General features: G+C 46.5%; 1 long non-coding RNA gene across 1 annotated transcript, besides 4 other annotated features; it reads right to left on the bottom strand.

Annotated features, from left to right (window-relative positions):
- Nucleotides 4855-5382: an enhancer, noted in NCBI's record as "H3K4me1 hESC enhancer chr8:102110205-102110732 (GRCh37/hg19 assembly coordinates)". NCBI's record gives its function as "activates a minimal SCP1, AML or CMV promoter by ChIP-STARR-seq in naive H9 embryonic stem cells {active_cell/tissue: H9 hESC(naive)}" and the evidence as "EXISTENCE:reporter gene assay evidence [ECO:0000049][PMID:30033119]".
- Nucleotides 5383-5912: an enhancer, noted in NCBI's record as "H3K4me1 hESC enhancer chr8:102109675-102110204 (GRCh37/hg19 assembly coordinates)". NCBI's record gives its function as "activates a minimal SCP1, AML or CMV promoter by ChIP-STARR-seq in naive H9 embryonic stem cells {active_cell/tissue: H9 hESC(naive)}" and the evidence as "EXISTENCE:reporter gene assay evidence [ECO:0000049][PMID:30033119]".
- Nucleotides 6519-6568: a silencer, noted in NCBI's record as "silent region_19429". NCBI's record gives its function as "represses an Ori minimal core promoter by ATAC-STARR-seq in GM12878 lymphoblastoid cells {active_cell/tissue: GM12878}" and the evidence as "EXISTENCE:reporter gene assay evidence [ECO:0000049][PMID:35858748]".
- Nucleotides 12164-12458: an enhancer, noted in NCBI's record as "tiled region #4389; K562 Activating DNase matched - State 5:Enh". NCBI's record gives its function as "activates a minimal TATA promoter and a strong SV40 promoter by Sharpr-MPRA in K562 cells {active_cell/tissue: K562}" and the evidence as "EXISTENCE:reporter gene assay evidence [ECO:0000049][PMID:27701403]".
- On the bottom strand, nucleotides 27108-51305 carry SLEAR (STAT1 regulated ILF2 complex interacting lncRNA). Its single transcript, NR_033962.1, has 3 exons — nucleotides 50523-51305; nucleotides 48780-48861; nucleotides 27108-28190 (listed from the first exon to the last, which is right to left on the bottom strand). It is a non-coding gene; the product is annotated as an STAT1 regulated ILF2 complex interacting lncRNA (long non-coding RNA).
- Nucleotides 51306-60948: the final 9643 nt, after the last annotated feature.

The following is a 60948-nucleotide window of genomic DNA, read 5'->3' as shown; positions in this document are numbered from 1 at the left end:
CCAGGGACCTCCTCTGAAAAATAGGCATCCACTACTACCCACATTTGCTGGTACGACAATCAGTGAGACAACACAGCACGGTGTTAGTCTCAGGGATGCACATAGAGTAAGTGTTCATTACTTGGCAACTGTTATGGAGAACCTGATTAAAGTGGGCTGCACAGTTTGGCCCCTTTCCTTTTGGAGTTTGCCTTAAACAAGTTCATTGCTGGTGTTCATTGGTCTCCTAAGGGCCCAGCTGAGTACCCAATGCTGGGAGACTGGCACTGCTGTCAGCCATTCATTCTTTCAGCAATTATTTATTGAATACTTACATGTGCCAGACATAGTCTGGTTGCTGGGCATCTAGCAGTAAAACATCCCTGTCCTTGTGGAGCTTACGTTCACTACAGAAAACAAACAAGAAAATACATGGTCCGTCAGGGAGTGATGCATGCTATAGAAAAAATAACAGGGTAGGGAGGAAAGGGAGCATAGGGTTGGGGTGGGAGGTGGCTGGGGTTTTTTTTATTTTTTATTTTTTGAGACAGGGTCTCACTCTGTCACCCAGGCGGGAGTACAGTGGCTTGATCTCTGCTTACTGTAACCTCTGCCTCCCGGTTCAAGCGATTCTAGTGTCACAGCCTCCTGAGTAGCTGGGATTACAGGCATGCACCACCATGCTTGGTTAATTTTTGTATTTTTAGTAGAGATGGGGTTTCACTATATTGGCCAGGCTGGTCTCAAACTCCTGGCCTCAAGTGATCCACCTGCCTCTGCCTCCCAAAGTGCTGGGATTACAGGAGTGAGCCACTGCACCTGGCCAATGGCTGTTTTATATGGGATAGTCAAGGGTGGTCTTGATGTGAAGGTGACATTAAGTTGACCTGAAGGAAGCAAGGGAGATGTATTTATAATTACAAGAAGAGCCGATTGTGATGGCTCACACCTATAATACTAGCACTTTGGGAGGCTGAGGTGGGAGGATCACTAAAGGCCAGGAGTTTGAGACCAGCCTGGGCAACATAGTGAGACCCTGCCTCTACAAACAATAAAAAATTAGTCAGGCATGCTGGTGGCTACTCAGGAGGCTGAGGCAGGAGGATCACTTGAGTCTAGGAGGTCCAGGCTGTAGTGAGCTGTGATTGTACCACTGCACTCCAACTTGGGCAAACAGAGGGAGACCTTGTCTCAAAAACAATAATCAATCATAATTAGAGAAATAATATTCAAGATAGAGGAGTGTGGCAGACTGAATAATGGCTACCAGAGATGTCCATGTCCTAATCCCCAGAACTTGTGAATATGTTGGTTTACTTTGCAGACATGATTAAATTAAGGTTCTTGAGACACTGGGATTATCCTGGATTATCTGGGTGGTCTCAATGCAAACTCAAGCGTCCCTATAAGAGGGAGGTATGAGGGGCCGGGTGTGGTGGCTCACGCCTGTAGTCCCAGCTACTTGGGAGGCTGAGATATGAGAATCTCTTGAACCCATGAGGCGGAGGTTGCAGTGAGCTGAGATCGTGCCACTGCACTCCCAGCCTGGGCGACAGAGAGACTCCATCTCAAAAAAAAAAAGAGGGAGGTAAGAGGGTCAAAGTCAGAAAAAGTGATGACAAAATGAGAGATTGGAAAAGGCTACACTGCTGGCTTTGATAATGGAGGAAGCAGCCAGGAACCACGGAATGCAGCCTCTAATAAGCTGGAAAAGGCAAGGAAACAGACTGCCCCCCAGAGCCTCCAGAGAAAACGCAGCCCTTCTGACACCTTGACTTTAGGACCTCAGCTCTCCAGAACCATAAGATAATACATTCTGGATGTTTCAAGGCATCGATTTTGTGGTCATTTGTTACAGTAGCCCCAGGAGGCTAAGACAGGGTTACAGCAAGTTAAGCAGGCTGGGAGTGGAAGTGTGCTGAGCGGGGGTGGCCCTGGGATCAGCGAGGGGCCGGGTGGTGGAGTGAAGCCGACTAGCTGGAGTGGCAGGGGATAAACTCAGAGGGGGAGGGGGCCAGGTCAGGTGGGGCCCTGTCAGGCCTAGAAAGGATTCTGGCCTTTACTCAGATGGGAAACCCATGGAAAATCCATGGAAATAACCAGATGTGTGATGTGGTCTGATCTTCATTTTAGTACAGGTAAAAGATAAAGGCGACTGGAAATGTGGTGGAAGTGGAAGAAGACATGAGAATGTCAAACATTGAAAGTGTTTTCAAGGAGGAGTCAAGCATTTTGCTGATGGGGTGAATCTGGTGACAGTGAAGGATTACTGACTCCAAGGGGTTTCCCCTGAGAAATTAAAGGGATGGTGGGACATGAGCTGAGCTGGGAGAGCCTGAGGGAGGAACAGCTGTAGACTAAGTTCTGTTTTAGAGAGGGAAGTGTAAAACACGAATCAGACGTGCGGTTGAGATACAAGGTGCGGGGTTGGATGTCCAAGCCTGGAGTAGGATGTTCTGGCCGGGACATAAAGTTGGGAATCAGGAGCCTAAGGATGGCATTTGTTGATGTAAGACTGGATGGAATCACTGAGGACAGGTAGAGAAGGGGGATCAGAGGATAGAGCCCAGGGCACCCCAACATTTAGAGATCCAAGAAATGGGAGAACCCACAGAGGAGACAGAAAAGAAGCCAGGGAGGAAAGAAGAGAACTAAGTGAGTGTGACGTCTCAGACACAATGGAGCAAGGCTGCAAGAAGTGAAGAACAGCTTACGTCAAATGCTGTGATGGGTCCATTACGAAGACAAGTCAGGCCGGGTGAGGTTGCTCACGCCTGTGATCTCAACACTTCGGAAGGCTGAGGCGGGCAGATCGCCTGAGGTCAGGAGTTTGAGACCAGTCTGGCCAACATGGTGAAACCCTGTCTCTACTAAAAATACAAAAATGAGCCAGGCGTGGTGGCGGGTGCCTGTAATCCCAGCTACTCGGGAGGCTGAGGCAGGAGAATCCCTTGAACCTGGGAGATGGAGGTTGCAGTGAGCTGAGATCACGCCATTGCACTCCAGCCTGGGTGACAAGAGTGAGACTTCGTCTCAAAAAAAAAAAAAAAAAAGAAAAAGAAAAAGATAAGTCAGGCCAGGTACAATGACTTATGCCTGTAATCCTAGCACTTTGGGAGGCCAAGGTAGGAGGATATTTGAGCTCAGGAGTTGAGATCAGCCTAGGGAACATACCAAGACACCATCTCTACAAAAAATACAGAAATTAGCTGGGCATGATGGCATGCAGCCATGGTCCTAGCTACTTGGGAGGTTGAGGTGGGAGGATTGCTTGAGCTGGGGAGGTTGAGGCTATAGTGAGCTGTGATTGCACCACTGCACTCCAGCCTGGCAACAGAGTGAGACCCTGTCTCAAAAAAATAAAAATAAAAATAGACAAGTTTGAATGGATCATTAGATGTAGTAACTGCAGGTCATCCATGACCTTGGCAAGTGCAATTTCAATGGAGCAGGAGTGGAAGGTAAAAAGCCTGACTGGTGAAGGTTTAACAGAGATTGAGAGGACAGACTCTTCAGAAGTTTTCTACAATAAGTGGCAGAGAAATAGACTCATCGCTAGAGCAGAATGTAGAGACAAGAGAGGTTCTGTGCTTATTTTTTTAATTAAAAAATCAGTATATGTATGTGTTAATAAGATTATCCAAAAGAGGGAAAATTTGATGATGTAGGAGAGAGGGCAGAATTGCTGGCTGGAGTACAAGAGAAGCCGGCGACTTTAATGATGTATTATTTCCTATTGCTGCTGTAACAGATTAGCACAAATTTAGTAAGTTAAAACAAACATAAATTTATTATTTTAAACTTCTGGTGGTCAGAAATTAAGGTATCCAGATGGCTGCATTTCCTCTGGAAGCTCTAGGGGAGAATCTATTTCCTTGCTTTTTCCACCCTCTAGAAGACACCTGCATTCCTTGGCTCCTGGCCATTTTCAAATCTCTCCCTTTGCTTCTACCTGCACTTGGCCTTTTCTGACTTTGACCCTACCTCCCTCTAATGATGACTTTTGTGATTACAATGGGCTCTCCCAGAAAATCTAGGATAATCCCGCCATCTCAAGACCCTTACCTTAAATCACATCTGCAAAATACCTTTCGTCGTGTCAGCTAACATATTCGCAGGTTCTGGGCATTAGGACATAGGCATTCTACCACAAGCAGGGAGCATGGTGGTCATTCATGGACACAGAAGGGAAGGAAGAATGTGTGGGTTTGGTTGCCATTGGATGAGTAGATATGATACATGGACCGATTGCAATTCCCTTTAATATTCCTATTTCCTAAGTGAAATTAGAAGCAATGTCACCAATGGAAAGTGAGGATGGAGATGGAGATGCTAGAGGTTGGAGGACAGACAGTGAAAAAGTAGTCGTGTAGGAAAATAAGAAAATGAATGGATGAGGGAGCATGGTTGCATTTTCAGTAAGCACCAAGGATTCATTTTAATTCAAAATAAAACCAACCAGCGTGCTTGTAACGTCTTTCTCTGTCCATGTTCAACTGTGGGGTTGGATTGCTGAGATGGGGGAGTCAGACAGCTATGAAATAAACAGAGGGTTGGATTCAACCAGGACTGCAATTTTGTGAGCACCACAAGGCGAGAGAGGGTTGGGGAGTTAATGTGCCTGTGAGGTTACAGATTTGATATGCAGTTACATTGCACTCACCATTCCAATGACTCATGTGTAATATGAGTCATTGTAAGGGTGGTTGACCATGGAATTTATGTTGGGTAAGCGGGAAATGGGGAACATGAGAGTGATGAGAGACACTTAAAATGTGGTAGGATTGGTGACTTTAGGTCACAATCCAGTTGAGGAATAGCGGGAACTGGGGTTCTGGAAGGAGTGGGCAGAGCTGAGAAGTTGGGAGGTGAGTGAAGAAGTTATGAAGGTTTTGCAGTTCTCAGTAACAGGAAGGTCTAGGATCTAGGTGGGAGAGGGGACCAAGGAACGAGAGGACAGGGTGTTAACAGACCATCTCCCATGGATGTTGAAATCACCATGGATGCTGAAGAATTGCAATTGGCACAGTTGAGAGGGTGACGGAGCAGCAGGTACTCAGTGCGGAAACAAAGCAGGGTGATGCTGGGGTTAGTGGATGGCTGCACCTTGATGTGGCCTGAGGACGTGAGCTTCAACTCTGAGAGCTTCAGGTCAGTAAGTCTCATTGGTGACCCTGATGGATAGAGCCCAGGGGTCAGAAAGCCTACTGGTGACAGGCAAGAGCCACACAGTTGCCCCCATAGCCTTCTGGGGCCCCAGATATGCACACGCTCATCACTTGTCCTGCCCTTCCTGAGTTACTCCTTCACCAGCACCTCCAGAGTGCCCAGGGTGAGCCCCAGACGACACGGGACACTGCAGGTCAGACATGAAGACAGAGCCTTTGTCCTGGAGGAGCATGGAGCCTCCCACGCCCACGCCACTCAGCTCCTTCCTGCCCGAACCACTGTCCCCTGCGAGGTCAGCCGCCACCCATCTCAGAGGGTGGGTGGAGGAGGAGCAAAAGCAGCTTCTCTCTCTCTCTCTCTCTCTCTCTCTCTCGTAAAATGCATTCAAGCAATCTAATAGTAGCAGAAATCTATTTAGATTTTGTGCCTCAAATTATTCTGGCTTTCGGGAATATACAATTGCTCATACAATAAAGACTGACTGCCCCCCCCACCGCCCCCTACACACGGCAGGGCTTTGATTATGTGAGTGTACCATGCTTTTCACTCAGACATCCAACAAAAGCGGCATTTGACTGAAAAACAAAAAAACCTGTCAATGTGCTGACAAGTTACAACCATGAGTCAAACAGAGGAGGAGGCAGACCCACTCCCTTCTTTCCCTCACCTTCCAGCCGCTTTACTGGGATCCTGAGAAACAATAGAGGCCACCAGCCCAGCCTCAGGTTGCAGCCAGTCCTGAGGAGAAGCAGCACACTGAGTGTGAGAAGCATGGGCTAGCTCCCCTTGCCAGAGCCATGGCCGATGGACATCGTGTTTTCTGCACATTTTCTGCCTACCCAGAGACCATGGGTGGGAGCCTGTCATTCTGCCACATTCCACTGCCACACACACACACACACACACACACACACACACACACACACACACTCTACTTTATAATCAGGGCGTCAGTGGACCCAGACAGGGTGAGCGGGAAGGGAAAAGACTCCCCCTCAACCTCCCAGTTCTCCAAAGTGCAACCTCCATTCCAGAGACAGTAGAAATATTCAGCTTAACATGGCCAAAGACATGTTAAAAAAATCTTTAGTGGGCAATGTGTAGTGGCCTAAATACAGCCTTGGATATTGAGCTATAGAATTTTTGTGCTTTTTTTTTTCTTTTTTAACTAGAAGGTATCTGAAGCATTATTTGGCCAAACGCCTACCATTTGACAGCTCATGAATGGGACACTTACCAAAGTGAAATGACTTTCCCATTGTTGTATGCATCATAAGGGGGCTGGCTAGGACTTGAACCCACATTTCACTGACTCCTAACTCCCAAACCCATGTGCTCTTCCTCCCCAGCCCTGAGCGATCACCACCCACCCCCACCCGACCACTTGAACATAGACGCTCTCGCAATCTTTCTCTCTCTCTCCACCCCCCACCCCCACACACTCCTCTCACTTCTCTTAGCTGGCCTCAGCATTAAGCATCTTGGCCAGTTTGGATGCAAATCTCACACTCTCCCCAAATGCAAAGCAGGGAGCTAAGCTACAGTTTGGCTCTGTGACCCATAGAGGGTAGCAGGTCCCCCAGAGCAAAGAAGGCTCACTGTGTCAGACCTTCTGGGTTCTGTGGTTAGGCCCTCTCTGGGGTGGGCAGCCATGTAGTCTTTCCTGGTTCCAAAACTTCAGAGGAATTTCCCCTGAATTCTGACCTCGGATTTAGCCAGCATGATCTATGAGAAGAGACAATACTTGGCATCACGCTAGCAGGAGGAAAACTCCTGGTGATGGTTATAGAGTCGACAGGCAGCTTGCAGCAGCAGCACCTCACGCACAGTAGCCTCTACTGTGGGACCAGGCCTCTGCTAAGACATTGGAGAAAGGCACAGTGTGGTCAGCGACAGGTCCCCAGAGATTCTGGCCACCTCCTGTCATTGTAGTTCCCAACCATGAAAATAAAATTATTTTTCTATGATAAGTTTTGAAACGAAACAATGCACTAAGAATCCAAGTGATTTTTGAGACTTTTCCTTTATAAATATATTGATTTCGGGAAAAAATGTGTTCAATAATTTATTTGTTTATTCATCCATTTCACAATATTGAAGGCCTACTATGTGCCCAATATTGGTTTAGTGACTGGGAATATATCAGAGAACAAAACAGACTCTTTGCCTTTCTGGAGTTACATCCTAATAAAAAAAAGAGACAGCAAAGGAAATCTAAAGTGTGCCAGATCGTGCATTCTGTAGAGAAACAATACTGCAGAGAATGGGGATTAGAAGGTGCAAAGGGTGGGGGTAGAGTTCCCATTTTATAAACAGTGGTAAAGGAAGGCTTCGCCCACATGGTGGCATTTGAGCAGAGAAGTGCAGAAAGTGAGACTCCTGGCCACATGAGCATCAGGGGAAGGGTGAGCTGGCAGAGAAAAGGGCATGCAGAGGCCCTGAGGCAGGTCTCAGGAGCAGCAGGAAGTAAGGAGGCTGGAGCTGAGGGAAAGACGGGGAGAGGGCAGAGAAGAGGTCAGAGAAGGAGTGGAGGGTCTGGGTGGGAGGCCAGATTACGTAGGGCCCGGTGGGCCGTTTTATGGGCTTTAGCTTTTAATCTGATTGAGATGGGAAACCGCAGAAGTACTGGAGTGCAGGAGTGGCATGATCTGGGTCCTATTCTAGAAGAGTCACTTTGGATGTCCTGAGAAACGTAGGCTGTAGGAAACAATGACCCAGTAAATATGGGGAAGACCATCCAAGTGTCCCAGTGTGTGGGTCCTACCCTCAGCTTGCCAGCCCTCACCCGAGATCTCCCTCTCTCCTTACTCCTTCCCTCTGAGTTCTCATTCTCTCAGACCCTCCTACTCCCCTCACCCTTCCCCACTCCCCAGCTCTGAGGCCTGTGTCTTCCCCTCAATTTCCATCCTGGGCTGCTTGTTGCTCTTCCCTGGAGGGAGCTGGCAATTTCTTCAGACAGACAGGTTGAAGAGAGCCAGAAGAGGAAGGGGCCCCTCATGGCGCAGCCTCACAGTTAAGCACTGCAAAGCAATCCTACCTTTCATGCTGCCCGGGATGCCCCCTTGCCATAACTCCTGTGAGTAATTATGCTCCGAGTCACGGTCTCTTTCCTCCACCTCAATATGTGCTCCCTGGCTTGCATCTTTGCCTTCACCTTGTAAGCGCCCAGCCTCCAAATGCACCATGCATGCTCTGGAAAGGGTAAGGAGGTCCCCGACTGCTGCACTCGTATGCCCGAGACAAAACTAGGACATTGGAACAAAGCTCTGCTTCAAATCAGAGGAGGCGAAGATGGAGACATTGGGAGAAAATGGAAGGGAGGATGGAGGGACTAGAGTGAGGGTCAGAGCTGGTGCTCGGTAGACAGCTATGCGTCCAACCAGTGTTTACCAGCAAGCGCTCTGTGCCAGGCACTGGGTGGTAGGCGGAGAGATGAGAAAGATCTGGGGAGAAACGTGGCTGTTGACTACCATGGTCATCCAGCTTCTGGGACAGACTGGAAAGTTGGGTAATTTGTGTTGAACCTTCCCCTCTCCCCCTTTTGAGCTCCTTGTTTAACCTTCTCACCCCCTGGCAGCACCAATGTCTGGGCTTCCTCTCCACTCTCAAAACATTTCACTCTTAAAAATCTCTGTTCCTGGAAAACAGTCTGCAATTCCTCAAAAGGTCAAAGGTAGAGTTACCACATGACCCAGCAATTCCACTCCTAGGTACTGTATAGATCCAAGAGTATAGAAAACAGGTATTCCAACAAAAACTGGTGCATGGAAGTTCACAGCAGTTCTATTCCTAAGAGCCAAAATGTGGAAACTACCCAAATGTCCATCAACTGATGAACGGATAAACAAAATGTGATATATCCAAACAATGGAATATTATTCAGCCATAAAAAAGGAAGTACTATACATGCTACAACATGGATGAACTTTGAAAGCAAGATGCTAAGTCAAAGTGAGATGCAAAAGGTCATGTATTATAGGATCCCATTTATATAAAATGGCCAGAATAAGCAAGTCCATAGAGTCAGAAATTAGATATGTGGGCTGTGCACAGTGGCTCACGCCTGTAATCGCAGCTACTCGGGAGGCTGAGGCAGGAGAATCGCTTGAACCCGGGAGGTGGAGGTTGTGGTGAGATGAGATCTGCCATTGCACCCCAGCCTGGGCAACAAGAGCGAAACTCTGTCTCAAAAAAAAAAAAAAAAAAGAAGAAAGAAAGAAAGAAAGAAACTAGATTTGTGGATGCCAGGAACTTTGGAGGGGAGAGGTATAGATAGTTACTGCTTAATGGGTATAAGGTTTCTTTTGGGGTGATGAAAATGTCCTGGAGTTAGAAGTGATGGTTGTGCAACACTGTCAATGTCCTGGAAGTCATTAAATTGTACACTTTAAAATGGTTAAAATAAAACTCTCTTTTCTTCTCTGCCTCATCCAGACTTATCAATCAAAGGAAAAATGTTACCAGACTATGGAGTATTTGCATTTATTAGGGAATTTTTGAAGGCCAAAACGTAGTAAGTTCAGCAGTGTGAATCCTGAATGGAGCCGTTTTAGGCACCTTGAGAAGGGGGAGAGAAGATGATCTGAGGACAAGAGGGTCTGTCCAGTGACCCTCATGTCACACTAGCAGGACAACAGCCCCTCATCCTCTGCAGGGAGTCAGCTCAGGGGGTGTGTGTCAGGCCACCTCATTTTGAATCCTGCCCAACTCCGCCCTGCCTGCTTGTGAGGACTAAATGGCTGGTGCACTGTGGGTTCCTCCTCCAGGGGGTGGGGGGCCATATGGAGATCCAAGCGGGGAACTGGAGGATTCTAGACTCCTTGGTAGCGCCAGTAAGCCTTGGCCTAAGGGTCAATGAGCAGGTGATGTCTACACAGCCAGGCTGAGCCATCTCACTGTGTAAACAGATTAACTCTTAGTTATCCCCGAGCCTTCAGTCACTTCTTGTTTAAACACACTTCTTCTGTGGTCAATTTGGAAAGAGAGAACCCAGTGAAAACTGATCCTGGGAACAAGAGTCAGAGATTCAAGTGAAAATGCCCCCCACCATCTTTGTAGAAAATCTTCCTTTGTAGCAAAGACTGGAAGGTCTGAGCTTTAGTTTTACTTAGAAAAGTAATGATTTTCTCAGAACTCTTGAGCCTAAGCTCTTTCAGCTAATATTTAGAGAAAAAAAAGAAGGAAAGAAAGAAAGAAAGAAAGAGAGAGAGAGAAAGAAAGAAAGAAAGAAAAAGAAAGAAAGAAAGAAAGAAAGAAAGAAAGAAAGAAAGAAAGAAAGAAAGAAAGAAAGAAAGGAAGGAGGGAGGGAGGGAGGAAGGGAAGGAAAGAAAGAAAGAAGGAAAGAAAGAAAGAAAGAAGAAAGAAGGAAGGAAGAGAGAGAGGAAGGAAGGAAGAAGGGAGGGAAGGAAGGAAGGAAGGGAAGGAAGGAAGGAAAGAAAGAAAGGAGAGAGAGAGAGAAAGAAGAAGGAAGGAAGGAAGGAGAAAAAAAGAAAGGAAGAAAGGAAGGAAGGAAAAAGAAAGGAAAGGAAAAAAAAGGAAAGAAAAGAAAAGAGAGAAACGGCCTTCTTAGGTATTTCCACAAACCAGTGCTTGCCTTCCTGTGATTCACAGCCAGGTGCTGCAGCTGTGAGGAAGGAGGATGGGAAGGGGGCAGGAAGGAAAGGGAAGGATGATCTCAGCCATATCCCTGTCCATGCAGCTCCGCACCACCAATGGCAACCAACTTCCCTGGTGAGGTCTGGGGGATCCCAGTGTAGGATCCTCCATCGGGCCTGCTCGCACACCGCCAAGGCTGCTCAGAATGAACGGCTGGCCGTGGGGATTCAGGAACAGCAGAGCCAGGCCAAGGGCTATGGTGGGCAGTCTTTCTTGTCTGTCAAGACAAGCATCAAGGGAGGATAGGTTGGGAGCTGAGAACACAGAGCTGTGGCACAGGGACAGTGGAGGCAGATGGTCACTGTCTCCCTCCCACCTGGCTTCTCTGTGAAGGACGCTCTAGACACAAGTCTTGGCGTCCACCTCCAAGAGCCAAGTGGGGAAGGCAATGAAGAGCCCAGGGCCCCATGTCAGGAAGTGTGGATTCTGCGGCAGACTCCAGGACCTGCGGAGCTCAGGGAAAGGAGCTCGGTGTGGCCCGAGAAGGCTTCGTGGAGGGCTGCTTTGAGGGAGGAGGGTTGCGGGAGGAAAGGACTTTGGCTGGGTCTGCAAAGAAGATAAATATATTAACAGGTGAAAAGAAGGGGGAGCTCAGAATGTGAGGACCGTGAAGCTTAACTCTCAGTCAGCAAAAGCCACTGGATTTTGACAAGAGGATGGGGAGAAGGCAGTAATGTGAGAGTTGGGGGAGAAGGCAGTAACTGATGGCAGAATGTAAGGACATAGACTGGCCTCTGTGTCAAGGACAGATGGGGGCACTGAAGGTGGGGACAGGTCGAAAGACAGGGGCAGGATGGTGGCTGAAGCGAGATGTGTGATGGCAGCATGTTTAAGGTGACAGGGCTGATGTGGGGGCCAGGAAGGGAAGAGTCGCTGACCCTGGTTGAATGAGGATCTCCTGACGTTCCCGGCACAGGGCTGCCATGGGGTGTGACGAGAGCCAGCATGAGAAACAGATTCTCACCACAACAGGCCTGTCCCTGAGAACAGAGTCAGGTTTACGCTTCCTAAGGATTGGCTTCCTTCTTCCTCCTCCAACACAGCCTGCCCTTCCTCCTCCATTTGCTTTTGGGACTTGGTGCCATCGCCTGCACAGAAACTTGGGCCAGAAAGCTGGGAGTGGCTCTAGCCCACCGACCCCTCCCCATCTCATATCCCAGCCATATCCAGGCCATACCCTCATCTCCACAGCCACCGGCTCTGCGCTGCTTCTGCTCCCATACTCCCCACTGTGCCTCCTTCTGACCTCCCTCCCATTTGTCTGTCCTGTTGCCACCAGAGAGATCTTTCCATGATGCAAACCATGTCATGTCATTCTCAGGCTTAAGCCCCCTCGGGTGGACACTTGAATCAACTGCGATCTGCCGTCAGGCCTTTTTCCTCCTCTCTCGCCTCCCAGGAGCGTGTCTGTCTCCTCTCCCCACCTGGAAATGGCCAGTTGTCCTCTACAGATACTGGCAGTATTTTGAGGGGAAAGTATCAGCAGGAAATCTAAACTGCACACTCACAGATCACACTCCCCGTGCAGCCTCACAACTTAGGTGACTCACAGGCGCCTCAGACCTAACATGCCCAAAGCCAAGCCCTTCATTCCTTACTCCTACACTCTGTCCGGAGCCTGCCCCTCCTCTAGGTAAATGGCACCCCCACCCAGAAGTTCAAATAAGAACCCTGATTCCTCCCTTTCTCTCTTCACACCCCTACATCCAAACCATATTCCCATCTCACATTTCCCAATTCTCTCCATCCCCACTGTCCCCACCATGCCTAAGCCACCACTGTCTCCAGCCTGGACACTGAGATAGCTTAGTGACTAGTCCCCTGGCTTCCATACGCACTTATTGTCCACAGCCAAGACTTTTTTATTCTTTTGCATCTTACATTTTATTTCCTTTTTGAGCCAGTGACAAATTTACATGGAATAAAATTCAAATAGTGATAAGGGCCTAGTATCCAGATTATATAGAGAACTCTGACAACAAAAAGACAAGCAAGCCAACTAAAAAAAATGGGCAAAAGACCCGAATAGACATTTCTCCAAAGAAGACATACGAATGTACAATAAGCATAGGAAAAGATGCTCAAGGCCACTAATCATAAGGGAAATGCAACTCAGAACCATGAGATACCATCTCCTACCCATTAGGACGTCCACTATCCAAAAACCAAACAACAAATAGCAAGTGTTGGTGAGGATGTGGAGAAATCGGAACCTTGATAGGAGTGTAGAACAATGCAGCCGCTTTGGAAAATAGTTCAGCATTTCCTCTAAAAGTTAAGCATGAAATTACCATATGATCCAGCAATTCCACTTCTAGGTATATAGCCAAAGGAATTGAAAGTGAGTATTCAAACAAATACACAGACATGCATATTCCTAGCAGCGCTAATCCACATAGCCATAAGGTGGAAATAGCTTAGATGTCCATCAATGAATTAATGGATGCACAAATTGGGATGTATTCATACAGTGGAATATTATTCAGCCATAAAAAGAAATGAAGTACCAATATATGCTACAATATGAATGAACCCTGAAAGCATTATGCTAAGTGAAAGAGGCCGGATGAAACAGGTGAGGTATTGTATGATTCCATTTATATGAAATACCCAGAATAGGCAAATCCACAGAAATGGAAAGCAGATTGGTGGTTGCCAGCATTTGAGGGAGGGAGGGAGAAGAGGGAATGGGGAGTCATTGCTTGGTGGGTATAGGGTTTCATTTTGAGGTGATGAAAAGGTTTTGGAACTGACAGAGGTGGTGGTTGCATGACATTGTGAACACACTAAATGCCACTCAATTAAATGTTGAAAAAAAATTCAAATAGTGGGGAGGAGGACATGGTGAAAAGTCCGCCTCCCACTTCTGTGGTCCGGCCACCCAGTTCCTCTCTTCCGGAGTAGTTGGTATGTAGTGTTGTACCTTACATCCTTCCTGAGGGGCTCCGTGCATATAAATCTGTGGCAGCCATGGAGGGGTAGCACAGACTTGTCTTCAACAGAGAACCTACAGTGAGGAGTGTCAGCTGACAGCCTCTGGCTGCTGCACTTAGGAACCCACCACAGTGGTCATACTGAGGCCACATTCTCCCCAGGTTTCTCCCAGCCAATGACAACCCAGCGGAAGGCCTTGAGCAGGGCCAGTTCTGCCTGACACAAGGCTCTTTTAATGGTACTCTTGGCTCTATGGCTGAGATCTTCTCTAGAGCTGCACTGCAGTCTGAGGCTCTTCCTACCCCATCCTCCTTCCTTCTCCCAATCCTTTTCCAGGCTTCAGACCAGCCTTGGGATTTAACAGCTCTTCCTGCCCTACTGCTTGCCCCCTCTCCCCTGTTTCCTGCATGGTCATTTCCCCCAATAAATCTTTTGCATTTCTAATTCCAACCCAGTGTCTGCTTCTTCGAGGACCCAGTAGACACACAAGCAAACTCACACATCCTATACTTATACAAATGATATATACGCTATACAAGTGGTTTTAAAAATTGACTATATGTATATCTCAGAGACTGACTAGTATCAGTACATAAAGAACTCACTCAATCCCTACAGCTGCACAGCAGCACGTTGTGTGGATAAACAATGTATGTTTATCCAAATCCTCATTGGTTGATATTGTTAGATTTAGTCCTTCATTGATATTTAGGTCTTTTCCAATCTTTTGTAGTTATACACAATGTTGCAATGAGTAACCTTCCATATATTGATTTTAAAACATACACATGCAGGATAAATTCATGAAAGAAAAGTTGCTGGGTCTAAGGGTATGTGCATTTTTTATTCTGATAAATACTGCCACATTTCTCCCCTTAGGGTCAGTATCAGTTTATACTTCCACAGCAATAGATGAGTCAGTCTGTTTCCCACATCTTTGTGTGTTTCAAACTTTAATCTTTGCCATTCTGATGGGTGGGGAGACATTGTTTTCAAAACAGAAGTCAAATCATGTCACTCTCTTGCTTGAAATTCCTCAGGGGCTTTTCATCTATCCCATAACATCCTATTTCCCCGTCCATGCCCACACCTTGCTCTCCAACTCACCTTTTGCCTCCTCCATTGAATATTTGCTTTTTCCTTAAACACACCAAGTTCATCCCCAACTCAGGGCCGGCACACAAGCTGCCCTGCCACCTGGAATGCATCTCTAAACTCTTCAATGGTGCCTCATTACAGAGGGCTCCTGGAACACCTTTAAAACTCAATATCCATATTGTGCCTTATTACCACAGACTGTCAATTGCCTTGCATCATTTACCACAATTAGAAATCGCTCATATGGTTTTCTTTCCCACTAGATTTTCACAGTGTCTAGCTCATCTTGAGTGCTCAATAAGAACTTGCTAAAAAAAAAGTATGAATAAATAAATGACTGAATACATCTCCCTGGACTTGCAATGACATCAAGCTTTTCCCATATTCTCTCGAATTCCATTGTCTGTCCACAAATACCTTGTGCTTCTAAAGCTGTAAGATGCATTATCCTCCCAGGTGGTTACATTTTTTAGTAGTTTTCAGCCAGCTAATACACTTTGGGATCCTTCTGAAGGCAAAATATGACTCACAGGTAGGTCACAGCTGACACAGGTGTGTCTACTGAAGCAGATTAGAGGCCCGTCAAAGATTTTCTATAGTTGCCATAGCAGAGCTCAGGCTGCAACATGCCGTCTCAGGAAAAAGGAGACAGGTTCCTGGTCTCACCTGGGCTAATAAAATTTTTCAGGTAGATCCACTGCTTCACACAGAGTTTTAAGCCAAGAATCAAAGCAAGATGCAAATGGAAGATCTTCAAGGTTACACTTCCCATGGGAAACATACAGCACCTGAGTTTATCACATCAGTGTTATGAGTTGAATTGTGTATCCCCCCCTCCAAATTTATATGCTGAAGTTCTAACCCCCAGTGCTTCAGAATAAGACTTTATTTAAAGAAAATAGTCAGCCGGGTGCGGTGGCTCATGCCTGTAATCTTAATACTTTAGGAGACTGAGGCGGGAGGATCGCTTGAGCCCAGAAGTTCGAGCCCAGCCTAGGCAACATAGGGACACCTCAACTGTACAAACATAGAAAATAAAAAAATTAGCTGGATGTCGTGGTGTGTGCTTGTAGTCCCAGCTACTCGGGAAGATGAGGTAGGAGGATTGCTTGAGCCCAGGAGGTTGAGGCTGCAGTGAGTCATGATCACGCCACTGCTCTTCAGCCTGGGTGACTGAGTGAGACCCTGAAGAAAAGGAAGGAAAGAAGAAAGAAAGAGAGAAAAGGAAGGAAGGAAGGAAGGGAGGGAGGGAGGGAGGGAGGGAGGAGGGAGGGAGGGAGGGAGGGAAAATAGTCCTTGCAGATGCAATTAGTTTAGTTAAGACAAAAATGAAGTCGTACTGAGGCAGGGTGAGCCCTAATCCAATAGGAGTGCTATCTCTATAAAAAGAGGACATTTGGACATAGACAAACACAGGGAGGACATCATGTGAAGATGAAGGCAGAGATCCACTAGCCAAGAAATGGCAAAGATTGCCAGTGAGCCACCAGAAGCTAGGGGAAAGCATGGGACAGGTTCTTTCTCACAGTCCTCAGAAAGAACCAACCCTGCTGACACCTTGATCATGAACTCCTAGCCTCCAGAACTGAGAGACAATACATCTCTGTTGTTTAAGCCACTCAGTGTGTGGTACATTGTTATGGCAGCCCTAGCAAACTCACACAACCAGCAATCATGCTAGGCCAACGTGGACAACTGTATCCTGCATGCCAAAGGTAAATGTGTCCATTTGCCACCTAAATAACCTCAATCACAGTTGTTTCCTTGTTGAAGTGGTGGAAAGAATGTGGGACTTGCACTGGGGGGTCCTGGCACATCCCCTCTCTGGCTCAGTGAAGTTAGGGGGTTAGACTAGATGATCTCCCAGCTTCCTCCCACATCAACACCCTTTCCCCCCATGGGCATAGTTACAACAGTTTCCACCAGGCTTAGAGAGAGGAGAGCCAAAGAGGTTTCAACCAGCAATTTAGATCTCAGGGGGAGGGCAGGGAGATGCCCTGCAGTCGAACTTTGGTAACTATACCCTACATGCTTTTCCTTTCTATCCTTCCCTGCTAACAGAACCTCTCTGTTGGCCAGGCTCCACGGTTAATGCCTGTAATCCCAGCACATTGGGAGGCCAAGGTGGGAGGATCACTTGAGCCCAGAGGTTTGCAATTAGCCTGGGCAATACAGTGAAACTCCATCTCTACAAAAAATACAAAAAAAATAGGTGAGGTGGTGCATGCCTGTGGTCTCAGCTACTAGGGAGCCTGAGGTGGGAGGATCACTTGAGCCTGGGAGGCAGAGGCTGCAGTGAGCTGTAATTGTGCCACTGCACTCCAGCCTGGGTGACAGAGTGAGACCCTGTCTTCAAAAAACAAACAAACAACAACAACAACAAAACCCTCTGTCTTTTCCACCTGGAGGTTTTCAATTCAGTTTTAAACCAGCTCAAGGTGGTTTTGTCTACTTAAGAGACTTCACCTGGGGATGTTACCGTTAGAAGTCGTTGGAAAAATATGAGGGCATTTTTAGCTATCACAATGGTATGGGGGAAGAGACGTTGTATTTGTGGACAAGGAATGCTGGAAGTCCTACAGGGTGCAGAGAAGTTCTGCAAAATAAAAATTGTCCCATATGTGTCTGCTGAGAACCACTTATAGGATGGTGTTCAGGAAAGAATATGGACCTTGGTGTCAGATGATGTTCTAGTTATCTGTTGCTGCATAACAAATCCCCCGAAACACAGTGGCTTCAAACAATCTTCCTATCATCTCACTGTGCTGTGGGTGGGCAGCTGAACTGGGTGACTCCACTTGGGGTCTCACATGTAGTTTAGTCAGTGACTGAGGCTGGAGTGAGCCAAAGGCTCAGCTGGGGTGAGTGTCCAAGATGGCCACTTTCTTATGTGGTTGGCAGTGGACCCTGGCCCAGCAGGAATGTAGATTGGAGTGCCCATATGGCCTCTACACATGGCTTTGGCTTCTCCCAGGATAGCAGCTCATTTCCAAAAGACAATGTTCTGGGGGAACATTCCACAAGAACAAAGCAAGAACTGCAAGGCTTCTGATAACTTGCCTTAGAAGTCCCCGGCATCACTGCTACTCTGTTGTATTGGTCAATGCTGTCATGAGAACTTCCCGGATTCCAGGGGGTGGAGAAACAGACTCCACTTTTTGATGAAGGGGTAGGAGAAGAGCATGAGGGATGGGTCCATCTTTGAAAAGATAATCTGCCATGGAGGACCTGGTATTAGGTCCTGCCTCTACCACCTACTACATCAGAGACGTCTATGAAATCCTGAATCTGTCTATGTCTTGGTGTTTGCTTTTGAAAATAGGGAATAGCATGGTGTCTAACTTGCCAGGGTGCCTTGAAAACCTGTGGTAGCCATTGCTAGTTGTTATTGTTGGCATTTTCCCAGGAGGAATGGCAGTCCCAGTTCCAGAAATTCTCCTATTGGCATGCACATGTCTGTCACTTTGTATTTGCTGACTTGATGATTGAGGAATTTGAAAATCACCCCAGAGGTGTACTGGGGAGGTAAAGCCATCATTTGACCAATGCAGGTCCAGCCTTCTTGCCTTAACTGGATGTTTAATTTTTATTTATATTCTATGAAAATACTGGCAGGGACTAGGCACGGTGGCTCACACCTGTAATTCCAACACTTTGGGAGGCCGAGGCAGGCGGATCACGAGGTCAGGAGATCAAGACCATCCTGGCTAACATGGTGAAACCCCATCTCTACTAAAAAATACAAAAAAATTAGCCGGGCTTGGTGGCGGGCGCCTTAGTCACAGCTACTCGGGAGGTTGAGGCAGGAGAATGGCATGAACCCGGGAGGCGGAGCTTGCAGTGAGCCGAGATCACATCATGGCACTCCAGCCTGGGCAACAGAGCGAGACTTCATCTCAAAAAAAAAAAAAAAAAATTGGCAGGGCGTGGTGCCTCACACCTGTAATCTCAGCAATTTGGGAGGCCATGGTAGGCAGATCACTTGAGATCAGGAATTTGAGACCAGCTTTGCCAACATGGCAAAACCCCCTCTCTACTAAAAATACAAAGATTAGCTGGGAGTGGTAGTGCATGCCTGTAGTCCCAGCTACTAGGGAGGCTGAGTGAGGCAGGAGAATTTCTTGAACCCAGGGGGCAGAGGTTGCAGTGAGCCGAGATTGCGCCACTGCACTCCAGCCTGGGCGACAGAGCGAGACTCCGTCTCAAAAAATAAAAAAATTAAGAACAAAATACATGTAGAAGTCCCTTGACTACCTTCCTACCCCATCTTCCTTTTGTTCCCCAGAAGCAACATTCATAGATTTTTATATATATATTTACATTTATATTTTTAGATAGCAGGCAAATACTCCTCTCTCTTGATTCACTTATTTCCCACTATAGTAAGTGAATGTTTTAGATGACTTACTCCTCCCCTTCCTTCACTTTCTTTCTTTCCAATTGTGTATCAATTTTTTGTTAAATCTACATGTAGCATTTTCATTATTATGATAATGTAAAGTAAACATTGTTCACTGCTGAGCCAAGTAGTGAAATGATAGTACATTTCTTTTTCTCCACATTTTCTTCTTCCTGGAGTTGATAATTCCTTCACATTTTTCTTTTGCTTTGTTTTCTCTAAACATCTGAGTCTTTCCATATTTCTGAGAAGTCTGCAAATCAACACTTTATACAATTTTTGACATCTCAAACCTGGCTACAATCATTCCATTGTTTCCCTGGAGAAATTCTTCCCAGAGCCCTGCAACACTCTGCTGACCTGGACCGGCTGGTCCCAGGGCCTGTCCATAGCTTCATCTTGGAACCTCCCTGTGCCTCTCCCCTTTGTTAGATTAGAAGCCTTCTGGCCAGGTGAGGTGGCTCAGGCCGGTAATCCCAGCATCTTGGGAGGCCAAGATGGGCGGATCACATGAGGTCAGGAGTTTAAGACCAGACTGGCCAACATGGTGAAACCCCATCTTTACTAAAAATACAAATAATTAGCCCAGCGTGGTGGCGGGCACCTGTAGTCCCACCTACTCGGGAGGCTGAGGCAGGAGAATCCCTTGAACCAGGAAGGCGGAGGTTGCAGTGAGCCAAGATCATGCCACTGTACTCCAGCCTGGCGACAGAGCTAGACTCTGTTTCAAAAAACAAAACAAACAAACAAAAAGATTAGAAGCCTTCTTTTTTCGTGGTAGAGCATCTTCCAGTAGCTTCCCAATAAAGGATACGCTGGATATAAATGTTTTTGTATTTTGCATTTAATTTTTTTTGTATTTTGCAAATGTCTTTATGGATTGGCAATGACTGATACTATCAATCATATTTGATTGATAGTGTGGCTGAAATAGAATTTTAGGCCAAAAATAAATATCCCTAGGGATATTGCAGGCATTTTTCTGATGTACTCTAGCTTCCCATGTTGCTATCGGGAAGTCCAGTGTCATTCCAATTCTTGATCCTTTCTATGTAAGCGTTTTAGTTCTCTTTTTGAAAATTCTTATGATCTTCTTTCCATCTCTAGTTCTGCAATATCCCAACAGTGTATCTTGGTACGGGGCTGTTGTCAGCTATTACCTTGGGCATTTGGAGCATTTCAGTTGAAGATTTGTGTTCTTCTACGGCTTTTTTTTTTTTTTTTTTGGTATTTTTTTCTAAATAATTTTCTTACCACCATGTTGTCTGTTCTGTCTTTCTAAAACTACCTATTGGATATTGAACCTCCTGAATTGCTCTTGTGATTTCTTATCTTTTTTTCTCCTATTGCCCTTCTTTGCTTTACTTTCAGGGAAATTTCCTTAACTTTATCTTCCAACACTGCTATAGAATTTTTGAAATTTTAGATCTCATATTTTTAACTTCCTGGAACTCCTTCTTGCCCTGCTTGTTCCTTTTTCACCACATCCTGTGGATATAACATCTTCCCTTATACCTCTAAAGATATTAATTATAATTTATCTTCAGCTTCTCCTGCTTTTTCATTGTTCTGCTGCCTTCATTAGATGCTTTTGTTTTTCTGTTTGATTATTTTATTCTCTGTGATATTGGACAGTTTCTTCAGTGATGACCCCTGACTGCCCCTCAAATTTAAGGAGGCCCTGAAGAGCTGAGAGCTGATTGGAAGTGCTGAGAGCTGATTGGAAGTTCTGTGTACGTGGATAGTATTTTATTCCAGGGTGATCAGATAGATAATGGGCATTTTTGCTAGGAGCCTCCAAATGTCTCTCTCTCTCTCTCTCTCTCTCTCTCTCTCTCTCTCTCTCTATATATATATATATATATATATACACCTGCTATGTACCCACAATAAAACATTTTTTAAAATGTCAATGTATGTAAGTCTTTTTTTTTTTTTTTTTTAAGTGGGTCCGGTTTTTGCAGAAAAGAAATCCTTCAATCTCCTGCCCCTGTTGTTCTAAGGCTAGGTCAGGGAAGCACTCACTCATTGTGCAAACTCACCCCATCGCAGCCTCCCTCTGAACCTGGTATTATTAGCACGAAGTCTCTGGTCCAATTTCTCTAGAAAATAAACTTCCTCTCCTGCAGAAGTGGGTAGGGCTTGAGACCTGCAAGTCTGTCTGCCTGTTGTAAATACTTGTAAACACTTCTAAATAATGCCTCTGTGTTCACCTTACTCCCTTCCACAGCAGCTAATGCCCCAGTCCTTGAGACCTAGCAAGGTTCTATGGGCCATAGCAACTGGCCTCTCTGATGTAGGCCACCCCTGTTCCTAGGCACTCAGCTTGGACCTCCCTTCTTCTCTGCTCATGCCTTCACCTTCCACCATCTTCCTATACTGTGGTTCTGGGTCACACAGTCTCCCAGCAGAGATGAGACTTTCGACGAGAGGGTAGAAATTGCTGTACCCCACCATCTTGAAATTCACACTCCAAGGAGTCTTTCAATTGGTGTTGGGGAAAACTGCCTTTTGTGCCACCCTCAAATCAGCAAACACTTGTGGAGCATCTCAAAGGGCTCTGAACTCCGTAATAACAACAACAATAAGCATTTGGTAGCACCTGCTACGTGCCAAATATTTTGCATGCATTATCTTTAATCCTCATCCCAATCTACCAAGGGGGGATTATCCGTATTTTACAGATGAGGAGACTGAGGCCCAGCAAGGTAAAATTGTTTGTCCCACTTTATCCCTTTGATAAGTGCCAGAATTTGAATCCAGGTCTTTCTGGCCCCAAGTTGCCTATGGCAACCAAAGCCTTCCACGTCTACCTCCAGTCACTCAGTGGGTGGCCTTCCTCAAATCTTGGTTCATCAGTCATGTCCAACACACCGGTATGCATCCGTGCTTAAAAAGGGAAGCCAGGCAAAATAAGCTTCCTTGGTATGCCTGTGGCCCCGTTTCCTGGTCTCATCCTGCCGTCTTTCAAGGTGAGCCTTCCAGGTAAGGGGGCTGGGCCTGGAATCCGCAACATGCAGTCAGGAGCTGATTTTCAAAGAACCCGGTGCAGCAGGAAGACCAAGGAGACAGCCGCCTCCCCTGCTCGACTCCTGCTGACTGTGGAACTGAGCGGGAGCCGCGTAGCCATGGTGACGGTGGCAGTCGGCTGACAGCCCGGGAGGGGGTCGGGGAGAGGGAAGAGGGAGCGAGAAGCCGGGCGGAGGCCTCCTGCCGGGGATGGGCAAACGGGTTTCTGGAAGCCGCTCGTGGGGGAGGGGCGCGTGGGGAGACAGCGCTCCCCTCCCCGCGAAGCCCGGCGCCCTGCCGCGCCGCCCACCTGCCTTCTCGGCCTCCTCCCCTGACTCACCACGCAGGTGGGTGACTCACAGCACCTGCGGTGTAAGCGAGGCCGAGGCGGGCAGGGAAGCCTCCCGCTGGGGCGCTTGGCCTCCGGAGTAGGGAGGGGAGAGAAGGTGACGCTGAGGGTGACTCTTCTGCCTTCTGTCCCTGTCCCTTCCCCCAGCTCCACCATCTCCTCGCCCACGTCCCCCCCCCGCCCCGGGACGCCCTTATCCGTGGACACTGCTTGACAAGGAGGGCGGAGGGGCCCCAGCCCATCACTTGCACTGTACTGGGCGCCCCAAGACCTGAAGGCCACTCCTACTCCAGTCTCTCGCCGGCTTCCCCAGGCTCCCAGCATAAACACGAACTTGACCCGTGGCTGTGGCCCAGGTGCTCTGCACTGGCCTCCCCCCACATCCTGTCTCCTGCCTGGTCCCCTGACCTCTCTGCCCTGGGCCACACTGGTGGCCTTCCCATTTCCTGAGCTCTCCCTCACAGCCATTGCCCAGGCCCTCTCCTCTACCTGGGATGCCGTCACTTCCATCCCGCGTTTGCCCCTTCTGGTATCAGCCCAAACATCACTTTTCCAGGACAGCCTGTCCTGTTCCCACCCCACCCAGGCGGGTAACTTCAGTCACTCCAGTCACTCCACCCCGCAGGACCCAGAAACTCTTTGTAGCATTCCTCACAGCTGCCATGTCTTGGCAAGAGGCCTCTCCTCCCCACTGGACTGGAAGGGCCAGGAGGGCAGAGCCAGGCCTCCTCTCTGTACCTTGGATTCCCCGAATTTTGCACAATGTCTGGCAGAAGATCCTCACTCAAAAAATGTTGGAAGGGAGGAAAGGAAAGAGGGAAGGAAGGAGGGAGGGAGAGAGGGAAAGAGGAAGAGAGGGAGAAAGGAGACATCATTTTGCCCTTCTGGGCAAGGAGCTGATGGAGTGCGCTGCCTTGCACCTGCCCCAGCTGGGAGGTAGAAACCAAAGTGATGCTTCCCCTCCCCTGCTGCTCTTCCAGCTGACCAGGGGCCAGGATGATGGTGAAAATACTATGAGTATTAAGAGGTGTGGGCTTCTCAAATTAAATGATCATTTGTTCTGCTTTCAAAAATGCATTTCACAAAGGTGGGAGCAGCTAGTACTGCTAGCATGAAAGGAAGTGTTCTTGAGCCCCCTGCCTTGTGTGGGGGACCTGCCATCTGGCTCACATTCAGAGCGTTTGCTTTCTTTCCTGCAAGCACTGGCCCTGATTCTCATGTCCCCCCCAGCTGTCTGGTTTCCTCAAAGTCATGTGCCCCTAAAGGCCATAGGAAAAGAGCTTGTGGAAAAGACACTGAGCCCTTACTGGGGCTATATTCCCCAAAGGCAGGAGGCTGGGTTTCTAGCTGGAGGGTATGGGGCAGAGTGGAGTTTAGAAGGCCCTTCCCTGAAGAGGCTAGAGAAGCCGGTTCCTGCTCAGCCCTGCAATCCCAGCCCAGTCCTTGCAAGGGGCTCCAGGGAGTGAGTCAAATCTGATAAACCCAGCCAGGATAAGATAGAAGGAAGGTTGTTTACACACCGGCCCTTCAATACCAGGTGGGGCTGCTGTTTTGGAGGCCAAAGAACATCCATTGGAATAGGAGAAGTCCTGTTAGAAACCAGACGAAGACAGAGGAGCCCAACTGTCATTTTCTTGAATTTATTTTATTATTTTTATTTTTGATTTTTCAAAATGGGTTTTGCTCTGTTGCCCAGGCTGGAGTGCAGTGTTGCAATCAAGGCTCACTGCAGCTTCGACCTCCCAGACTCATGAGATCTTCCTGCCTCAGCCCCCTGAGTAGCTGGGACCACAGGTGCATGCCACAACACCCAGCTAATTTTATTTTATTTTGTTGTTTTGTAGACGGGGGTCTCACTGTGTTGTCCAGGCTAGTCTCAAACTCCTGGACTCGAGCTATCTTCCTGCCTTGGCCTCTCAAAGTGCTAGGATTACAGGCATGAGCTACCACACCCGGCCTTGAATTTATTTTAAATGGGCTCTGAGTCAGTCCTACCAGAGAAAGGTGTCTAAATGTATAATGCAAGTTAAATGCATTCTCTAGCCATGTGACTTAGTAAAGCATTTTACTTCTCTGCTTCATAAACCACCCTGAAGCCAACTCAGATTATCCATTGAGACTCCTTTAATAAACATGTATGGAGTGAATTAATGAAATAATGTCTGCTCTCATGAACTTGAGAATCAAAAAGCTGAGTTTTAAGTCTTGATTCTAGCATTTTCTGACTTCCCATCTCTATAAAATGGAGTCTACACATAGGATCGTCCCCAGCATGGCACCTGATTCCTAGAAGGAGGGAGCTGGCTAAAGGTCAGTCACTGTGCCACACCTTTCCCCACTTCCCAGTGGGCGTTAGGAGGGCTGTTGCAGGTGTTTAGAGACTGGTACATTGTGTGTGCCTCTGAAAGAAAACACCTGGCTTGTTGAGAATGATCCGGGAAAGCAGAAGATGTTGCTCCTTTACCCAAGACTTTGTTGCTGGGCCTTGAGTGCTTCAGCCTCTGACTCACAGAGCACTTCAATGTGAAACCGTGGCTCAGATAAAGCAACATTGGTTCTGGTAGAGGCAGAGGGATCGGGGAGCCCGTGAGCAGAGGAGAGGATCACAGAACAGAAAGGGGAGTACCCTGCTCATCGGCCAGCCCTAGAAACAATTATTAAACAAAGTCCCATAAAACCGCAGAGTCGAGATTAGAAGGACCTTGGCGGTGACTTGCTCCAGCCTCCTGTTTAATATAAAAGGAAGCAGGTTCAGAGAGTGAGGTGAACCTCCTAGGATTATCCAGACAGCAGGTGGTGGAGCCGGGACAAGTGCCCAGTTCTCCTGCCACCAGGGAAAGCTTGCCTTGGGACCTTGATCTGCCCATTGTAAGCTCATTCTGTGCCATAGGGCACTGCTCATTCCTGCCAAGGGTTAACAGAGAACAGAGATGGAAGGGTCAGTTCTAACTCTTCAGGTTCGGTTTAATTAGTATGTTTCTTTGTTTTTAATATTAGCCAGATATAATCATTCATTTATAGACCTCTTGAGACTCAGCCAATGTGCCAAAGGTCTTGATGACATTGCCAATAGATATTGTGATCTGAAGGAATTCCACGGTCTCCCAGGACTGAGCACGTAGCATCCCATACATCTCCACCCCTGCCTCCCTGCAAAGGCCCAAGGAGGGGATCTCTCACATGACTGAGGGGCAGTGGCAAGCTTAAGTCTCCCGGGAATGCCCTGAAACAAACCACTATCCAGTGAAACTGTGGAGGAAGAAGAGTAAGGCTGGGCAGACCAGGGAGGGACCCACAGGGTTAGGGTTCTCTGTCCCCTAGAGTGGGAGCAGGACCCTCTGGGTTCCCCTAGCCCCATGATATAAATCCATGGAAAATTTGTATTTTGGGGGTCCTAAAAGAGATGATATGGCCTCCAAGGAAGTAACCTCCAGCCCAGGGTCAGAGAAAGGGTACCGTTACCCCACCCGAGGGTTACACCACTATCCAGGGCTTCTAAGACCCCAGAAAGTGCCAAGGGTAAGGGGTGGCAAGGAGGCAAGGACAAGAGGCTATGTTCCTAGGGGCCAGGCCACAGCTGTCCACGGAGGGATGGAGCTGGATGTAGGTGGCACAGCCTGGCTGAGGCAGCTGAGCATGGAGAGTGAGACTCTGCTCAAAACACTTAAGAGGAATCCCCAGGGCTCCTTCCAGGCCCTGCTGAGACATGAGGGCTGGGTGGCTTCAGACTTCAGGGAAGGTGGGGCGGGGCAACACAGGGGGCAGCAGGAGTGGACCAAACTGTAACCATGGGCACTGCTTGTAGAATGTAGAGAGTCCATGTTAAGGGCATATACCCAGGAATAAGACGACCTACGTTCGTATCCAGATCCTTCACTTACTAGATAGTAACAGGAATTAGGCAGATGCCTAAACCTTAGTTTTCTCAATTGAAAAAAAAAAGGGATAATAATACCCACCTAATATTGTTGATTAAATATCAGATCTATGAAGGACCTATCACAGTGTCTGGCACATTATAGTAAGTGTTTATGTTAGTTATCTATTGCTGCAAACAAGTTATCCCCAAACTTGGTGATTTAAGCAACAAGCAGTTATCTCACATTATTTGTATGGGTCAGGTATCTGGACAGAGCTTAGCTTCTGCTTCAAAGTCTCTCATGAGACTGTAGTCAAGCAGTTGGTCAAGTGGTCCCATTTGAAGGCTTGGCTGGAACTGGGGAGGGGTGCGTCTAAGCTCACCATGTGGTTGTTGGCAGGCCTCCGTCCTCACCATGTGGTCCTCCACACAGGGCTTCCTCACAACATGGCAGCTGGCTTTGTTTGGAGCACACAATTAAAGAGAGAGCAAGCGAAAATGCCAGGAAGGAAGCCACACTCTTTTTTTATAATCTATTCTCAGAAGGAATATCCCATTACTTCTGATACATTCTGTGCATTGAAAGTGAGTCAGTAATTCCAGACCACACTCAAGGAGAGCGGTTACATAAGGCATGAAGAACAGGAGGCGGAGATCACCAGGGGCCATCTTACAGAATGACTCCCACAATGTTTAATTAATGCTATTTTTATTATTCCATTTGTATATCTTATTCCCCAAATTATTCTCCATTAATGCTGCTACTAATTTCCACTTCTGTGTTTTGCTGCTGTTCCTTCTGCCAGGAATGCCTTCCTCTAAATATCTATGGTTCCCAATCCTACACATCCTTTAAGGCCACACTCAAATGCCACTTCCATGAAGCTTTGCAAATTGCCCCCTTACAGGAAGTACTTTCCTTCTCTGATGTCCAAAAGGGAAGAGTTTGATAAGGGAATAAGGGAAAGTGACAAATCCAGGCTATTGGATTTAGGCCCCCTGAGTCCATGAAGACACCGACTCTGTGAGATTCCAGAAACTTCTGTCATGGCTCTGCTTGTTCTGGGCTGGCTGAGCACCTACCCATTTGCTAATCCTTAGAACTAGGCTTCTCTAATAAACTGATATGAATCCAAAAATTAGAGCTCTTCTGAAGGCTGGACTCCAAAAGCTCCAATAACATATGCAGACAAAGAGCTATTTGCCCCACGTGGAGATAAAGCACTTGAGAGGGAAACCTAACTGTGGGTGGTGTGCTCGTCTTATGAATTCTCTTGTGGGTTTGAGAACTTCATCTTCCAAAAAGGCTCCATGGGGACTGAAAAGGGCCTTATTCCACCCCAGAATACCCTTTTCTAATAAATCCAGTTGTCCCAAAAGGATAAACTACCTAAGGGTGTCCATGGGTGTGGTGGGCAACTAGGGAAGAGACAAAGCCAGGAGTCCTGGATCCGAATTGAGCCAGTTCAGCCATGATCTTCAGCGGGGGGCATCAAGTCAACTTAGGAGGAGAAGAGGAGGAAACTCCTGGGTATTATCCACCCATACTGGGCACTGAACATGATGTCATTAAATCCTCAGAAAAGCCTGGTAAGGAAGGTGATATTTTTCACATTTTACAGGTGAGGAAACTAAGGCTCAGTGAGGTGAAATGGCCTGCCCCAGGTCACACCGCCAGTGGAACACAGACTGCTTGACTCAATGCCCGTATTCATTCCATGATCCTCTCTTACAAATGGCTGTAGGAGAACAAAGGGAAAGGGCAGGGTTAGGAGCCAAGCTAACTAAAGTAACTCCAAAAATAGCTATTACAGACCAAGCATAAAGTTACAGTTAGTTCTCCAAGATTCTAAGCCAAATTTTAGCCAGGCTTCCCTTATTGTTCCTGAGTTGCATAATAGGCAAATCTTCCACAGGGACGACTTGGGGGAAGAAGGTGAGAAAAGATGCTTAGTATGATTAATAGCAAGACTTCCACAGTCCCCTGACCCCCACCCCATTACCAACCCCACCTTTATCAGAAGATGCCTACTAACAAGGATGACACACACATCCAGAAAGTTAACAGGATAAAAAATCTAAATACTAGCTTCCATTCTTGCATGACTTGTCTCCTGCACTCCTCACTCTTTCTGTCCTGGCCTTCTGTTCTTTTAAGATTGGGTCAGCTTTTCTGTTTCAGGAAAGGTGTTTCAAATGTGTTTCCCAAAAGGAAGCAGAGGCTCAAGCCAGGAGAAGATGAGGGCCTCGTTCAAGGCTAAGACAAGCCTAAAATTGCTGATACCAATCCCTTTGTGCTCATCTCCCCTTGACAACATGGACTAGGTTGAATTGCCCTAGATGCCAGGCATGGTGGCTCATGCCTATAATCCAAGCACTTAGGGAGGCTGAGGCAGGAAGATTGCTTGAGACCAGGAGTTTGAGACCAGTCTGGGCAACATAGCAAGACCCTATCTCTCAAAAAACTTTAAAAATTAGCTGGGTGTGGTGGTGCACACCTGTAGTCCCAGCACTTCGGGAGGCTGAGGTAGGAGGATTGCTTGAGCCCAACAGTTCAAGGTTGCCATGAGCTATGATCATGCCACTACTTTACAGCCCGGGTGACAGAGTAAGACCCTGTCTGTAAGAAAACAAACAAACAAAACATTGCTGTTGAGCCTTTTGGGGGTATGGTATGGAAGGAGAGAGAGGTCTAGGAGTGCCCACTCAAGACAATAAGGTAGCATTGGTCTTTTGATGCTCTCAACTAATGTTCTTTAGCACAAACTCTCTGCCAAGCACTGGGCTGTAGGTACAATGGGACTCCAAAGGGAGAGAAACTCAGAATTTCAAATTCCACAGGGGAGATATAATATGCACACATAGCTTAAAAATAAGACAGCATGTTATAAATGCCATTTAAAAATTAAATTAAATTACTATTCCTTGAAAAGGAAAGAAATTTTGACGCATGCTACAACATGGGTAAACCTTGAGGACATCATATGAAGTGCAATAAACCAGTCACAGAAAGACTACTATTGTATGACTTCACTTACCGGGTACCTACAGTAGTTAAGAGACAGAAAATAACATGGTAGTTGCAGGGACTGAGGGGATTGGGAAATAGAGAGTTGTTTTTTAATGGATAAAGTTTCAGTTTTGCAAGATGAGAAAGTTCTGGAGGGTGGTTGCACAACAATGTGGATACACTTAACACTGCTGAAATGTACACATAGAAACATTGAAGATGGTAAATTTTATCTTATGTGTATTCTACCACAATTAAAAATAAAAATTTTGGGCCGGGCATGGTGGCTCATGCCTGTAATCTCAGCACTTTTGGAGGCTGAGGCGGGTGGATCACTTGAGGTCAGGAGTTCAAGACCAGCCTGGCCAACATGGTGAAACCCTGTCTCTACTAAAAATACAAAAATTAGCCAGGTATGGTGGCACATGCCTATAGTCCCAGCTACTCAGGAGGCTGAGGCGTGAGAATCTCTTGAGCCTGGGAGGTGGAGGTTGCAGTGAGCCAAGATCATGCCACTGCACTCCAGCCTGGGTGACAGAGAGAGACTCTGTCTCAAAAAATAAAAATAGGCCAGGCGCGGTGGCTCATGCCTATAATCCCAGAACTTTGGGAGGCCGAGGCTGGTGGATCACCCAAGGTCAGGAGTTCGAGACCAGCCTGGCCAACATGGTGAAACCCCATCCCTGCTAAAAAAAAATACAAAAATTAGCTGGGTGTGGTGGCAGATGCCTGTAATCCCAGCTACTGGAGAGGCTGAAGCAGGTACAATTGCTTGAACCTGGGAGGCAGAGGTTGCAGTGAGCCAAGATCGCACCATTGCGCTCCAGCCTGGAGGACAAGAGCAAAATTCTGTGTCAAAAATAAATTAATTAATTAAATAAAATAAAAATAAATACAAAAATTTTAAAGAAAAAAACTACTATTGACTTACAGAAGGTGAAACAATTATGTATCTCACTGGGGATATCAAAGAAGGCTTCACAGAGGAGGGGCCATTTGAACTGAGCCATTTAGAAAAGATGGGTTAAAGATGGGCAGAAAAGAGCATTCTAGGCGGACAGAGCAGCAGCAGCAAAAGCACATCCTAAAAAAAAAAATCGAGAGATTTCTCTCTTCCATTGCACCAACCCTTAACAGAAAACATTTTTCCAGTGATCAAACTGCCCAAGCCCGCATGTGTGACTCCCAGCACAGCGTGGCTCTCCTGCCCGCTCCCTCTCTTCCTCTCATCCCCTCTCTCTGTGCCTGCCTCTTCCTGCCTCTTGTTCTCTCTCTCTCTGGTGTCTTTTGAACCTTCTAAAATGAACCTTTGACAAAAGTTTGCTTTTAGCTCAGAAGCAGCCTTCCTTAAGGTCTCTTTAATAACAGCAAACACCCAAAGACTCTCACACCTTTATTAACAGAGCTTGTTTTGCTGTTCTTTTTTCTCTCCTTGGATACCAGAAGCTTAAGAAGAAATTACCTCATCACCACTACAGGCAGGTCCCAATTGTAAAAACAGTCCTTTTGACAGACACTTCATCGCCAGTTCTCCCTATGAATGGCAGCTTTGCAGAACAGCCTCTGGCATGGGAGGAAGGAGAGAGCTTCGATTTATATTAATACTTGATTTCTGAACAGAAGTCAAGAGAAGAGTGGGCTCGGTGGAGAATTTCTTCATCTTTGGAGGGATGATTAAACCAGAACTTATTATTCTCCATGTAAATCACCAGGACTTAAAGCAAGAATCCTGCTTTTTCTGATGAGAATGGTAGCCAGGCAAGGGAAGGCATGCAAGGCTGCAGGGAGATAATGGTCTGAGCCCTGGCCCTAGGCACACCCAAAACGCAGGCTTTCCCCAGCAACCAGTGCAGCTGGGGCAGCAGGCAGAGGGTTCACATTATCAGGGTAGCCAGCATGGAGCTTACTCTCGCAGGTTCCCAGAGTGCAGACACGCCTCGTGGGGATGCCAAAACCTGCCTGTTAGAGCGAACCGATGTGGCCTGAAGTGAAACTCTGCTTCCTTCTGCCTGGTGTGACTCAGCGAGGCTGCAGGATCTCCGATGAGAAACTAGCCTTGTGCTTGATTTCTGCCTTTTTGTCCTGTCCATAATTTTTTTTTTTTTTTTTTTTTGAGATGGAGTCTCGCTCTGTCCTCCAGGCTAGAGTGCAGTGGCATGATCTCGGCTCATTGCAACCTCTGCCTCCCGGGTTCAAGTGATTCTTCTGCCTCGGCCTCCCAAGTAGCTGGGACTACAGGAGCACACCACCACGCCCGGCTAATTTTTGTATTTTTAATACAGATGGGGTGTCACTATATTGGCCAGGCTAGTCTCGAACTCCTGACCTCGTGATCTGCCCACCTCGGCCTCCCATAGTGCTTAGAGGCGTGAGCCACCGCACCTGGCCTGTCCTGCCCGTAATTTTTAATCATTACCTTTAATTCTGAGTGAGGACCCGTAGCCTTTTTGAGGATGAATGGTGCCAAGCCCTGAAAATAGAGCGAGCAGCATCGACATAGGCCCTGCCTCCTCTCCACAAAGTCGGCCTCCACGCTGAAGAATTCATACTGCCCTTTTCTGAATTCCTTCAGCTCAATCTAGACAGCTCTCAGGTAGTCAAACACTGGAGAGAAGGCAGAGCTCAGCGTGAGTCGTGAGTCAGGGAGCCTGTCTGGCCTTGACTTTACTGGAATTGATCACTTGGGAGTTAAGGGGGAAAATCTAATTTAGGGACCACAGTCCTTCCTTCGTGTCTATTCAATTACGTTAAAAATTATAACAACAAAACCATGGAATCTCAGCATCGGCGAGAGCCCCTGGTGTCATCTTGGCCAAGCCCGGCAGGATGCAGGAAACCTCCAGGGCATCCCAGCTGCCTTTGCTGGCTCAGATAATCAGACATTTTCCCCGAGAGAAGACTGCAAGTGCACTCCTTTTGGGAGTGAAATGAACTGTTCGGAAACTCTGAGACTAAATGAAAATGAAAATCAGCTTACTTAACAGCCTCCACCCATAGATACTAATGCCTGGCACGTGTGCCTGAGATATGTCTGTTGACTGACCAACTGGTTGACTGATTGATTGAATGAATGAGTGAGTGAATGAATGACTAAACAGAGTGAACTGGCATGGGGATCAAAGGGAAGCAGAGAGAGAAATTGCAGTGGTGAGAGGTAATGGACAAGTGGGAAAAAATGGGGAGACAGAACATTTTTCTCTAAAGATTTTTTTTCTTGTTGTTTTCTGAATAAAATGGGGAGGGAGGGCCAGATTGTTCCAGCGAGTGTTTTCATTCTTCAATAATCCCTTAAACAAGCCATCAACAAAACCAACAATCCAATTTATACGTAATTATACTTGTAAATTTATTTGACAAATAAATAACATTTGTAAAATAATTTAAATTACTTTGGATTAAGGTAATGGTTGCTAAGGACAAGTATTGCCTATTTACCCCAAGTTGCTTTCTCATGACTTCTCTCTCTCCCTCTCTGTCTCTCTCTCTCTCACACACACACACACACACACACACACACCAGAACTTACAAATCATTGCTTCCTGGCCCCCTCAGAGTGAGTGAGCTGGATGAACCAGCTAATAGCTCAAGCACCTTCTCACTCTGTCTCTCATCCCCAAACAGATGTCCCCCACCCTGGCCAGTGAGAGCAGCAAATACCCTCCCCAGCACCCCCTCCCTGCCCCACTCCCACACACCCATCCAGGGCTCCAGATTCTGGCAGAGATGCTGAAGTGGGAGCCTCTCCCAGGCAGCAGACAGTCAGGCAGGCAAACACACATTGCCAGGCATCTTCCTTGCTGTGTGGGAGGGTTGAGGAGAATTCCCAGGGTGCAAGCTGCAAGAGCTCCCCTAAATCTCAAGATAAGGAAGGCTCACGCTGCCTTTCGCGGGGCGGGCTTCACTTGGTGGTGCTGGGCTTGGGCTCAAATAATCAGATGTTTCCCTTTCCTCTCTCCTTCCCCCACCCCCTCGCACACCCTAAGAACAAGTTCTCAGCCATCAGGTTCCACAGCACACTCTCTCCCCCATAAATAGGAGAGCGGGCCTTGCCAATCTGTGTGATGTCTGCATCCTCCTGCTGGAGCCCGTTCCCCAATCCTCCCTTCAGGAGGGCACTGGAATGCAGGAAGCACATCTACAAAGACTGCAGAAGCTGGTACTGAAAATGCCACTGTGTTCTGGATCCTTCCTGGAAAGATAACCACCCCCACTATTTTCCCCCATCTCAGCACTTCCCCCAGCCCTCTAGTACCTGTGATTGGGATGCCACAGTCCCCAGCTCTAGTGAGATGGATAGCAGAAAACTGTGCACTGTTTCTGGGCAGCGAGGACAGCCAACCCAGATCCTGCCAGGCAGATCCTCTCAGCGTTTGGTAATTCAGCTACAAATAGGCCTTTGGCTTTTTAGCTTTCATTTTGCAGATAATTGTAGGCACAGCTCATCCAGCATCTACTCAGTTTTCTCTGCACACTGGTACTAGGACACAGAATTCTTAGAGTGGAAAGCACCCTAGATGGGAATCAATGTTTGGGGAACTCCTGCTACACATCTGACCTTCTGCTGGAAGACTTACATCCATTCATCAAACACACGATGCCTTTTTCCAATTCCATAAATCTGAATTGATCATTTCTCCTTTGCCCTCCCTTAGTTCTTTGTTAGATCAAATACTACAGGACATTTTCCACGTTGCTCTGTTCTGCAGTTACTGGTTGTCCTGTCTGTCTCTCCGCTCAGACTGGGAGCTCCACAAGGGCAGGTCATATTCCTCATGAATCTCTCCCAGCTCCTCACACAGACTCTGATACACAGAATGTGCTTCGCAAAGACGCGTGCAGTGGAATTCCCACTTCCCTCTTTGCCTTCCACTGTACCAAGAAATAATAATTTATCTTCAGTGAAGGGAGTCTGTCCCCCCATTAAAATGTCTCCCACATGCAGGTGGGTTTTATTCACGAGTTTGATGAAACACAGAGAGGAGAATTAGAATGCACCTGGAGTCCTCTCCAGGTCTGTTGGCTCCAAAGCTCTGTGTCTTCAGGTCAGTTTCGGTAATACCATGCTGGGCTAGAGCCAGTGGTGAGCTGCAGCTGGACTTTACTTGCAAAAGCCCATTGTTAATTTTCAGAAAATTTGCAAGCCAGTTGACATGATGTTGCTAGCTTCAAATCAGCCATGGTGAGAGTATTTATACCACAGAAATTGGCAAACAATACAAAATCAGGGCTTCTCCCCAACCCCAAGAGCTGGTTGTTACACATTAAACATATGTTTTGGAAGTTCATTTCAAAATTCAAAGTTCATCTTTGGGCCTAAAGGGGACATTCTCAGTACCACTCTTGGAGTGAATACATACCTAGTGCCCACCAGATACCTGAGCCTGGCAAGAGATGTCCCCAGAAAGTCACGGGCCTTGTTAAATCCTCTTCAATCTGCATCTGAGGCCTCTGGGATTCCATATCTCTGCATGGAGCTCCCAATGACCAAGAACAAAGCCCCCTCTGCTCTTGATCTTACATAGCTCAGCTCAGCTCCGGACGCACAGCAAGTGTGTGCTGCATAACTCAGCAATGAAGCAGTTCCTCCCTCCAGGCCTGTCTCACCCAGGAGAGGGAAGAAGACTTTTATAGGAGGCTCAAACTTTACCACCTTCCATTTGCTTGTGGAGTCCCCAACAAAGAAACGAGGATGGAAGTTTATTCCCAAGGGGTGGGGAGTGAACCAGGGGTCATGCCCATGGGCACCCCTTCTTCTGGGCCTGTTCCCATCACTCTTGGGCTGAGATCATCACAGCCTGCAAACATTTAGTATTTCAGACACCAAATCTCCTTGTGTTAAAATTGACCATTGAAAATAAAAGGCAGTGGCACATTTCTAAGGAATAGACATTATTGTGGTCAAAGCAGCATCCAAATGCAGAAATCTGACCCCACGTGTGTGTGTTTGGGTTTTGTTTATTGTTTTTTTCCAGACTTTTGAAAGTCCTTCAGAAAAGCAAAGGTGAAAGACTTCCGTGGGCTCGAACTAGGAACCAGGACAAAAGCAGGTCAGAGGGGCACCGAGGTCTCCCGGCCCAAAGAGGAGCCTTGGGAAATGGGTTAACCTCTCCAGGCCACGCAGGTCCTTGCAGAAGGAGCAGTTTCCAAAGCTAACAACATTTCTCAAAGCTCCTGCCTGACAGCATGGCCAAAGCTCAACTCAAAAATGCATCTGAAAATGTTAAGGCAACAACTTAGATCATTTTACTTCAAACTGGAAATAAGTGACCTTGGGCTAAAACATCTCCAGCCCAATGGAATGATTTAAGTGTATGTGCTATTGTTGGTATTCAATCTGCTACCATGCCCAAGAGAGCAAAACAATTCCTGCTTTCAACCTTCCTCGGCCTCCTGCCCTGACAGAACCTTCCAGAGCTGAGCAATTTGGACATAAAAATGACAGCTACTCTTGCGCATTGTCTCCCAGTGAAGTGCTGCTTTCCAGAGCCTGAGTTCCTGCCTCCTGCCCTCTCCCCTATCAGCTGGAGATCATGTGATTGTAGCAGGGACTGCATAAGCCCCCATGTTGTTAGAAATTAAAGTAAATGATCAGGCACCAACTCTGCCTTTGACTCAGCTAAAAGAAAAGGAGCCAGATACTACCTTTAATTTCCAGGTGTACACAGGCTGCAAATGCCTCTGGGGACTCAGCTTCCTCGAGCAAGCATCAGGCCTCAGGTATGGGAAAGCCCCTTGAAAGGATGACACGTGGTGGCTCTCGGTGACATCCTGGCCCCGGCTCTCCAGCTCTGCGAGGGCACTTTCAAGACCCACTTTCCCCTGATCTGTTCAAACCTGACATGTTTGCCCAGTTTATCCTTTCAACGCATGCTAGAATAATAAATCATCTCAAGGATGACTTCAATATCTGTGGCATTTCTCAACAATTTTTTTTTTTTTGAGACAGAGTCTTGCTTGTCCCAGGGCTGGGGTGCAGTAGTGTGGTCACAGCTCACTGCAGCCTCCACCTCCTGGGTTCAAGTGATCCTCCCACCTCAGCCTCCTGAGTAACTGGGACTATAGGCATGCACCACCACACCCAGCTAAGTTTTGTATTTTTTGTGGAGATGGGGTTTCACCATGTTGCCCAGGCTGGTCTCGAACTCCAGGGCTCAAGTGATCCACCTGCCTCAGCCTCCCAAAGTACTGGGACTACAGGCATAAGCCACTGCGCCTGGCCTATCAACACTTTTATTCATACTAGTTTTAAGTTTTCAGAGGTGTTATTTGTCTTCCTTACGTATATAAATGCAAAGTTTACACCTTCCAAGCTAAATAATTGCTGTCTGCAACATTTACTGTCACATTTTTTGAGGAATGTTATTGAAAACTTTTGGACTTTTGAATCAGTTCTTTACCAAGATAACTTTTTGTTAAAAAAAAAAATCATTGTTTCTCATTGTCAACTTGAATAAGTAACACTATATTTTTACTATAAATCTGTACTCTATTTTCAACACATGGGCTATTTTACTCACATGTATGTTTCTGCCTAATTTAAGCCTTTAAAAACTCAAATTAAATTTTACTGTCTACAATATGTTCAGGCTATGTACTAGAAGGGAAATCAAAGAAAATATAAACTGCATTATTTGGGCTAAAGGAATGTAAAATCTCTTTTTGTTTGTTTGGTTTTTTGAAACAGAGTCTCGCTCTGTCACCCAGGCTGGAGTACGGTGGCACGATCTCGGCTCACTGCAACCTCTGCCTCCCAGGTTCAAGCAATTCCTGTGCCTCAGCCTCCTGGGTAGCTGGGGCTACAGGCATGCTCCAGCATGCCCGGCCAAGTTTTGTATTTTTTAGTAGAGATGAGGTTTCACCATGTTGTCAGGCTGGTCTTGAACTCCTGGCCTCAAGTGATCCGCCTACCTCAGCCTCCCAAAGTGCTGGGATTACAGGCATGAACCACCACACTCAGCCTGGAATGTAAAATCTTGTTGAGAGAATTTTACCAAATAGTATCAAATACACTCCTAGTTCAGTGGGGTACATCAACCATCAGCCCCAGAACCAGTTTATAACCATGACGTGTCCAGAATAGCAGTGTTTCCACCACAGAACTGGCCTGCCATGGAGAATGGGTGGACACCAGATTCTTAACCAGCAACTATTTCGGAAACGGAACTGGAATGACCTCCAGCAGAACAATTAAAAACTTTCTTTAAAGAACGTTCTTTTAAAAACTTTCTTTAAAGAACCTTATGGGCCGGGCATGGTGGCTCATGCCTATAATCCCAGAACTTTGGGAGGCTGAGGCAGGTGGATCACGAGGTCAAGAGATTGAGACCATGCTGACCAACATGGTGAAACCCCATCTCTACTAAAAATACAAAAATTAGCTGGGCGTGGTGGCTACTGGGAGGCTGAGGCAGGAGAATCACTTAAACCCGGGAGGTGGAGGTTGCAGTGAGCCAAGATCGTGCCATTGCACTCCAGCCTGGCAAGACTCAGTCTCAAAAAAAAAAAAAAAATTGTGGAAAACATTAGCTGATCCTTTTACTAGACCCTATTTTGAGAGGCCCCTGCATTTCCAGGGCAAGATAGAGAAAAGAGACAATATCTGGCTCACAGAAAATGCAGAGGCTTCACTCATCTCTTGGCATATCCCAGTCCATGGCAATGAGGCTCTGCACATCTCTCCCCAGGCCAGAGGGGTTCATCTGACCAAAGTTTACATAAAGCATAAGAGGGTATCACCCTCTCATTCTCATCTCAGTACATACCAGTCCAAATTCCCTGAGAGTTGACAGGCAGGTTATCAGGGAGAAAGGGCAGATTAAGCTTTGCCCCTTATTCAACCTTGGAGGTCATCCCCCCAAGAGGTCTTGGCATCTTTTGACCCCAGCACCATCTTCCCTGGAGATGGGAAGGTGGATCTGAGTCATCCCCTGCAATCAGATTCAGTCAATCAAGTGAATCACAAATTACATAAATCCAGTAAGTACAATCTAGGAAAAAAGAAAAAGCAAAACATTTGATGAGGAGGACAAGTTATTACCCTACTTAATAGATGCTAAAATTTAGGGTCTGATACTGGGGGAAAAAGGAAAACATTCACCAAAATAATTTTGACTCCATACCCCTTCTTCTAAGTGAGGAGTCCAGAGTAAGTCTCCTATGTCCATTCAAAGCCAATCTCAGCTCATGAACTTAAGCATTGTCTTGATCAACTGCCTCCTCAAGGTTCTGGTAGCTCTGCCTATAAGCTGAGTGGCATTAGCCAAATTACCTAACTTCTTTGGTATTGTTTTCCTCACCCTTCAGATGAAGCTGTGATCTCTACGTTCTCTTTAGCTATCCAAATCTAAAATTCTCTGACTATGCTGCACAGATAGCTTTGCCCTCAATTAAGTGTTCTTTATTTAGGGAACAATTTCTGGAGGTATTAACCTTCAGCATCCCAAGAAATGGACAAAGCCACAGCTGTAGACTGAGACAATCCTTCTCCAGGAAACACGAAAGGAGCCTTCTGGAATGGCCGGGCTGGTCTGCTCACACCAGCCTTTTCAGTCACACCTGACCCAGAAATAGCCACACCGTCTGCAGGGATAAGTTGCTCTGAAAAAGTAGGGCGATAGAAACCACAGGACTTTTAGACACAGCTGGATGGGATTTCAAGAAGCAAAGTCCCGGATGACAAGCTGACACTAGCCTGCCATTATGTCAGCATCTTATTCCTGCAGCAATTGGATACCTGGACACCAGTTATTCTCCAAACCTACACTTGCCCCTGCCCCGAAGATTTTGAAGATGTGGTTGGCAGAAGAGTCAGAGTGAGAGAAGGGCGAGGCACATCAGTGCGGAGTCACAGCTACCTCTGCACTTCCCTGAGCCCCTGAATGAGGGATTGTTTGTGCAACTGGGAATCGGAGCTTCTCCTGTGTGTCATGTGCAGTTTGGGCTGCACCCGCCCTGCCTGCTGGGCCTGTAGGGTGTGTAGGTTATGTCGAAACAAGACTGCACCCAGACACTACCCTAGGCCTCAGGCACCCTGGGAGTTCTGCTGTGTCAGGGACCCGGCGCTGCAATCTTTTTGTCTTCCAAATGAGACCTGGTAAGCAGGTTGGGCTCCCCAGAGGGGATGGCATAACTCAGGACTGGGACATGCTAGGTGGTAGGTACCTTTTGCTTGTATCCCTCAGGGGTGAGAGCAGAGGATGCGGGCAGCCCTGGGAACTCTGGCTTAGTGACCTGGCATCACGGGAGTGTTCATAACTTGCTCTGTGAACATTCTCTAACCCAGAAAGCAAAGGGGGACTGCCTTCCTTTGGCAGACAGGCATGAGCACTGCTCACCTTGGGTGTGGAGAGGTTGTCCTGTTCTAGCCCTTCGAGGACAGTAGCATCTAGGGGATCCCCCCGCTATCTCACACACACACACACACACACACACACACACAAACACAGACATCCATAAGTGCCTCCTCTCCAGCCACCCTGTACTGTGACTGTTGAGCCCCACATACCCTGCATGACAAAGTACTCTGCCTTCTGCCAGTAGAGACATTGGGTGTAGCCAGGTGGACCAAGTACTGAAGAAAAGGTCCTTGTGTGGCATTAAAGTTGCTGCAGGGGACTCAGCCTCTGGCAGAGCCCCTGTGCCGTAGCACAAAACCAGTTTCTGGATCTCATTCCTCTAGGGTCTCTGGGCATGCATTTCTGGTAGCTCCATGCCACCTCCAACATTCCTGAGCAGGAATGAACCTCATGCCTGTCCACGGGCTGCAGTCACCCTGCAGGTGAAGGCACCACGGGTGGGGCGCCCTCCCAGGAGGTTGGCCAAAGAACACCTGTTCGGAGAAATGGTGCCGATGACTCAGCAAGTGGCACTCTTCCTCAGATGCATCCCTGACTCTGTGCCTGGCCTGCTGGTGGGGACTTGGAGCAATCTAGGGGGTGGCTCTTGGGTGAGTCAGAAACCAAGAGGCTGACTCTTTATACTCCCAGGGACCCAAGACTTTCTCAGAAAAAAAGCAGGCAGAATGAACTTCTATTCACTCTTTCTCCTTTTGGCCTCTGTCCGCCTGTGGTGATCATAGGAAGTGCTTATATGCTTTTTCACTGCTTCTAAAACTGTTGCTGAAAGTTTTTGGGCCTTGTGAAATAAGAAAAGTTAATTAAGAAGGTTCCATAGTAGATCAATGTGGATGACCAAATTATAAAGCTAATGACCTGTATCTATACCATTCTATATGATAGCCACTAGCCACGCATGACCATTTCAATAAAATTAATTAAAATGTAAAATTTGGTTCTCCAGCCATACCAGCCACATTTGAAGAGCTCAGTAGCTGCCTGCGGCCAGTGGCCGCAGCATTGGACAGCACAGCTATAGAACATCTCTATCATCACAGACATTTCCACTGCACAGAGGTAATCCAAATACATAGTGTTAGAGATCCACTCAACTTCTCATTCATTCATTTACTCAAGTATTTACAGAGGGTCGGCTGTGTTTTAGTGGCTGTGGGTGAACAAAGATGGCAAACAGGTGGTCCCTGCACACTCTAAGAGTTTATAACTGGTTGGGAATTCAAATGTGTAACCAAAGATACAGAACTCTTTCATTCTGGGACTGAAACAAGCGATACACAAATGAATAGAATGCTTCTAAAAGGTCAGCTTCCAAAAAGAAGAGGAGGGAAATGAGTCGGCCTGGTTGGACTTCAGATTATTAATCTTTTACTTAGCATCTGCCTAAGGAAGTGTGGGTAGTAAGTTAGCTTAGACCTGAGTGACAGATGTGACAGACACAGGGCAATTAGGCCAAAAGGAGGAAAGTCCAGACCCACAGCTCTCCTGGGAAATTTCTGACTATGCATCCTGAGGAGGGCAACTGCATGAACACCACTGGTAGAGGAGAGGGCCATTGTCTCAGGCAGTCATATCCCAGGGCTGCAAAGGCTAACATTGCCATTCACCTCCTGGAACTCTGGGACGTGGTGCTTTCCACCGTACTTCTGAGAAAGTAGCAAGCAACTGGCTGGCTCTTTCTCCAATCCAGCTGCTCCTTGTTTGCAAGATTTTCACAGAGTGATTTCAAAGGTTTTTATAAGGTGTTCAAGTTGGGCAAGCACATTGGATATGCACCAAGTACAGCGTCTGGAAAAGGGATCCCAAAGCCCAGAGAGGGTGAGAACCTCTCACAGAACTTCTCAGCCAGGTCATCTTAGGGCAGAGATGCTCAGGGAAGAAAGATACCAAAATAAAGGGCATGGAGACACCACCTGAAACTGATGAATTGTGTGGGAGAGAAGCAGGTAGAGAAACGCAGACACGTAACTCAGAGCCCCCAGAGAGACCAGCGGGTCATCTTCAACCTGGAAGGAGTTGTAATGGCTCACAGATGGGTGACCCCTGGCAGCTGCTCGCTAAAGGTGTCCAAGAATTTGTTTGGGGGAGTTATTTTTTAACACTTGAGATCACCAGAGATGGTTTGTGAGTCATAAAGCTGGATGCTGGGCTCCCCGGGCAGTTGAGCTACAGAAGAGCTATTCTGAAAAAAAGACTGTGGGAATAAGCAATTCATTTTTTATGTGATGTTTTGAATAGGGTACGTAGTTGCGTGATTCAAATCTGAGGAAATGTGTATTAAAAGGTTCACGGTGAACAGTTGCCTTGCCCCTGCTGCCTATCTGCCTAGTTCCCACACTTCTCCGACCTGCACTTGGGCAACCACTATTACGTTCTTTTGCACCCATCCGAGTTATTTTTAAAACTTTTATTTATTTATTTATTTGAGACAGGGTCTTGCTCTGTCATCCAGGCTGTAGTGCAGTGGCATGATCTCAGTTCACTGCAGCCTCGACCTCCCCGGCTCAAGCAATCCTCCCATCTTGGTCTCCTGAGTACCTAAGACTACAGGTCTGTGTGACCATGCCCAGGTGAGATATATATATATACACAAATATATATATATATATATATATATATATATTTGTTGTTGTTGTTGTTGTTGTAGTGGCCGGGCACGACGGTGGCTCACGCCTGTAATTCCAGCACTTTGGGAGACCAAGATTGGTGAATCACTTGAGGTCAGGAGTTCGAGAACAGCCTGGCCAACATGGTGAAACCCCGTCTCTACTAAAAATATAAAAATTAGTTGAGCGTTGTGGCACACGCCTTTAATCCCAGTAGTTACTCAGGAGGCTGAGACAGGAGAATCGCTTGAACCTGGCAAGCAGAGTTTGCAGTGAGCCAAGATCCTGGCACTGCACTCCAGCCTCGGTGATAGAGGGAGACCCCGTCTCAAAAAATATATTTTTGTAGAGACGGTGTCTTGCTCTGTTGCCCAGGCTGGTCTCAAACTCCTGGGCTCAAGCGATCCTCCCAAAGTGCTGGGATTACAGGGGTGAGCGACCACACTCAGCCTCTGTGAACTTCTAATCATATCTTTTACTCATTCTATGGGTCTTTGGCTACTTTTAGCAATCAGTTTCTAATTAATTTTGCTCATCAATGTTTTTATCAATTTCAAGACTAGCCCTTTGTCTGTGAACTGAGGAATACAATATAAACACAGAGCTAATGAATAACAGTCTTAGCCAAAGATACTTTGATGATTCCCTGTAAAATTATTTTCAAGGCAAGGATTTCAGCCCTGTCCCCCAGGCTCCCCGCCACCCCACGTCACACCAGGTTGCTGGCCATTTTTTTTTTTCACTTCTTTTTCTTCCTTGGGCCTTTGCATTGGCTATTTCCTCTTCCTGGAATGAGGTTTTCCCTTTGTCCTCCTGGTAAATCCCTGCTCACTTTCTCAAGGCCTATGGCACCTTCTCATTAGAAAGAGCAAGTGAGGACAGAGGTGAGTGACTATCTGAAACCGCAAGTCCTTTCCCTGAATCACAGTGCATGGAGGGGAGACCCAGGCTGGGCAAACAATTTTGAAGCGGTGGAAGTTGGGAAGTTGAGGGAGGTCAGTGGGAGACCCTTGGTGGGAGGTGGAGCTGATGACAGCCCGGGTGAGGATGTGGCTGAATGAGGAATCTTCTGCAGGGCAGGGGCTGTGGAGGATGGGTTGGGGGGTGAGCCTCAATGGGACACAAGGCCTGGGCACATGCATTCAGTGGACAGAGCTTCCAGAGAGGACGAGAGGACGGAGAACAGAGCACGGGGAAGGACACAAAGTATGAATACAGGGGACTCAAGACCAGGCTACAGAATCTTCCAAGGGGCTGCAAGGAGAGGAATTTCAACTGGAAACCAAAGGACCTTGACTCCAAAATGCCCTCATCTTCCAAAAACCCATAAAGAAGAGAAAGAGTGAGAGATGTCCCAGCCTCTGACAAGGAAAATAATTAAGGTAAAATATGGCTGGGTGTGGTGGCTTACACTTGTAATCCCAACAATTTGGAAAGCCAAGGAGGGCGGATCACTTGAGACCAAGAGTTCGAGACCAGCTTGGACAACACAGTGAGACCCCATCTCTACAAAAATAAAAAATTAGCTGGGCATAGGGGTGTGTGCTTGTGGTCCCAGCTACGTGGGAGTCTGAGGCAGGAGGATTGCCTGGGAGGTCGAGGCTGCAGTGAGACGTGATCACACCACTGCACTCCAGCCTGGGAGACAGAATGAGCCCCTGTCTCAAAATAAATAAACAAACAAAAAGGTAAGATGTGAAGAAAGACATTAAACTTCAAGAATCTGGGCTTAGAGCAGCCAGAGATGGTGAGAGAATTTGAAAAGCCTGTGAAGAGACTCATGAAATCAGGTTTTAACTCTAAACCACGGGGTAGAATTCATGCCTGACTACGTGCCCACCACTTGCTCCAAAAAGATTTGCACCCAGACTCACCACACCATGGGAAAAGAGTTTCGTGTCTCATAAAGTAGCCTACTGGATGTGCTACACTTGAGGGCAGACAAGTTGGGGGATCGGTATTCTGATCTCCTGGGTGGTACCAGCGATTACCTAGAGAAGCCACAACAAGAACTCAGGAAGCTTCTGGCTGGAGGGCCGCCCTGGGAACTTCCCTCATACACTTCTCCTCGTGTATTCATTCAGCACATGTTTTTTGAGCACCTGCTGTGTATTGGGCACTGTGCTAGGGGCTGGGGATGTACTGGTGACTAAGGCACTGAGCCTGCCCCAGCTGCTCTAGTGCAGTGGGAGAGATGGACACTCACACAAGCCAGTGTTACGTGTGCTCTGGTGAAAGTGAGCACTGGGGCCTGTGGGGCTGCAGAGAGAGGGGCCTGGTCCACTTTTGGGGTGTCAGGGAAGGCTTCCCAGCAAACATGACTCCTAAATCAACAGGGGTCATTTGGAGAATAGCCTACTCATGAAAGACCCTTGAGACCACCTGCCCCAGGAGTGGGTAGAGAACTCTCCTGCAGCAAGTGTAGAAAGACAGCGTGAGGCCAGGAGCCTCAAGTTAATATACTGGACTTCCAAATAAAGGAGGAAAGTTTAGAAAACCAAATCAAGAGATAAATGCTTTTCTCCTTCTCATTGTTCTGACCCAGACAGTCAAATTCTTGCACGACTTATACCTTAAAAGCAATGTGTGTGCAAATTCCAAGCCAAAAATAGAAGCCATGCCTGATAGGATCCATTCTCATTCCTTTGTTGCTGACTTTTGTATTAGCTCTTAGCTGAAGTTCAGCATTTTCTGATACCATCTTCTGCATTGAACTCCTCCTCCTCCTCTCCAAACTCCTTTAAGGATTCCAAGCAGCCTTATTCAATATTTATATGATCTGGACACAGCAAGACTTCTTTGATCTGCAGTGAGCAAGAACTGAAGATCATTGGAGCTTGGCCCTCAGCAGCTGCTGTTCCCCGAATTTGCCCCTCCCCCAGGGGGTCCACAGGAGCCCTGCGGGGTGAAGGCATCACCTCTTTGTGCAGCGGCTTTGCTTCCACTGGGCACTGGTAGAGACCTGCCAGTCCCCCGTGGGGCAGAAGAAAGAGATCTGCTGCATACTTTAGCTAAGTACTTTTTAAAACACAGAGATTCTGCTTGGATTTTTTCTTGTGAACAGTTAGCAGAAGCAAAAAGTCAACAAACCCCCAATGGACAGCCCACCCCAATAGGGCCAGCACATGCAACAGAAAAGTGGATAAGAGTTGAGACTGCTCTTTTTTCCATTGCGACTTAGAATTCCCAAGGCTAGGCTGCCTGTTTTCTTTCAGCAGAGGAAGCAATGAGATGCAGGACCTGTGTGCTTCATTCTCTCACACAGACGCACACCTCAATCAGGATGCTAAATAATGAAAATACCCTGGGACTTGCTGCCAAGACCTTCAATAAGAAATGAAGGCCAGTTCAGACATCTGTATTGGTTTGCCTCTGGCACAGAGGGTCTGCAGGAGTGCTAAGCCAACTCCATTGCTGTTATCTTCTCAGACTAGCCACAAGAAGAACACCTCCATCATTGCTGCTTCCAGACATAGAGTCTGTCTAGGTCAGTTAGCTGTGGGACACCAAAACATACTGGGCAGGTGGGCATGGTGACTCACGCCTATAATCCCAGCACTTTGGGAGGACAAGGCAGGAGGATCACTTGAGCCCAGGAGTTTGAGACCAGCCTGAGCAACATAGCATGACCCCCTCTCTACAAAAAAATTTAAAAGTTATTGGCCAGGTGCAGTGGCTCATGCCTGTAATCCCAACACTTTGGGAGGCTGAGGCAGGTGGATCACTTGAGGTCAGGAGTTCAAGACCAGCCTGGCCAACATGGTGAAATCCCATCTCTACTAAAAATGCAAAAATTAGTTGGGTGTGGTGGCACATGCCTGTAATCCCAGCTACTTAGGAGGCTGAGGCACGAGAATCACTTGAACCCGGGAGGCGGAGGTTGCAGTGAGCTGAGATGGTGCTACTGCACTCTAGCCTGGGCAACAGAGCAAGACTCCATATCAAAAAAAAAAGTTAGCCATGTGCAGTGCTGTGCACCTGTAGTCCTAGCTACTTGGCAGGCTGAGCTGGGAGGATTGCTTGAGCACAGGAAATCGAGGCTGCAGTGAACTGTGGTCCACCACTGGATTCCAGCACAAGTGACAAAGTGAGACGCTGTCTCCAAAAAAAAAAAAAAAAGGAAAAGAAAAAAAGAAAAGAAAAAGAAACTGGGCATCCTAGAAGGGCGAAGAGGCTTTTTGCCATAGAAGGTCTTGTTTTACCAACATCCTGGAAAAGTAATATGGCATCATCAAAGGCATGGTTCAGGGTTGGTGAATACAGCACAGCTATATTTACTCTCTTGCTATCTCTGTCCATCTTTTGTACAGACATAACTAATCAATCATAACCCATTTTTCCTTTGGAAAATATGTACCATCTGGGGAGCCATAGTTACTGAAGATCCTTGGGCTGCAAAGAAAGTAGAAAGGAGCACTGATCTCCATTACCGGGGAGGTTAAGCCTTACGGTTAGCAGTTTAAAAGAGTCTTTCCCTAACACTTTTATACTTAACAATCCAAGTGAATTCATTCTTCTCACGGGGAAAAAAAGCATTGAGCTGCTGGTTCACTGAGTGAATGATGGCAAGCAAGAGCTCAGATATCCCATAAGGAGATACTCACATAACCCAGGAAGAGCCTACGAGACTGTATTGAGCAATATTGGAGATAGGAATGCAGGACGCCTTGCTCCTGGGGCTGAAATCAATCCGCATCTCCCCCAGCATTGGAGACCAAAGGAACAGGGCTAAAGCCCAACCTTGAAGCCTCCTTGGTAACTCCCAGTACTCAGAAAGGATGGAGAAGAGAACAATCCCTTATCTACCTTCCTATATAAGTTGCTTCATTTATTCATTTATTTACTCACTAGATGACCAATATTTCTCGTGGATCTAGCTTTGACTAGGCACTAGGACTTCGACTGGGGGCGAGCAAGGGTGGCTGCATATTAACTGAGATTCCTGCTTGTGAATTTCATACCTCTCTGCCACCATCTCCCCCTCAGTTCTCAGGCATTGATTGCTTCAAGCAGGAAGTAACACTGCAGAATGGCAGACAAAACACTCTTGAGATTCAAGGGTAGGCTTTCCATTTTCTAGAGCCTAGTATATATATGTCAAATATCAAGGTCCTAGTAGCAACTTTTTGGGGTAACAAATCTGTTCTATATCTTACTTGTGGTGGTAATTACATGTTTGGACATATTTGTCAAAACATATATAAGTCTACACTACACTAAAAAGAGTAAAATTCGCTATAAGTAAGTTACTACCTTAAAATTAGGAAAATAAACATAATATGGAGTAGGAAAAAAGTGACACATACAATAAGAAAACTTTTTAGATGTATATAATAGAACATATTCTTTTTAAATGCATAAACAAATAATAACAGAACAAAAATCTACAAGAGACAGATGAACGCCAGTTTCAGCATAGTCAATACTTCCAGGGAGCAGAGGAGAGTGGAAGTATTTGGCTCTATCTATAGTGATTTATTTTATTTTTAAGAAAAGAGGGATCTAAAGCAAACATGACAAAATTTGAACATCTGTTTACTTTTGATAGTAGGTACAAAAGTGTCATATTATTTTCTGATCTTTCTGTATATTAAAAAAAATTTTTTTGAGACAGGGTCTGGCTCTGTTACCCAGGCGGGAGTGCAGTGGCGTGATCTCGGCTCACTGCAACCTCTGCCTCCCAGGCTCAAGCAATCCTCCCACCTCAGCCTCCTAAGTAGCTGCGACTACAGGCACCCACCACCCCACCCAGCTAATTTTTGTATTTTTAGTAGAGATTGGGTTCCACCATGTTGGCCAGTCTGATCTTGAACTCCTGAGCTCAAGTGATCTGCCCACCTTGGCCTCCCAAAGTGCTGGGATGACAGGTGTGAGCCACCATGCCTGGCCTGTATATTAAAATTTTCTTTATAATTTGTTAAAAAGTTTTAAAATCATACACACACATACACACACTCACACACACGGCCCTGAATGTCCCTGGTCCTGGCCCTAAACAATAGATTTGGAAATCAGAGGCAAGTAACTAAGAGTAAAGATGAAAGCAAAAGAATTAGCCATTGTGGTGAGTCCTAAGGTTGCAGTGGGGCTGGGATTTTAGCCTCCTGTCCAGAGAAGTGGCCTGGAAGTGGCAGATCTTATAGAGTCCCAGCAGATCTGAGAACTCCTGGGAGAATTTCCCCATCCTGCAGGGTACAGAGGCAGCCAGGTGCTTCCCATGGCTCAAAAGGGCATGGAAGGAGTGAGTGACGTCAGATCTGAGAGGTAAAGGGCCCAGAATTGGCTGTTTCTGCCACTTGGAGCAGATACTCAAAATAGATATTCGGAGAGTTATAGAAAAATAAAGAATTTTACATTACCTGCACATTTAGGTTTGTTAGAACTTGGCTACATCAAAGATGAGTAAGTCACAATCTCTGCTCTCAGGAGCCCATGGGTTATCTGGGAGACAGAGAAGTAAATAAGCCATTAGGATGTGATGTTCTCAGGGGAAAGGGGGATGAAATCAAATGAAAGCTCCTTGTACAGAAAAGTATTTGGTGAGACCCCTCCCATCCCTCTCTCCAGTCGAATCTTTTGAGCATGTATTAGTTATCTATTGCTGTGCAACAAATTACCTTATAATTTGGCAGCTTAAAACAGTTAACATTTTATTATCTCACAAAGTTGGGATTTGGGAAGTGGCTTAGCTGGCAGGCTGTGGTGCAGGATCTCTCACTAGGCTGTGCTCAAAATGTTGACGGGGGCCAGGCACAGTGGCTCATGCCTGTAATCTCAGCACTTTGGGAGGCCAAGGAGGGTGGATCACTTTAAGACAGGAGTTCGAGACCAGCCTGGCCAACATGATGAAACATGTTGAAACATGTTCTGTATTTTTAGAACATGTTTAAATACATGAACTTAAACAGGTATTTAAACAGAAATACAGAAATTAGCCAGGCATGGTGACACATGCCTGTAATCCCAGCTACTCGGGAGGCTGAAACAGGAGAACTGCTTGAACCCGGGAGGCGGAGGTTGCAGTGAGACAAGATCATGCCACTGCACTCCAGCCTGGGCAACAGAGCAAGGCTCCATCTCAAAAAAAAAAAAAAAAGACTGGGCTGTAGTCATCTGAAGGCTGGACTGGGACAGGAGTTCCCAATCCTAGGTGGTTTTTTCGTATGACTGTCCATTGCTGGTTGCTGGCAGGAGGCCTTAGTTCCTCACCATAAGAGCCTCTCCCTAGGGCTATTCGAGTGTCCTCATAGTATGGTATCTGGCTTCCCCCAGAATGATTGATCCAAGAGAAAGAGCAAGAAAGAAGCCACATTCTGTTTAAAAGAAGCAACTTCTTAAGTCTAGCCCATACTGTAGAGGAGAATTCAGCTCCATCTCTTGAAGGGAGGAGTATCAAATAATGCATGGACTTATTTTAAAGCCACCAAAGGGAACAAAGGAAGCCAGAGTTCCTAAACTTTCTTTCTCCACTGTCCTGACTCCCCAAGTGTGATGGATGACTATGGATCCAGTTATTGGCAAGACTAAAATTGAGATTCAGACATTATCAGGAAAGATTTGGAATCTAAACACAAAAGAGCGCAGGCAAAACTGTGTCACTTCTGGGATGGAGCCCTCGAGTGAATCCAGACGTTTCCTCCAAACTCAGGGAACCAGCATGAAAGAGAAAGAAGAAGCCAGACATACGCCCTGTTAGCTAGCGTCTGAGGAGTTTCCTTAAGCAGGATGATAGAATCGAGGAGGGATGGGCAGGCCCTGAGAGGCAGGCAGCATCAGAGAGGCCCAGCCACAGGGGCTGGCAGGGGCAAGAAAGCAGTCTTGGGGTCTGGGGCCCTTGGGTGCAGAGCTGGATGACTCAATAGGTAGCTGAAATACGGATTTGGAGACCCAGCCCAGCAGGCATCTCCCACAAAACTGAAAAATGTTTGGCTTCAGTGAGAACTGAACTGAAATTTTACAATCTAGATATCTCAAGTGAAATCATTTTAATCTCAGCATCTATATCAGTTTTGTGTTTTAAGTGTTAGTATCATTTTTATTTTGAATTACATAATGGCAGGGCAGAGGGAGGATGGCAGAAGGGTCTGTAAAGCCGAACTTACCAACTCGTATGTCCCAGCATCCTGGTGGCCTGTTCACAGGCAGGGCTCTCACCTGCAGCCATGTAGCCACTACTCTGCACAAAGCAGCTAGCAGGAGGGGCATGTGGGAGCTGAAAGCAGTCTGTGTCCTGACCACCAAGCCTGGCATCCAGCTTGTGAAAATACGGCACATTTTTATTATTCCTAGTTTCTGCTAGCTGATGGTTCTGCTAATGAGTTATAGATGAGTTGAGATGTGGAGCTCTCTAGCTCTTGGGAGGCCAGGCAGGTGAGAGAAGCTGGAGCCCCCAGGCCAGATTCCGCCTGCTGGGAGAAGCTTTGCCCAGAGACCAACTCAAAGAAAATAAAAATGGATGGAGGCCCAAACCCAGCCATAAGCAGGCAGCTCACCACACAACAAACAGCAATACCCTACCTTGTGCAGGGTTGGGCAGTGCTGTACATCCCATCAAGGACTCCTTACAGGTCCTCTGCTTATTGACCCCAAGTCTGGGTAGTATGGGCTCCCAGGCTAACCAAGGGGGCATAGGAGCAGTGCCAGAGGAGAGCGAGGAGATGGGCAGCCTACACCGAGAGCCTGCCCTCCCAGAGGGGTGCACTGGGAAAGCTGGCTCAGCCAGTCCCTCCAGAGTTCCAGCAGCTCCACTCTCCCCAACCTGGTGGCCCAGCCCCACAAAGGGGCTATCCCTGAGACCCTCCTCTGAAATGCCCCTCCCTTCGAAGAGCTCCATCCAGTTGGAGGGGCTGTGAGCTGGAGTGGAGCAGCATAAAGATGAAGGATATGAGGCCAGATCCCTCCCCCACTAAATACAGCCTGAATCTGATCGTCACAGGTTGTGCTGGACAGCTTTATTTGCCCACAGGATTGGAAGTTAGAGGCCCATGGACTGGATTACGCTAAAGGAAGTGACATATGCAAATGAGTCACATGCCAGGCTGCTGCGACCAGACTGACAGCTTTATCATGCAGTACCCCGTATCTCTCAGGGCCTGTTTACAGAAAGGTCTGGAGTCTTCTCTTGTCTTTTGGCAACGATCCAGCTTGCTCAGGCATGACTTCTCATGGAAATTCGGTTTGACTTTAAAAATGCTCCTTGTGGTGGTAACTTAGCAGCCAAGACCGGCTCTGCGCTGAATTATTGAACGGTGCGGATGTTTGCCTTCCCCTGTCACAGCCCCTCTTCTCTGTAGCTCCTTTTCCTGACAAGTAATTTTAAATATGCAGCAGTGCAAGTCTCTGTGCTCACTTGGCCTAATGCTAAGCCAGATTCCAGTCGTGCTTGAACAACTGCCAAGACACCCAGGGCAGCAGGCCTTGCTCCAGGGGCCTGGGGACTACAGATTTGGGCAAGTGGATATTTTGATGACGGTGATCTCCAAGCTATTGTTCTGAAGGGATCATATCTTAAGGTATCTAAAACCAAAATCATTCGTTAACACCCAGCTGGCTCCTTCACCTGTTTTCTCTATTTTCACCACTGGTGTCACAATCTGTTCAGCTGCCCAAGCCCCTGCCTTGGCCTCACCCTTAACCCTGCAACATGTGCACAGTCTCCAAGTTTTGTCTATTGCGCCTCTAAGATATTAATCAGTTACATTCAATCCTCCCTATCCTCACTATCCCTGACTTGTTGAAGTTGATATCATCTCCCCTAGACTCTTAACATGCCCTTCCAATCAAGCTCCCCTTCTCCAATCCTTTGGCCACAATGATCTACTCATATCCATATTATTGTCCAGCTTTCATTGGTTTTATTAACTTGAGGATCAAGTCTAAACTCTTTAGCATGTTAGTCACAGACAGGTATCAAATGAGCAAAACTACAATATCCTTGATCTTAAAGCAAGGATGAGGGAGAGAATCAGCCAAGCAAACAATCATTGCCCCATATTTTTAATATAAGTTTTATCACTTGCAATTCCATGACCTTGGCCAAGTCACTTAACCTATAAACTGAGATTATCAACAGGAATGACGATTAATATTAGACACAATATAATTTATTCTATATATTCTAAATAATCTAATTTCTTATAAAATACTTCTATTTCACACCGTACTTTAAAACTGGAAAACTTATTTCACTTTCAAAATATTCAACCATGGAAACTGCAAAGCAATTATATGAGTTCACTAGTGTCTAATATCTTTATTCTTAAAAAAGAAAATGGTCATTTTTAATTAGAACAAAAAATCAAAGTTTAATTCCCATTTTTAAAAGAGCAAAATATTTTTAATTACAACTAATTTCAAGGATCTTTACGTGTTGTACAATCAAAGTTACTTACTCTTACAGATTTTCACATTTGACATGCAAAATGAAAAACTTAAATTACATTATTTACCTATAAAAATAATAATAACGGGGATTAAATGAGATAACATATATAAGTAACATAGTTTCCGTATCAGGTGTCTAGAAAGTACCAGAAATGCTCACCTCTGTAACTGTTGCTGCTGTTCAAACCCTGGCTTCCCTCCCTTCCATTGTCATCTCTTGACTACCTGGAATATCCTAGGCAACCACACCCATTCTCAAATCACGTCCTACCACCGCATATGTTTGTGTCTTTGCATAGCCATTCCCCTACCTGGAATTGCCTTTATCTCCTTGTCTAGCTAGTAAATTGCTACTCATTCCTAAAGGGCCATCTCAAATGTTGCCCTCCCTGGAATGTCTCTAGTGCTCCCATCTTCACATTTTCATAGCTTTTGCACATAACTTTATTGTAACTTTTGCCTTGAAATATTTATTCTTGGGGCCGGGCGTGGCGGCTGACACCTGTAATCCCAGCACTTTGGGAGGCTGAGGTGGGCGGATCATGAGGTCAAGAGATCGAGACCATACTTGCTAACATGGTGAAACCCCATCTCTACTAAAAAACAAAAAAATTAGCCGGGCATGGTGGTGGGCACCTGTAGTCCCAGCTGCTCAGGAGACTGAGGCAGGAGAATGGTGTGAACCCGGGAGGCAGAGCTTGCAGTGAGCTGAGATTTTTCCACTGCACTCCAGCCTGGGTGACAGAGCCAGGCCCTGTCTCAAAAAAGAAAGAGACCAGCCATGGTGGCTCACGCCTGTAATCCCAGTACTTTCAGAGGCCAAGGTGGGCAAATCACCTGAGGTCAGGAGTCCAAGACTAGCCTGGCCAACATGGCGAAACCCTATCCCTTCTGAAAATACAAAAATTAGCCAGGCTTGGTGGCACATGCCTATAATCCTAGCTACTCAGGAGGCTGAGGCAGGAGAATCGCTTGAACCCAGGAGGCAGAGGTTGTAGTGAGCTGAGATGGTGCCATTGCACTCCAGCCTAGGCAACAGAGCAAGACTCCAAAAGAAAAAAAGAGAAAGAGAGAGAGAGGGAGGGAGGGAGGGAGGGAGGAAGGAAGGAAGGAAGGAAGGAAGGAAAGAAGGAAGGAAGAAAGGAAGGAGAAAGAAAAGAAAGAAAGAAGGAAGGAAGGAAAGAAAGAAAGAAAAAGAAAGAAAGGAAAGAAAGCAAGAGAGAGAAAGAAAAAGAAAGAGAAGGAAGGAGGGAAGGAAGGAAGGAGATGCAAGAAAAGAGAGAAGGAAAGAAGGAGGGGGGGAGGGAGGATGGAAGGAAGGAAGGAAGGAAGGAAAGAAAGAAGGAAAGGCTTTCTTTGTACGCCGAGTTTTAAAAGCTTGCATTTTATCCTGAAGGCACCGGGTAGTCATTGAGTGGTTTAAAACAGGTGAGTGGACATGGTCCTATTTAAATTATAGAAAGATCCACATGGACTGGAAAGGGGCAAGGTTACAGAGAAGAAAACTGGTTAGGAGGCCACTGCAGCCATCTGGGAAGAAATGGTGATGATCTGAACCGAGGAGGTGGCAGTAAGGCTAGAGAAGAACAAAGACAAGAAATGTTTGAGGCCTGATGACACACTGACCAGGAGAGAGGAGGATTGAGGCCTATCAGTCAACGAGCAGGTCCTGGCTTGAGCAGTTGGGAGGATTGCTGTATGCTTCACCAAGATAAGCTACACAAGGAAAGACATACATTTGTGGAGAAAGATGAGTCAGATTTCAATATGGTAACCTGGAGGTGTGTGTGGAGCATCCAGGTGGAGACACCGAGTAAGCAACTGCAAGATCGAAGTCTGGTCCTCATAAGGGAGGTTTGGGCTGGGCAGCAGCCATCTGCTGGGATTTGTGTTTGGTTGGGTTTTTTTCCCTGACCATCCTACCTATCTTGTTATATTGTTTCTGAAAGAGCTACCCTTTCAGAAAACCATGTAGTTGTGAGAAAATAACCCCCTTAACCTCTCAGTGTAGACATTTAACCCAAACATATCCAAGCAGAGCCCACCAACCGCCAGCCACAGAGACAGGTCAGGTGTGTTCATGTGACCCAAACTGGGCCAACCCATAAGAATCACACCCAAGCTTTTGCTGGACCCATTAGAGAGCAGACAGTCTATTTCCATGGGGTTGACAAGCCAATAGATTAAAGTCTAGAGTTTCCAGGGGCCACTTTTTCATCAAGTATCTCTGATAGAATATCAAGGTGCAAGGTGTTACCAGGAGGCTGACTGGCTAAAGAAGAGACGAAGAGAGTGACCCAGAAGGATGTAAGTTTGTGTCTTCTGCACCAACAGCAGTACCTGCATAGAACAGGCATTCAACAGCTGCCTAGCGAATCAGTGAATGAAGGCTTTAAAACGTGTATTTAGGCCAGGCACAGTGGCTCACACCTGTAATCCCAGCACTTTGGGAGGCCAAGGCAGGCAGATCACCTGAAGTAGGAGTTCAAGACCAGCTTGGCCAATATGGTGAAACCCCATCTCTACTAAAAATACAAAAATTATCCAGGGATGGTGGTGGGCACCTGTAATCCCAGCTACTTGGGAGGCTGAGGTAGGAGAATTACTTGAACTCGGGAGGCGGAGGTTGCAGTGAGCCAAGATCGCGCCACTGCACTCCAGCACTCCAGCCTGGGCGACAAAAGCGATACTCAGTTTCAAAAAAAAAGGGGGGGTATTTATAAGTATGATATAGTACTACAACTATGTATCTCATCATTTAAAAAGTCATACTTCGAGATTTAGAAAACATCACATTGAATCTATGGGTATACAGAAATTTCAAAACTGGCAGATTCCAGGTGTTCTTGGGGCAGGGGGTATCGGGAGGATTACACCGGGCATAACTGTATGGTTTCGCACAGCCCTTTCTCTTGAATGTCTGAAGACATCCATGAATAATATTAAACACATCTCAGTACTAAATACTGTACCCAACTGGATGACCAACTTCCTTCCCTTTAATGGTTGATGCCGTAGAAATAATCACAGTATAACAGCAGGACCCGCTTCCAAAGTCTCAGAAGCTTATTTTCTAGGGGCTGACGCAGTGAGGCAGCGGGTCTGGTTAAGTTGCAAAAACAAGGCCGAGCGCGGTGGCTCACGCCTGTAATCCCACCACTTTGGGAGGCTGAGGTGGGTGGATCACGAGGTCAGGAGATCGAGACTATCCTGGCGAACACGATGAAACCCCATCTCTACTAAAAATACAAAAAAGTTAGCGGGGCGTGGTGGCGGGCGCCTGTAGTCCCAGCTACTCGGGAGGCTGAGGCAGGAGAATGGCGTGAAGCCGGGAGGCGGAGCTTGCGGTGAGCAGAGATGGCGCCACTGCACTCCAGCCTGGGCGACAGAGCAAGACTCGTCTCAAAAAAAAAAAAAAAAGGTTGAAAAAACAACAAAGGCGGCATAAATTAAATTGCCATTTTAATCAAGTAGGAATGTAACATGTAAAAAGATATGTCAAGCATTTTGCTTCACACTGTGCACCACAATCAATCCAGAACTTTTGCATGTGTGCTGCTGAGCAGAACTGACAATCTAGCCACCATTCTCCATTTCACTCCTTTCTTCGGTGAAGAAAAGATATGAGAAATCAGGAGACTTACAGATCTGGCCATGGGTAATTAACTCACTTGACCTCTCTCTTTTTTTTTCCCCATGTCTTCACCTATACCAGGAACCAACATATGTCCTGAGCTTTAATTAAACGAATTACCCAGAGGGTATTAGCAATTCTCTTCTCACTTGCTGAGAATATAAGGGCATTGTTGGTAGCTGGAATTTGTCTTGGGCTATTGGGGAATTGAGGGAGGAGAATGCTGGAGAGAAAGGAAAAGAGGGGGAAGAATTGAGCAGGCATGGTTTCTGCCATAACAGAACAGCTTGCACATTCCTCCTTCCTAAGCTGTAATAACAAACAAGCCAGGCAGGAAGGCACCGACTCCCTTCTTCCTCAGATTTGTCTTTTTCTTTGCCTGGTGCCTCCCAGGCCCCCTTGGGCCTCTGGCTGTGCTTTTTGTGGCAGCGCCACATCTCTCCAGAGTCCCCTGAGCCTGACCAAGGGACAGTTTGTGCAAAGGAAACTTAAGGGTAGTAGGGCTAAAGGGAAGCATCTCTTATGCCAGAGGACAGAGAAAGGTTGCAACACGCACACACATGTACACGTGCAACGTGCAATTTTCTAAACCCTTAAGAAATTCTGGCCAGAGTTATTCAGCTAGACTTCCATCACCTTTGCCTTCATGGCAGAGCTACCATGGGGGTGATTTCCACAGCACAGGCTTAGGGAGAGAAGGGTGCCCCATGGCAGCCGGCATTTTTGATAAACAGGTGCCATCTCTCTTTATTCTCCCATCTCCTTTCTGAACCTGTCTGTCTTCCCCCTCTCAGACACCTTCTTTGTTCACACTGTCCTCCAGCTGTTCCCTATACCCCTTCCTCTTCTTAGGAAGGAAATAGTGTTTTATAGTGATCTTCCTAAGATAGCAGGAAGAAAGGAGGTAGGAATGTGTGTATTAGGAGGTACTGGAATAGCAGCCAATCACAGGACAGGTGCCCAGTTGACATCTGTTGAATGACTGACACAGAAAAGTATCTGGATAACTCACATAGACCCAAAAGAACTTTAAATGCAATAAAGAAGAAGAAGAAAAAAAGATTGTTCTTTCCCCACTCTCCTATCCCATTCTACTCACCCTGTGGCTTCTCTAGACACTGTCCCCCCAAGAATTGTGGATCTGAAAATACTGCTTTAACTTGGCTAAGCCTCCGAATGATTAAATAAACCACATGGCTGGATGAGTAGAGGGCTCACTATTATAGGAGAGAACCCCAGATCACTGCCAAGTTGAGATCTGGAAAGCTCTCTTAGGCCTGATGTCCCATAAGCCACATCTTCTAAGATTGCAAAAATCCCCAAATTGCCTGATCTTTTTTGGCCAGTTTTAGACTGGAGGCAGCTATTAGTACTAAATGAATAATAATGCTGTCATCCTTGAACACCTTTTACGTATTAGCTACTTACAAAAATTATCTCATTGAATTGTACAGTAACTCTAGTTTTATCACCATACTCGATAGTTGGGTACACTGATGTGCAGGGAGTTTAGAGACCTGTCCTAATAACACATAGAAAGCTGGCAGAGTCAGGATTTGAACGCAGATCTGCCTAGTTCCCAACAGTACATTAGGGTACCTCACCTGAATAGGAGAGTGGCTTCATTCTCATTTGCTTTCAACAAAGGGTGCAAATGATTCAACTACTGCATTTTAGAATCTGAGCCTGATCATTCTTCCTGCAGGCCAGCTTTTCTCTTCGGAAAGTCCCATTTTGCCTGTTACAGAGGCAGCTGTCCCCACAGAAAACCCTGGTGACCCATTAAAATGTTCTCATGAAAACTGCTTCTGGCCAGACCAATAGGAACAAAGTTGAGGATGCAAACTGCAGCCCCTGGTGATTTAAGGAGCTGTTGGCTTTACAGCCTAGTGGGGCTGGTACAGGTACAAATGTTATTAGGCAAAGCCACAGAAATAACAAACCAAATTAAGCTTTAATCTCCAAACCATTGTAAGGATAATGAGTGCACTTTATAATGATTGCCGGAAATGAGAGCAAGGAAGAAAATACTGGAAAAGGCCTCAGCTCCAGTTTCTTCATTTGCAAACCAAGGACTATAATGCCAAAAGCCCCTGAGCCCACAGACAGTTAGAATAAAATGCTTTGCAATTCATGCGCTGGGTTCAGATTTAAAAACAAATCTGCCTTACCCGTGGGTCGCCCAGCCTCAGGCTTATTCCTGGTAGTGACCAGGATGACCACAAGAACCATGCCCCCCACCCCTAGGAAGGTTCTCATGCACATTTTTTGCCTTAAGCGGGAAATCCAGCTGGCTTATATAACAAGCTTCCCTGCAGCATTCACCTCTGAGCTGGAGGGACCCTGGACAAGTCCCACTTCCGTGGCTGCCACGGCAGGCACTGCCAGTCTTCTGAATTCAGTAAATCACCTGACGGTGTCTCCTAGACCTCTCCTTTTTGGGTATGTTTGCCTCATCACGTCAGTACCCCTAAGTGGACAGCATTCACCCATCCCTGGGACTGTCATGCTCAGGAGGTAGAACCCTGACAGGGGTAACTGGGTGCTGCTCCTGTCCACACCCTTATTTTGGCTTTTGCCTTTCCAGCTCAGAGGAAGAAAGATTTACCTGTGGAAGCACGAAGAAGCAGGCAGAGTGCCTAGGGAAAACCAGGACAAACTTAACAGTTACAGCCACTATGAACATCTGTGTACAAGTATCTGCTTGAATACCTGTTTTCAATTATTTGGAGTATAACCTAGGAGTGGAATTGCTGAGTCATAGGATACGATTCTATTTACATAAAATATGCAGAATAGGTAAATGCATAAAGACAGAAAGTAGATTGGTGGTTGCCAGGGAAGGGCAGAATGGGGAGCAACTGCTTAATGGGTACGAGGTTTTCTTTTTAGAAGATGAAAATGTTTTGGAACTTGATTGAAGTGGTAGCTGCTCAATATTGTGTAGGCACTGTCACTGAATGGTACAGATTTTTAAGGCCTCGGTCACCTGAGACCTGCCTTTCAAGGGAGATGCAATGTGAAGTCAAAGCAACCGACAGTTGTAGGAGCCCAGGCACCTTGGTGCTGAATGCAAGTACAGTGCAGTCATCTTTAGGGGGAGAAGGAGGCAGTTGGTAGTTTCAGAATCATGGGAGTCAAAAATCTTTATACTGTCAACATTACCACCGTCCTTTCTTAAAATACAGTAAGTCTTTTAAATCTTTTTCATAAATAACATTCCCAGCGCTAAGTATAAAATTCTATACAGTACTTCTGATGTATCTCAGAGTTCAGCTAGGCCTAAAGAAGGGGAAAGGCAAGTTTATATGCACATGGTTGGGCCTTTTCAATATTCTCCCTTCAAGATAAGGGAGGGGAGGACATTTTGAAAGTATTTCTATTTGTTTGCAAGGTTTAGTCTCATTCTGTGCACCTATAAACCTCAATTATATGATCTTAATACATGTTAATGTACAGTATTTGTTGTGGAGGAAATTAAACTAGACAAAGCAGTCTAATTTTGGGAGTGTGTTTGAGAATGGTCAGCCTCTGTTAAGGGATAACTTTAAAAAAAATAGGCTAGGTGTGGTGGCTCATGCCTGTAATCCCAGCACTTTGGGAGGCCGACATGGGCGGATCACTTGAGGTCAGGAGTTCAAGACCAGCCTGGCCAACATGGAGAAACCGCATCTCTAATAAAAATTTTTTAAAAAATTAGCCAGGCATGGTGGTGCACCTATAATCCCAGCTAGTTGGGAGTCTGGGGCGGGAGAAGCGCTTGAACCCCGGAGGCGGAGGTTGCAGTGAGCCAAGATCGTGCCACTGCACTCCAGCCTTGTGACAGATTGAGACTCCATCTCAAAAATAAATAAATAAATAATAAGGTAAGCCAAGTGTGGTGGCACACACTTGTAATCCCACCTACTTGGGAGGCTGAAGCAGGAGGATCCCTGGAGCTAACGGTTACACTGAGCTACGATTGCATCACTGCACTGCAGCCTGGGTGACACAGCAAGAGCACATCTCAAAAATAAATAAATAAATAAAAATTATTAGCCGAAAGAACCTTATTTTTAAAAAGTATATGTAATAAAAAGGTAAAATCATTACTTTCATACAAATATAAAATGATCACATGTCAAAGATTTTTTATTTAACTCATTAATTAACAAGGGAACCCAGCATTTAAAGCAGGTGATGTTGTAGCTATTACAAAAGAGAGTTCAAAAGAGAACTCAAAATTCCTCACATTTATAGTCAGATGAGGAATGCTGAAATGCATTGACAAATGGCTGAAAAACTGGCAAAACTGTTCACTGTCCACAGGGTGATCATCAGCTGCATTCCACTGGACACAATTTACATTCCTATGGACAGGGATTATGACCATTAGTTTCCTACAGGCAAATATCTATCTCTACAGAGTTATAAAACAGCCTCGTTAAAGATGAAGGCAGAGGGTGGAGCTAGCCAGGACACCCAGTAAATTTCAAAACCAGCCACAATTTTTTCCTAGATTTCGAAAGTCT

Source organism: Homo sapiens, chromosome 8 (genome assembly GCF_000001405.40).
Source record: "Homo sapiens chromosome 8, GRCh38.p14 Primary Assembly".
Lineage (NCBI taxonomy): Eukaryota > Metazoa > Chordata > Mammalia > Primates > Hominidae > Homo > Homo sapiens.
The sequence above is the reverse complement of the archived record's forward strand: the minus strand, read 5'-3'. Positions and strand labels throughout refer to the sequence as shown.